Genomic DNA, 72,089 nt, shown 5'->3' on the forward strand with positions numbered 1-72,089 from the left:
TATAGTGGACTTGAACATCAGGTAAGTTTTAAAACAATATGTCTCATTCCATAATCCAAATTGTGATTAATATAATTTGTTGCATTTATGGGTTACAGGTTGTGAGGGGTGTAGTAGAAAGTCTCAAAATCATTACACGTCAAGCCAGTTTAAGGGTGGCTGAGTATGCTTTTCACTATGCCAAAGCACATGGAAGAGAGAGGGTGTCTGCCATACATAAAGCCAACATTATGCAAAAGACTGACGGTCTTTTCCTCAAGGTCCTCTAATACATGGAAATGCCTATAAATAATTGCTCTCAAATTTTTTTCTTCCGTGAATACTAATATTGACTGTTTATTTTGAATTTTGTTTAGTGTTGCCGTGAGGTTGCAGAGAAATATCCTGAGATACAGTATGAGGAAGTTGTCATTGACAATTGCTGCATGATGGTAATATTGGTGAACTGGATGTTGGATACAACTGCATTTTAAAATTCTCTTTGTCTATCTGAAAATGACACTGGTTAATTTTTGGACCATCCATAGCTTGTGAAGAATCCTGCACTTTTTGATGTATTGGTGATGCCTAACCTTTATGGTGATATAATCAGCGACCTCTGTGCTGGCTTGATTGGGGGATTGGGCTTGACACCAAGGTTTTTTCTTTTTCTTCTGAATTTTGTGCAAAGAAATCTAGAAGTCAAAGTTATATCATCTGACACCGTTTTATATATTTTGCAGCTGCAATATTGGTGAGGGAGGTATTGCACTTGCTGAAGCTGTACATGGTTCAGCACCTGATATTGCTGGAAAGGTGAGTCATGAAAATACTTTTCAACCTTATATTGTTTGTTCTAAACCCTTTTGCCTGTTTCACAGAATATATCGTTTTTTAGTGCCTGTTTTGTACTTGTGCACCATATGCCCTTTGTAAGGCATTGGGTAAAACTATTAGGGCAAGCTTTTGGTGGCTGGTGCAATCCTAATTTAGGCTGTAAGTCAGCTAAGCTAGATTAGACTGTGCTGGAATCAATGTTGCCCTGTACTGCAAAACTGCAGCTTGAGCTAGCTGTTATCTGTCATATGCTTTTTCAATTTTCTGGGACTGGCCTCGTTTAAGAGTCTATTCAGAGACTTGCATTACAGCTTCAAATAGACCAAGAAACTGGCTCTTAGTTTTTAAATTATTGAATTTGGCTCCTCTAAGGTTAGAAGTTGGTAAAGTGAATAAATCGATAGTTGATATTATAACCACCTATGATTGGTCGTGCATCTGCATATAATATCAACCATTCATTTGATCATCAATAGTTGATATTGCTCACTTTATTCTCTAAAGTTAGTTGCTCATTTTAGAGGAGTCAAATCCTAAATTATTATACCAACATTTTAGGCTTGTTTGAATTGACTTATTTGAACTTATCTATTAACATAAACACTTGTGAGACTATTCAGGAGAGTTTATGAAACAGCTAAACAACTAATGAAATGACCATAAGCTATTTTCAGTTTATTTTCATAAGTTATGAAAACAGTTTTATAGCTTATATGAAAACAATTTAACTTTATTTCATCTTTTGATTTAGAATTAGCTTATGCAGAAACACTTTAATGATAAGTCTTTAATGTTTATGCTATAAGCGTTAAATTAAGTTGTTTATCCAAGCATGAAAATCTTATAGATCATAATTTCTAGTCTTCAACATAGATATTCGAGGGGATCATCAATCATTAGGTGGTCTTCGGATATGTTTAAGGATAAGTTGTCTATGTTATAATCCTTTAGCAGTATTTCTTTCTCAAAAGAAATGAAAAGTTCCATGCAGTTGTTATAAACAAAAACATTTTGGGTTCAATTAAACGTTTTCTTAAATATTTGAGTTCCTAAAATTAGTATTTTCCAGATACTAAGCCAATATATGCTTCTAAACATGCATAGAAACCAATGCGACAGCACAAGTATCCAACTAGTTTCCTTATGAAATGTATCCATTACATTAGAGCAATATTTAAAGGGGGTCAGACATAACAGTAAGGTTAGCTGTTTGACCTGGTGCTCACGGGTTACAATCTCATGATAGGTTGCATACATCCAACACTCCACAGTTGGTGGCAACCTGTGTCACCCCTTTTTTTTCCACTCTAGAGCTATATTTCTGTTGCTTAGCCAATTTTTCCGTGGATTTATGCAGAATTTGGCAAATCCAACAGCTTTGCTGCTGAGTTCTGTCACAATGTTGCGCCATTTGGATCTCCATGACACAGCAGATCGTATTCAAAATGCCATCCTCGACACAATTGCAGAAGGGAAGTACCGAACTGCTGATCTTGGTGGCAGTTCAAAGACCACTGAATTTACAAAAGCAATTATTGACCATCTCTGATTCTTTGCTCTGCAGTCAGCAAGAAATTGTTAATTTTTTTTCAGTCAATCTCCTTTCATTTCCCCAAAATTTCCGGAGGAGTAACCTCAGCATAATGGGTATAACATCTACATGTGCGACATTACAACCAAAGACAAGGAATGGACAAGCATTCAGATATTTGTTGTCCTCTGCTGACTGATGGCATTGGGAGGGGCCCCTTCAAAATGCACATTGATTGATAACGCTTCCTAGTCCATTTTGGTATTCTTTGTCAATAATATAGCTAAATAAAGTACCAGATGATTTTGATTCCTTTGTGATTATTATCTTTTATTTTATAGTGTGATTATCTCATTTTTTATTTGTGCAAGTTGTTTGCTTGTTTTTAATTTTGCAAAATTCTTATTGGTAATAACGTTTTTATTCCTTAGAGACGAAGTTGTTGAGCATTTCCCATTAATTAAATCATGCCATGGTTAGGTTTGTACTGCAATTATATTCGAGTTCCAAATGCTCCGGTCATTGGTTATTGGGTTGACACACAAATAGCAACATTTTTGCTGGAAAAAGAATCAGACTTGAATCTCTACAGTCAACATGTTTGTAGCTTTTATAAAATCAGTTGTTCGACGTGATTTTGTCATCTCACCACAAAACTAATATACACGTAGCATTGTGTAGCAGTCCCTTGGTGCTATGCAAAACCGCATTTAGTTGCAGGTTTAAGTAGAGGCTGTCGTGCCACCAATAGCAGTCAAATTGCAGCTAAATAGTAGCGGCTAACATTCTAATTTTGAGAACTTTTAATCATCTCACACTGAAGTTGTTATTGCTATTAACTTATGTAGTTGTTTCTTCAGGAAAAAAATAGCTTTATGTTGGTGTTTCCCTCTATTTTTTGGACTATTTGGTCATTTCACCCTAAAACTATAAATGGCGACAAAATAAGGTCTGTTGTTATTTATTCTCCAATCATCTTCCCTTTTTGTGACTTATGGAGGCCACTCTCACCTTGGAGACAGCAATTCCATTGAAAATTACTTGTATTTATATCGAGAGATCTAATACACTCGTGGGACTGTATAGGTCCAGTTCTAGATTCAACTGGTTGGTTGGATTCAGTGTTTAAGACACCAGTTTCAATCCATGAGTTATTGGTTAAGATATTTCATTTAATATATTTGATATTGTAGTTTTTTTAAATTCTTATGTGTTTAGGATATTTTTAGAGTATGGTTGGATAACGGTTTTTGGAAGAAAGGAGAGAGAAAGGCTTATTTAAAAAATAATTAAAGAAACTATAAAATGTAAAAATAAATTAAATTTAATTGAAATATTGTATGTTCATTTATTATATTATTCTTTTATTTTTTTAAATTTAAATATTTGTGGCAAATAATTTGAGTATTCTATATAGTTTTTTCTACCGATCTTAAGTTTATATCTTAGTAACACTATGGGCATAAAGGTTTATTTGAAACTAGAGATTTCTTTACCTGTCTAGCAAGACTAGAATCACAATACTCAATAACATATCACAGGCTATTTAGCAACATCAATTCTTCTTTCTCTTTGCATTTTGTGCTGTGAATTTTTGGAGGATCATTAATCTGAATAACCTTTCTTTGTGGAAAAAGAAGGCAGCTTAAGTATGAACCAATTGGTGGAATTTTTTTCTAAACTTTCTCTTGTTCGAAGATACTATTGAAGATATGAGAAATTTTCTGTTATATATCAGTTCTATATCCGGGGACAGCAAAGCCCTACGTCATCCTTTGCCGTGTTTATATTTTGATTTATCTGTCGAATTAGTAATTCATTCATGCATCTGCACGGGTTCAAATTTTTATTTTAAAACATATTTCGCGAATAAAATGATTAATTAAATATTATATGAACAATTATGATATATTATTTTAAATAGTTAATTGAATTTGATAATTATATAAGCATATTCTTTTTCATTTAAGTGTTTTGTACAAATATTAAAATGTATTGTAATGTTATACTATTTTGACCCAAAAAAAAAATCATATTATAAGCAACTTATAATTGATATAATCAAATAAGGGTACTATAACATTAAAAAATATACACAATCAAATTATTATGCAGGAAAGATAAATGTCAAGTTAAACTTATAAAAGTTTATCAACAATACATAAATAGTTGAATTCATCATTATTAATAAAATTATAAACTCAGTACCAGAAAAGATTTTATGAAAGTCGTATGTCATATACACAAGTAATTTCATATTTATTTTAAAAACACGAAACAAATTATTCTTATTAAGTGTCACAAATTTAAAATGGATTTGATTTCCGAATAAGAATTAATTGTGTAGAATATGAAAATGAATAATAAAATTAATTATTTCCTTCTCTTTGTTATGAGATGTAAAGGAAAAAAGAGTAAAATACATTAATAATACTTAACTAATCGTGATCCAGTTGTTGTGTATTCAGATAGAGTAATGTCAAAAAACATTATAAACTCAATTTAGTATCGGTCTCTTAATTAATTATGACAAACAATTGTCTTGTGTATAATTTTTTTTTATATAGCTAATGTATATTATAATTGTTCTCATCTTTATGTATAAGATATTAAAAAAAAAGTTAATTTTAACTAGTTCTTTAACTACAAATATTTATTCTTGTATGATTTTAATAATAAATATTTTTCATTAATTTCCTACTTTTTTAGAATTATTAGTCACAAATATTTTTCTTGTCTTATTTTATGTATTAATGACATATATTTGTCACGAGTTTTTTAATAAATTGTTCAATGACAAATATATGTCATGTGTTTTTTTTATGTATCGATGATAAATATTGGTCCCATAAATATTTTAATATTTGTCTCATATTTTTTTTTATATTTCATCGGTGACAAATTTTTGTCCTGTGTTTTTTTATATTTATCATTGATATTCCGTGTTGTTTTTATGTATCAATGACAAATATTTATTATGTATTATCAATAACAAATATCTATCATGTATCTTTTATTTGTATCCAAAATATATATTTTTCTCATATTTTTTATATTTATCAGTGATAAATATTTATCTCGCATTTTTTATATTTTTCGGTGATAACTATTCATTCCGTGTTTTTTAAATATTTATTCGTGACAAATATTTGTCTTGTGTTATTTTTATATATCAATAATAAATATTAATGATATGTTTTTTAAACTTATCTATTATAAAAATTTATGTCGTTTTTATATTTATCAGTGATAAGTGTTTATACCATATTTTTTTAATTTATCAATGACAATTATGCGTTACATACTTTTTTATGTATCATCGATAAATATTTTATCTCATATTTTTTTTTTATATTTATCGTTATTAAATATGTGTCTCGTATTTGGTGTATGTATGAATAATATATATTTGTCTAGGGTTTTTATATTTATCAATGTTAAATGTTTATTTTGTATTTTTTGTATATTTATTAGTGATAAATATTTATCTTGTGTTATTTTTATATATCAATGATAAAAATTTGACTCATATTTTTTATATTTATTCTATAAATATTTTTCCATGTTTTTATTATATTTATCAATAATAATTATTTATATCGTGATATTTTTAAAATTTATTGGTGAAAACTTTGTGTCATGTATTTTTTTATATATCAATGACAAGTATTTGTTTGGTGTTTTTTTTATGTTTATTACTGATAAATATTTTTCTTGTATTTTTTTATTTTATATAAATAAATATGTGTTTTTTATTTTGTATGTATTAATAATCTACATGTGATCCATATTTTTTTATGTATCAATAATATATATTTGTCCCATATATTTATATTTATCAATAATAAATATTTATCTCGTAGTTTTTTTTTTATATTTATCAATGATAAATATCTATCTCATGTTTTTATATATACATTTATGACAAAAATTTGTTTCATATAATTGTTATGAATCAATAACAAATATTTGTCTCTTATTTTTATATTTATCGATTATAAATATTTTCTCATGTTTTTTTATATTTATAATTAATAAATATTTATCCTATATTTTTTTTTCTAGTGACAAATATTTATCCCATGTTTTTCTATATTCATGAAAAATATTTGTCTTGTATTATTTTAATGTATCAATGATAAATATCTATCATTTATTTTTTATATTCATCTGTTATAAATGTTTATCTCATGTTTTATTGATTATAAATATTTACCAATGATATTTTTTTTAAATTATAAGTGACAAATATGGGCCACATATTTTTTTAGTAATAGATATTTGTCTCGTGTTGTTTTATATTTATTAATAATAAATATTTGTCCTATGTTTCTTTTATATATTTACCATTGTTAAATATGCATCCTATATTTTTTTATGTATCAATAACATATATTTATTCAATATTTTTAGATTTATCAGTGATAAATATTTATCCCGAGTTTTATATATACATCTGTGCAAATATTTGTTTCATGCATTTTTTATGTATCAATGATAAGTATTTAAGTATCAATAACTTATATTTGTCTCGTGTTTATTTATATTTATCGATGACAAATATGTGTCATGTATTTTTTTAAGTATCAATGAAAACTATTTGTTCCATTTTTTATATTTGCCATTTTTTTATTTATTATGTATCAGTAAAATGTATTTTTTTTTCTCTTTATGTTTATGTTTTGTTCCATGCATTTCTTATGTATCAATGATAAGTAATTAAGTATCAATAATTATTTATTTATTTATTTATTTATTTATTTATTTATTTATATTTATCGATGATAGATATGTGTCATGTATTTTTTTTAAGTATCAATGAAAACTATTTGTTCTATTTTTTATATTTGTCATTTTATTTATTTATTATTTATCAGTAACAAGTATTTTTCTTTCTTTATGTTTTGTTATTACTACTAAAAATATGTTTTCGATAGTGTATTTCACTCATTTTTTAATTATTGAAACAAAACTTTATGAAAATCTCTTTTTTTTTTGGAGGGATGAGCATCTCTATATTTTTTTTTAGTACAAAGTGAACTAGTTTTTTTGTTTGTTTATAGAAGAAATGATAAATACCACAAAAAATTCACAAAAAATTACAAAATCCTAGGTATGAGTTCGAAAGATAACATTCAACCAAATAATATCGATATTTTTTTATTTAAACTAAGACTTAAAAACAAAATAAATTATAAATATCGTTTGTTCACTCTTTTGATACACTTTGCTTTAATTTGTATATATTTTATAGTATAATATTTATTTTAATTTATTTTTCTTGTTTTAGTTTCATAATGTGTATTTTACTTGTTACGAGTTATCTAAATTTTAATTTCAATGCTGTATGTTTTTAAATTTAAACTTAATAATAATTGTGTTGTTAATAGCAATTTTGTATAAAAGATGTACAATCAAAATTAGTAGTTACTTTTAGAAATTTTTATATTATTGAATCAAATTTAAGTTTAAAAATTATGTTGTTGAAAGTTATACTAAAAATATCGGATAAAACTTAATAGCTATATTTAAGAATGTAATTGTTATGCATTGACAATATAAAAGTATTTTATATTATCAGTTAATTACAACTATTAAATTATAAAAATACTTTATTTGAATTTGTTTTACTCTAAAAACAATATAAGTGGTTAATAGTATATTATATTACGATGATATAGATTTTTAAAGTTTTTCTCCCTTTGACATGGCCTTCAATTTTCAAATATATTTTAAGATTGCCGCAGATAAAAACAATCGTAAGTATTAGTTGAGGTTTGTGGTAGGTGTTCTTATTTTAGTGAGGGGTTGTGGTAGGTGTTGCCGCAAGAGCTACTGTAATCCTTAATTTTACTTGGACGTCGGTATTGTAATATAAAAAAAAGTATTAAAATAAAATAAACAAAATAAAAAATAGCACAAAAGAGTGACCGTTGAAATGAGTAAAAGAAGTGTCTTTGTGGAGTTGTGGTGTGCACACATTTTCCGCATTCTAACCGAGGGGCCCTACGGGGTTGGTGGATGGAAACCGGTGATTGGTGGGGGTGGTGGACCCTAAATCACACTCATAATAATTTAACAAGTAGGAGTCAGGAGAGCTTACTATATTGTTGTGAGTAAAAAATGAGAATAATTTTCTATTAAAAAATAATAAGAGCTTAAAATGTTCATCACTAGATTTGTATGGTAAGGAATATGCCTGCTGTCCAAGATTTAAATCTTATTGTCTATTGCACTCTATAAAATTCATTCTATATAACCATCACAAACTAACTCAATTAACTTTCACTTTTTAAATTTTTTGATTAATAAATAATGTGTTTTTGATATCATATTAAATATTTAATTATATATTTAATTAATTATAAGTGATTATAATATTAATCATTGATTCAAATCTTTAATTAATAGTAAGAATGACAATAGGGCAAAAACCAATTTTATTTCACCCCACAACCTACTAGTTAGGAGAAATCAGCATCAACCTTTATTTTTTATTAGAGGTGAAATCTAAGTTTTTATATCGGACGTTATAGAGTTTAGATTTCTCTGCCGCACTTGTACCATTATATACATAAAATACTAAATTTTAAAATCATATTTATTATAATTAATATATAAAATTATTATTATTATATAATAATAAAATAAAATAAAATCATATTTTCTAAGAAAAAATATTATAATTTTTAATATATAAAAAATATTAAATATATTAATTATGTATTTGTATATAAAATTTAAATGACAATAATATTACTAATGGAACATGTGAAATACTATTACTAATGGGTTTAGATTATGTACAAATAAATCCATCTCCGTTTTTTAGTTTTAATATTTTAGATAAAATCAATATCCGCATCCAATCAAAACTCGTTTAAATTGAAACTAATTCAGGTGGTCAATAAGGTAGGGATCATCAAAACACCAAACCATCCAATGTAAAGACGGTTTTCAGTGCTGGTTATCCAGTTACAGAAGCGACCCCATAGGTTTTCGCTATCGCGTCTCTCTAAAATTGCAGTCATGGTAAAATCTCGGTTTATTTAAATTTAATTATCAGGGACTCCCAAGCACAGATGACTTGACGTCATCCTCACCTTCCTCCGGCTTATCACCGGCAGTCTGTTCAGGGTTCCAAACTCAATGTTGGCAACTAAACACGAGGGTTTGACAGATGCGATAGTTCTCTTGTTATCTCTAATTAATATATCTATTTATTCTTTCTTTTTTAATTTATTACTTTTATGAAAAATAATTGTTTTTATTTAGTCGTTATTTTCAAAATTTAATATAACAATAATCAATATTATTTTTCAAAAACATCATCAATTATTTATCATATGAAGAAAAATAAATGAAATGAGATACTAATATAATTAACAATATTATAAAAAAGAGATTTTAGCACCCAAAAAAAAAAGAACAGATAAAGTAATTTTATAAAAAGTATCAAATTTATTGGTGTTTTAATAACTTTAAATTAAAACAATGATTAAAAAGGAATAAAAAATATCATTAACTATATTAATATTTAAAATATCTCTACAACTATTTATATAATAGAAAACATTTTTATATTCACAGTACATATTAATTAATGTACCCTTAAAGTTTGAATTTTAACATATTTTAAGTGACTTTATTAAGCAGGAAATTCAATACATATTTTTGGTGAAACTCCAATTCAATATATATTGAGATATAAAAAATGAGTCCACCGTGACATCACCGTCAAATCCAAAATGCAAAAAATGAAAATAAAATAAAAATAAAAATGAGAAAAAAGTGGTTTATAAAAAGAATTGCATTTGTAAGAAGTTGGGTAGATCTGCATCGCGTTCACTGGTGACTTATTTAAACCTACTCCCCACTCTCACATTAACATTCTTTCGCCTCTTCTTTCTCAACTCACTCTTTTCGCATCCATCAACAATGGTTTCGGAAGGCGTTCTCCTCGGCATGGGTAATCCTCTTCTCGACATTTCCGCTGTCGTCGACGAAGCTTTCTTGCAAAAGTATGTCACATCTCTTTTTCATTTTTTTTTTGCGTATTAATTTTTGTATATAGTTTTAAGCTTAGAGGTTTATTAGAACGAAGACGAAGAAGAATGTTCACGATTTTTATTTTTATTATGTGATTGATTTGAAAAAATAGTAAAAAGGAGATGAAATGGATCAGATCTAATGCTTCTGGTTTTGAATATTGCGTTACAGGTTTGATATCAAGTTGAACGATGCCATTCTCGCTGAAGATAAGCACAAATCTATGTAAGATTTTCTGATTTGTGCATTTCTCTAATATCAGATTTGGATCGGTATCAACTATCGTCGTTTTTTTTGTGTGGTTATTGTTTCTAAATAATAGACAGGAATTTGTTTTGGTTGTTTGAAAGTTTGGCAAACATGTTGATTTGATTTTATGCTAGAATGTATCTAATCTCGAGTTTAGCTTATTTATTTTGGTTGTTTGAGAGTTTGCTAGACATGTTAATTTGATTTTTGTGCTAGATTAAGGATAATCTAATCTTGAGTTTAGCTTATTTTGTCGGTTGTTTTAGTTTGGTAAACATGATAATTTGATTTGATTTTGTGTTTGAATGTTATTTAGGATAATCTCGAGTTTAGCTTATTTATTTTGGTTGTTTAACAGTTTTGTAAACATACTAATTTGATTTTATTGTGCTAGAATGTTATTTTTTTTTAAAATAATTTTGAGTTTAGCTTATTTATTTTGGTTGTTTAAGAGTTTGGTAAACATACTAACTCGGGACTTGATGTAATAATTGGTTGTATATTTTTCCATCTCTCAGTTCTGGTTAAAATTTTAGGTGTTTCTTCCTGGTAAATTCTTTTTGCGATAGTATCTAGAAAATTTATGAAAATATATTGTGAGTTCATACGATCCTACAATTATCTCAGGTACGACGAAATGACTGCCAAATATACAGTGGAGTACATTGCTGGAGGTAACACACTGGATCTGAATTATTGTGTTTCAATTTGTAGATCATTGCATTACTGTGGAACATCATTAATTTGTTAACTAAAAAAAGGGGGAAAGGAAACATTTTATAATGATGTTTATGTTTTTTCTTATTGGCAGGTGCTACTCAGAATTCCATCAGGGTTGCTCAGGTATGTGTACTTCTTTTTATATTAGATGAGCTGAATCTGTAGTTGCGGTGAAAGTAGCTTATCAGTTTCCCTTTGCCTCTAATAGTGGATTCTTCAAGCTCCTGGGGCAACTAGTTTCATGGGTTGCATAGGAAAGGACAAGTATGGTGAGGAGATGACCAAGAACTCTAAACTTGCTGGTGTAAATGTAAGATTAATTTTATGAATTTGTCTTCTAGTTTCTTTTTACATTGCTACACTGAACTGCATTGTAGAATCCAGTTTCTGAAATTAATTGATTCATTTAACAATTAGGTTCACTATTATGAAGATGAAAATACACCTACAGGAACTTGTGCTGTTTGTGTGGTTGGTGGTGAAAGGTAAGAGGGTCAAGCTTTCCTTGTTCTTTTTCTTATGTAAGGTATTTTAGGGCCGAAAAATAATTAAATTTTATGCTATTTTAAAATAGTATACATTTTCAGCTTAGTGTAAGTTGTTGATTGCCAAACAGTTGTTTGAAGTCTTCTTTTGATTGCATCTAAATATAGGTCTCTTATTGCCAACTTATCAGCTGCAAATTGCTACAAGGTTGATCATTTGAAGAAACCTGAAAATTGGGCATTAGGTACCTTGTTGACCTGTTCAGGATCTCTTTCTATATCCATTTAATCTGAATGATCAAAGATAACTGACATTTGATATGCATTTTTTTTATAAATAGTTGAAAAGGCCAAATATTTTTATATTGCTGGCTTTTTCCTCACTGTATCCCCCGAATCCATACAATTAGTTGCCGAACATGCAGCTGCAAATAACAAGGTCAGATATGATTAGGGTTTGGCCTTCCCTTTCTTCTAGCAGCATTTTGATATTTGAGTATTCACGTATCACACTTCTATGTGTAGGTCTTCTCGATGAACCTTTCTGCACCCTTTATTTGTGAGTTCTTCAAGGATGCACAGGAGAAAGTTCTTCCGTAAGAATCCTTCGACTATCAAATTCAAATGGATTTTTTTTTTACTTATTGATCTTTAAGGATTTTTCTTCTGGGATTCAGATATATGGACTATGTTTTTGGAAATGAGACAGAAGCAAGAACATTTTCTAAAGTTCATGGCTGGGAGGTAAATCATTACGACTATGTAGATCTGTACACTTGCAGTTTTCTGTTTTTTACATTTTAGTTTCTCACTAATCTTGGTTCTTTTCCTGTTGACCAGACTGATAATGTCGAGGAGATAGCTATCAAGATATCTCAGTGGCCAAAGGCATCAGGAACACACAAAAGGATTACTGTTATCACACAGGGTGCTGATCCCGTGTGTGTTGCTCAAGATGGGAAAGTGAAATTGTACCCTGTAATACTATTACCTAAAGAGAAATTAGTTGATACCAATGGAGCAGGTATTGCCCTACTGCTTTTTGTAGTTGAATGTGGAACAAAGTTATACATTTCGCTGTGTTCTTAAGTAGGAAAGTTTTCATTCAAGGTTAATTTATCATTCATGTTACATGCTTACTTAAACCTGCGCAAGATATATTTTCCTGACTACGTGACACCCATTCCATTTGACCCCATTCTAAAATGCATGAAAAAGTAGTTCATAGTCATGCAATCAACATGGAAAAAACATGATGTAGTTTATTCATGTTGTTGAGGCCTTGTTAGTGGCTAAGTGGCAGCCAAGATTCCAATTTTCTTCACCCAAATTTTATGTGAACTTTTACACTCATAGTATTCTTTTGTTTTGTTTTTTGTAGGAGATGCCTTTGTTGGAGGATTTCTTTCACAATTGGTTCAGGAGAAGCCTATTGAAGAATGTGTGAGAGCTGGGTGTTATGCAGCAAATGTTATCATCCAAAGGTCTGGCTGCACTTACCCAGAGAAGCCTGATTTTCATTAAGTGATTCTTCTCCAGATTTCATTACTATTATGAAGTTTTGATTGAGAACGATTTTAGTTGCATTTTAGTAGTTGCACTCTAACTGGTTTGGGATTTTTAAATCTCCGACCAGGGAGAAGGGGTGAGAAAGCTGCCGAGGGAGACCAATTGAAATAAGTTTATGTATTTGAAGTCCTATATATCTGGGCATCATGTTATTTTTGCTGTTTGTTATCACAAGCCTTTTTTCATTTTTGGTTACAATGTTAGCTAATATTGCTATATGATGGCTATGAAAATAGCTATTATTGTTGTTTTATATGTTCTATCGTATTTGAAAGTCTTGGTAGTTTTCTTTCTTCTCCTTCGATTACATGTTATCCCAGATTTGATTATGGATATTTTGATTTGAAAATGTAACGCTTAAATATGTGATTAATTATATTTAATAAATAGTTAAAAAATATAAGATTTCACAAATCATTAATCATCTATATTTACAATAAAATCAAGAGTTTATTTTTTTTAAAACCTTTGTAATATATATTTGAACGCTTGAAAATTAGGTATCTGTATATAATTTAGATGATCAATTTATGAATATATATATATGTATTTGAACGCTTGAAAGTCATAGTTAATTGTAATTAGTGGATGATTTTTGAATTGTTTTGACACTTTGGTATATTTACATACGGTCAAGTCAATTCAAATGTAATTAACTATTTATTTGACCTGTCTTAATCATCACTTGAAACCTGATATTAAATGTGTCAAAATCAAAATATCATTTCAATATTAAATACTCCTTTCGGAAGAAAAAAAAGTATAAGCAATAATCATAAATCGGCATAGCTACTATCCCAAACAGCACGTTCCATGGAGAACCTCGAACTATTTTCTTAGCGAATAAGTTAGATAACAACCAATCAGAAATATCATTGGAGAAGAAATCAATTGGCATGTTACATGCAAATAGCAAACTTCACAAATGATTGGCCATCGTACATAACAAGTGGTCCAAGGATCCATCAACAATACAACAAATTGGGGAAGTAGTATCTCTATAACAGCTGATCCAAAGTGTGCATCGACGTCCTTCAATGACATTTTGATTATATTTAATAAATTAATTTTCATAAATTATTACTGATATTAATGTATTAGTGTCGTATCTGATATTTTTTAGCATCAGAATTTTGTAGATTAACGCTAACAAAAATTTATTTTTACATCTATTAAGAAAATAAATTAAATTTACTAAATTGTTCATTTTCAATGTCATATATTAAATGTTTTGAATTAAATGATAATGTATTAAAAATAATAAATAGTTAATTTTTATTTATAATAGTGATTAAAATTTAATTTAATTTTTTAATTTTTTTTAAGTGATGGGTGGGAGTGTTTATTTAGATTTTATAACAGTGACTGAAGGAAGTATGTATTTAGATTTGATTACTTTTAACCCAAATGCAATCTCTGTCATTTATAAGTCTTCATTCTACCTTCACGAGGGAAGCTTGATTAATAAACATTGCATATGTCAAGACCATCCCAAACTTAAGGCTTGCAAAGATGTTGTCGTTAGTCCGAGTGTCTATACCTATCACTATCCATATAGCTTAGACATCGACGATATAACTTGCACCGATGCGTATTCATTCGAACTCGTTTTAATTTGGATAAAAAAATTCATTTGGATTGAGTGTAGATTTTTTCTGAAATTAAAATCTGAGAGCAAAGAAAAGCTTGAGAGTGTTGATATCGATCCAACACTTGCACTGTTAGTAATATTATTATAATTTTTAAATTTTATATATATGTACATGCTGAATATACTCAATATGTTTTTTAAATATTTAAAATTATAATCTTCTCTCTATAGATTTTTTTAACTTTATTATTGTCTAATAATAATTATCTTATTATATTAATTATAATAAATATGATTATTAAATTTATAATTTTATATTATGAATGGATACGAGTGGGAATGGGGAAACCCAAATCTGATGCAGTTAGAGATAACATGGATGAGTTTTGTCTTCCCCACCCCTGCATCTGGCTAGTCGAGAAAATCATGCATCCATCCCAGTTCTTATCGGATGTAAAATTTTGGTCGCCATCCCCTTCCGCGACGGGGTTCAAATTTCCCCGTCCGCAACCATTCATATATATAAAATAATAAATTTAAACGTTACATTAATTATAATTAGTATAATAAAAGAATTATTACTATCCAATAATAAAATAAAATAAAATTAAAATCATATTTTTCCATAAAGAGAAGATTATAATTTTTAATATTTAAAAAATATTAAATATATTGAATATGTACATTTATATAAAATTTAAAAATGACAATAATATTAGTAGCGGGACAGATTCAGGCGCGGGGTAGATATCAACACCCCAAACTCGTCCCCACCCCAAGTTTTAATTTTGGAGAAATCCACACCCAATGAAAGCGGATTTCACCGTCCAAATTGAAAGAATTTGAATGAATATTCACATATGCAGATTTTATTATCATCCGTACATTTAATAAAAATGAACACAGATGCAAATTTTTTCTAATTAGTCGGACGCTGAGGCACTATTGTCATGGCTAACATTGTCCCAAACATCTTTTATCTATTTCATTAGAAGCATATATATTTCATCACAAATGTTTTCTAAACATGTTATTAATCGATGTTTTTTTGGTTTTTTATACACATCAAACAACTAATAAATTTTATTATTTGTATACTATAAATTATCTTTTAACTCGTTGCATCATTTTCTTTCTATACAATAAATAATTAAGAATATTATTAATAATATAATAATTAACAATGCATTAAACTTTAAAAACAACAAATAAATAAAAATAATATTTTTCAATAAATGGAACCGTTAAAAAGAAATAGAGAAAGTACTATATTGGTCTTAAATAAAAATTTCATCTAAATAAAAAGCTTTGTATAAAAATATATCTTATTATACAAATTACCAGATGTGTTAACTATTATTTTACAAAAACATTTCTATTGAATTGCTATCTTTGAGTAATTTTATTGAAATATAATTTGACATAAAACGAGACACAAATACAATAATGTGTATTGAAATACAAATACAAAACATGATCCTCTTTGTTTTACACAATATTGTATGTGTCATATTTTGTGTTAAATTTTGTGTTTCAATAACATTACTATTTCTTTTATAAGATACATCTGACTTATAATTTGATTAACAAAAATCGATCTATTTGATCCGTAACATGAATCAAATACATCAATTTTTATTGACCAAATTATAACTTAATTATAAAAATAAAAAAAGAGGGAATTATTTATAAAAAAATTATAAAAATAACTACTATAATTATTAAATAAGCTAAAGTTTTCAACCTAATTTCCACTATCTGAATTGTGAATTTTATCGAGAGATGTAATTATTAATTTTATCTAGAGATATATAAAAATCAACCCAAACAATTTCATGATACAAAAAATTTAACCAAAATTAATTAAATTAGATTGATATTTTTTTTATGAGTTTGAGTCTAAGTTGAACTAAACCAACAAATTCGACCTTTATTAATTTGAGATATAATTCTACGTAATTTTAAAATAGATCGCATAATACTGAAACTAAACTCTTATCTTTTATTAACACCATGTCAATATTGATATCTTAAATAATGTGTTATATATATATATATATATATATCCTTGTAGTTAAGAAAGTTGTATTAATAGTGTAAAAATTTAAATTTAATTTGTATACATCGATATTTTATATAAAAATATTTTATATTGTCAATTAATCATAACCGTCATATTATACATTTTTATTTATCCATTAAAATTTTAAAAATTTAACCTCCCCAACATTTCCCTTCAAGCTCCGCCTCTTGTCATTGTTTAACTAAATATTGACTAAAAGACAATTTTGTGGTACTAATATACAAAATAGATAAATATAGTAGACTTTTTGTCATTGTTTAACTAAAACAATAGTTAAAAGACAATTTTAGAGTATTAATATACACAATTAAGTGTGTGCGTGCGACAAATTTAATAAACTACTATGTACTAGTGGGTGTGTATGCATCTGTGCATGCGTGGAGTCAAGATGTGTTGTCTTAAATTACCATACACCTATTTGTTTGTTGTTCTTTTAATAAAAGACTCAAATTGGTCCCTAATAATTTGAAAGTGGATCCATTTAGTTCTTTAAAAAACTAATACTCAAATTAACTTATGATAGTTTCATAAAGGAGACATTTTAATCATCATTAAATTTGTCTCAAATTTAACTAGTTAGTTGTCTAGGTGTCAAGTTATGATAACGTGTCATTACCTATACTATAGCCTATAATGTTTGCTTTTATATATATTTTTTCAAATTAGTCCCTCTCCCAATTTTTTTTAGAATTTTGAATTTCAATTTAAAGATTCAAATTAGTCCCTCACCAATTTGGTCCAAATCAATATGTACTAAGTTATTTATATCATTTCATTCAACTTTATTTTCTCATCTATAAAATGATAAAAAAAAAATTAGCCCAAACACTTAAGAATTTTAGTCTCTCATTATATTTATTTATTTATTTTTATAAGTTTTCTCTATTTGAAATAATCAAATAATGATCTTATTTGAGACATTACAAACTCTAAATGTATATATGTCTTTTAAGTGATGTTGAAACACGAATTCACTATATTGTAGGAGTCTAGTTCATTTTACTAATTAATCCAACCTATGTAGATATATTTATTTCTTGCTCATCTTAAAAGATCTAAATTAATTCATCTTTTGACAAAAGAGTGTCATTAACATTGGAAACTTTGAAAGGATACATCAACATTGAAAACTTTAAAAGAGTACCACCAATATTGGCTAATTAAAAAAAAAAATCATCAATGTACCAAAAAAAAAAAACAAATGTAAATAAAAATAAAAACATATTTCAACACCAAGGATTGCCATTCCTAATTTCACAATTGTTGGTTATGTTATCCAACTTAAAAAAATGGTAAGTGGCTGAAATATGCTTTGACTCAAGCACTTGGGTCAATAATGTTTTGCCAACTCCATGCTTAATTTTGATTTTTTTTTTGCATACTTAATTTTACAACTTAATTTGCCGTTATTTTTAATTGCCTTTGTAGTTTCTTTTTGATACATTGATGAGTAAGGAATATAATGAGAGACTATAGTACACGAGGGACTTATTTGGGCCTAAAAAGAAGAGACTTATTTAGATTGTTTATGGATAAGAAACAAAATATGGATGAGAGAATAAAAATAACTCAGGGTTAATTACTAGGGAAAAATACTTGTTGATGAAGATGATGTAACATGATTTATTTGTTAATCATCTTACTTGCTATTGTAACATTCTTAGTTACATGATGGACTAAGTAAATATTAAATAATGACGGTGTGTTGAATATTCTATTACACGTGCATTTATAAGTAAAATATATTTGGAGTTATGTGTGATAGAATTAAAGTAAAGGATAGTATAATGTTGGAGGCAATATTGGCATGAATGTCTTATATAAAAGCACGTTTTCATTAAATACTAAATTACTTTAACGAGACTTTTCAATTTTTTATTGACACAACCTTACTAAAAGTATATAAATTTTATATTTATTTAAATAAGTTTTTTAAGAAGATTTAAAAAATTGTTCAGTCTACTATAAATAATTTAAAGGATTAACAAACCATCTACTATAATATTTTTCGTCGACTCTTAAATTCGAACCCGATATGTTGTATTCTCTATCCCTATTTCCCCATATTTGACTATCAGGCCAGCTCATTGAATAATAAATTATTTGCATGTATAGTAACTTATAAAATTCAAGCCACTACTACTACTTGACATTGACACATTAATTCCATGAAAATTAGGATAAGATTTTCAAGTGTGTATTACTTCTTATTCTTCTTTTTTTGATATAATATTTTTTATTCTTATTAAGTGAATGTGTGTGATCCCAATGAATGATATAACCATTACAAAAGGAAGTTCTATATAGTAACTGCCTTAAGTTTTAAGTTAGGAGACATTTTTGTTCAAAATAATTGAGGAATTTAGTTTTTAATATAGAAAACAATTTGTTCATTTAAGACCAATAGAAACAAATTAGAATCCTCTCTCTTCTTAAATTGATGAAATTACATCACTTACATCTCAATCTATACTTACAACATACTACATTGCATATCAATAATATCATCAGCTTAGTTAGCTAAATAAAGCTTAAAGAATTTTGACATTATAAAAACTAATAATTAATGTCTCATCAACAAAGTGATTAATTTCTCATAGACACAAATACACCCTTTGGTTTTGTGGAGAGGCAGCACAACGAACAACATTTAGGAAAAGATGTTCATCACAAGGAATGCATAGTTTTGAATGAGCAATGAAATCATACTCTTCTTGAGCTTGATCCAACAATGCCTTGAAAAGTGGATGATGTAGCAATACAATTTTGATTACATATCTTTTGTGATTCTCACCTACATATACAACCATGTGACCTTTTGGAACATCACTTGGTATTGAGCAACTCTCATGCAAAGAAGACCATAAACCCCTTTCACAAAAGTCTTCACAAACACCACAAGTTTTTACTATGCTTCCCATTTTCTTGCATTTGTTAATACACCCTCTCAAAAATCTTGATTTCATAGTGTTCTAATATGAAGTAGTGAGATAGATATAGAGAAAGAGAAAAGTGTAGTGAGTAATTGGATGGAAAGTGATAAGGTATATATAATGGTGGCATGGGAAGAACCAATTGTGTGGATGAAGCATTAAATGGTTGACATGATTGGTAGCCTGTACTATTACTAATTATATAATTATGAGGATGAAATTATATATTATTAAGTGTACAAAGTAACGGAAATCCTTTAAAAAAATGTCTCAAATTCGAATTATGTAGATGAAAAAATATAACTGAAACGAAGAGTTCATTTAAAGTGATCAATTTTTTAATCAAGATTTGTCATCAATTAACTCGATAAATACTTCACACCGATATTTCTAAATTATTCATAATCTAAATTATAATTTATAAAGAAATATATTACCTCTAATTCTATATATAAGATAAAGTTGAGTCAATAAAAGTGAATGTATTTAATTTAAATTTTAAACTATATACATAATTTTTTTTAGAGCATTCCATGATCTTGATACGAAGGTGTACGAACATGCAAGGCAATGATTCTATAAGATACATAATATTAAAATATCATGTATAATTTTTTATATTATATATTGAAGATAACATAACTCTTAGATGGAAGAATTAGAAATATTACTATTATTAATTTAAATTATTGATTAAAAAAATTAAAAAAATAATTAAATCATATTAAAAATTGAGAGAGTTTTACATTAAAAGTTAAAAAGATTTATATATTAATTAAATAAACAATTAATTAATTAATGTAAAATAATTTACTAACTTATATAATTAACTGACCAACTCAAATATGGAATATGGCCTTCTCTGCAATTGATGAAAGGTTCACTTTCGAAGTTCTCAAATTTGAAGACCCCACAACTTTAGGGAAACAAAGATAAGATATGAAAGAGGGATGGGATAAGTTTCTTGGGCATAGTGCGAATCCACTTATTCATACATAACATGGGGTATGGATAAAAGATATATAGTGTAGTCCCTTTCTTCATGTTTAGTGACAAGAAAAATGCAATATTTTTTAGTCTTAATAGTTGACAAATTTTTATTTTTAAGTGTTTTAATCGATGGCTAGACAATTGGTATAGTGCTAGAAAGTGGTTGAGATGATGATGCATAATGCCATCATGTACATTTTGTGTCATAATCTTAAATTCCAGAAAATGCAATTGTAATGTAGTTGTACAAAATTTTAAAATTGAAATCACAATTAAAATTGTAGAGTGCAATTTAAAATTATGTTATATTTTTCGTTTATTAATGGATTTGATTTGTCTTCTACCAAGGAAGTGGATGGAGCTACATTACATGGTTATTAATAATTTGATATCTTTTTGCATATTTGTTAGGGGTGAAATAATTAATTTATCATCTACTTTCTATGTACAATGCATTAATGTTGTTGTCCCTCTCAATTTCAGTATTTTTTTTATTACAGACTTAGTAGCTTTTTCTAAGCACTTATATATTGAAATTTGAATTTAATTAATTTTTTTTTACTCGATAGAATTTAATTAACAGTCCCTTTTAGATTGCTATTAGCACATTACTTATGTTAAAATTATACTCCTTCTTTCTTTTTTAATCTTCCATTTTTTGACTGATTATAAATATCAAGACAACTAATAATTTTATTTTTTATTTTTGATGTTATTATTAATTTTTTTTATTTAATCATTTATTATTTCATCTCATATATTTGTTTATCTACGATAAATAACCAAGAACAATATTTACAAATCAATAATTAATATTTAATTGAATTTTAAAATCTGAAAGTTAAATAAATAAAAAAATTCGTGACTATTAAAAATAAAAAGGAAGAGTATATATTATGTTGAATTTGTGCATGTTGACCTAAACATGTATTTTATAATTAAGGATTAAATAGAGTACTATCCGTACAAAATGTTACATTACATGTAAACTCTCTTTTGTTCCCTGCTTTAGTTTGCAGGAAATGGGCTATGCATTGCCAGAGGAATGGAAGGAAATGCCATAATTGGTTGCAGAGTGGAGAATGGAACTCACAGTGTTCTTTACCACTTACAACTTTGACTCTATCTTTGATTTGATTCCTTTCCTCTGTTTTTCTTAAAGGATCAATAGAAATCTTAACCAGAATACACTGTATTCAATAGCCTTTTCATTCAATTTGGTCCTATGGATATTTTGTCAATTTAACATAAATAATACAACTTTAAATGCATCTCTAAATAACTATATACACAACTTTCTAATCAAGAAAAAACCACAACCAAACAATTTTAGTTCAATTGCACTATGTAACCACAATTGTGTAGTAACATTAAATATCACAATATTAGATATAGAAGTTAGTTAGTTGAACGTAGGAGTTAGTTAAAGTTAATTTTTAAGTAGTTAGTTTGTTAAATTTCTACTAAATCTATATATCATGTATTCATTTTGTAATTTTTTGTATCATTTTTCTTATTCTATCAATATATAATTTATCTTCACTTCAATATTATCTCTTTTTCAAGTTTTCTATCAAGATTCTTAAAACACAGGACAACTATAATTTAAAATAATAATTTGTACGAGTGGTCTATTTTGAGATAAAGTAGAGTATTTTTTGGTATAATTAAAAAATTAAAATGTCCTAGAAAGTTTAGTTTAGTAGCATGGGTTAAGACACGGAAAGAGTTTCATAAAAGATGTGCATACTAATCACTAATATTTATCTATAAAAAAAATAAAAAATGAAAATGAGAAGAAATGAATTTGATTATGTCAGAAGGATTGAGCATTGAAAGAGAAGACAATATTTGAGGTTGAGTTTATCCTGGTCCAGAGACACTTGTACAGTTTAATTATGAGAGACAGCACATTGATTCATCCCCTTTAAGACAAATGTAGGCTGTGCTTAGTTGGTGCAATTCAAAGTGTGGAATAGCGCGTTCAGTTTTTCACATGATTCTAGAAAATGCCATTCTATATATCATAAAGTACAATACAATACAATCAGTGTACTTCTGCATCCTTTGCTACTGTTCGCCTGTTGCCACTTTTTCAAATCATTCTCATAACTGTTTTCAAATTCATGCCATTGCACATTCATACTAAAATTTTATAATTGTCGACTCAAAGTTCCAAAAACAAACGTTCAATTATATTTTAATTTCGTTTTAAAACCATTTATTTATTTTTTTAAATATCAACATAAATATTGTTAAATTATCTTTAATCTCACTCTAGAAACTAGCTCAAAAGAGGAAGATGTTCAAACACAATATACATTACACAACCAACAATCTTTGCAATTTAGGACTAAAATACAATTTCAAAATCAATTCTCACGCAAAACTTGGGTCTGATACCATTTCTGCAAGATGCACTCTCACAAAATTCTGACAATGTGACAATCAAATACACGACTCTGAAGTGAAGTCTTTACCAAGAGATATAAACATCATATTTTCATCTAAAATTTTAAGACATTATATATATATATATATATATATATATATATATATATATATATGCACGTTTTGTTTAATTTATTGATATTCGATATGATTAATTTATCTAATTTGAATTTCAAGAATATCCTCTAATATATATTTGTCGCATCACAGTTCACTCATAATGACATCCCTTATAATATCTTCAGGGTGCATAGTAATTTTTTATAAAAGTTTTCAAAGTGGCCAATTTCATTACTTTGCCCAAAATAAAACTCTTATTTTCACGTGCGAATTTCGAAAAAAAATTGTTTTAAATCGTTTTCTTTAAGAAGTTTTATGACATTGTCTAAAATTGTGCAGGAGAGATTTTCAATCACAACGTATCCAAGATAAAATACTCTAGTTACATTGTATTAGTTTAACTACTGCACTGTAGAAAATTGTTCTAAAATTACATCGTCTAAATATGGCACTGATCGCCACTCAAAAATATGGTACGACGACCACTCGAAAATATGAATGAATAATTTTTCTGTAAAGAGACATAAAGGGAAAAATGAGATGAAGGGAAAAATTAGATGAAGCTGAAAAGGGAGAAGAAAAAAAACTCGTGTATTTTTAGAGTTTTTGGTGCAAAAAATTGAACTGCATGAAGTGGAATTTTACGAAAAACTGGGAGGAGTGGAAAACGAATCTATTGACTCAGTAGAAGGAATAAAACAAGCGTGCAAAAATCATTGCAGACAACAAGAAAACACACGCCCAAGCCCAGCCTAGCCAGACAGATGATGATGACGCGTATGTGGTGATCGATTTGAGTGCATTCTTCTTCTTCGTAAAATTGGGCACTCCTTGGAACATACACCAAAGATCATATCTTCACCTTATAAATACTACTAGTGTGTGATATCTATCCCTCATATGTGGAACTTATTCATTTTTTTAATTCACACAACACTAGTTCTAAGTTTCAACACTTATGAATAAGTTCCAACATAATTCCCAACAATCCCTCATTTGAACTTAAAAAAGTGTTTTTGAATTAGCATCAAACGCTTCTATAAGAATGTGCAAAACAAATGTGTTTTCCGACTTGAACTTTTGCATAGTAAACAAGGTTCATATTCAACAACAGTGACTCATAGTCTTGAACTCTATCTAACATTCAACTCACACACAACCTTTTTATAGGGTGTATTCTCAAAAGTTAATCCATTAATGATCCTGCACGTCTATCCCAGCGTAGTTAACGTTTATTGAACTTTGCCTCAAAATTTTATAGGAAGCGGCCCCACTTCACATTCACATAGAGAAGTTTATCAAAAGTACTTGTGTAGCTAAGTACTCCACTCCACATAGAATAAATATTTCATTAAGAGTTTGTATTACCTTATCATTTCATTGCTTTATGAATCATACTTCTCTTATTTATAATAGCATTTTCATCTCATATCACTTTACGACTTGTTATTACTCATTAAACCTAATTCTCAGGATCTTTAGTCTTTTAGGTTGAGTTACCATCATGAATGACTCATGGATCTATAGATAATAGTCTCATCATTTTGGATGTGCATAGGAATTTCTCTCTAGCTAATCATTTCGTCAAATGATTTGCTAAGTTTTCATTAGTGTGAAAATGATCAACTCTAACACATCATTTTCAAAATAACACTCTGAATGTGATGTGTTTACGACGTATCTATCATCTCTTAACATTGTAGTAACAATTCTCATTTTTTGCAATAGTCGCAGTATTATCTCAATGGATGAACATATATGGCATCCATTTTTTCACAAAACTATCTCAGATAGCAAACACTTCAACCACCTCAATTCTTCACTAGAGGTTGCTAGTGTTATCATTTCAGACTCCATAGTGGACTGAGCCAATATTGTATGTTTTTTCGATTTCCAATATACAACTCCTCCAATTATGCTAAATATATAACCATTGGTTGCTTTAGAATCATTTGATAAAATGTTCCAATCAACATCATTGTATCCTTCAAGGACAATAAGAAATCTTTGATAATGTATTCTGAGATTCATCGTCCTTTTAAGGTATCTCATGACTCTTTCAATAGTGTGTCAATGCTCCACATTAGGTCTATTGGTTAACCTCCACAATAGTCTCATAACGTAAGCAATATCGAGTTTAGTACAAGTAGTGCATACCTAAGATTGTCAATGATGCTCACATATTCAATTTGTTTAACACTTTTACCAGTGTTTTTGAAAAAATTTACACTTGGATCATATGGTGTGCAAGCAGATTTACAGTCAAAGTAATTGTATTTCTTTAAGATCTTTTCAACATAGTGAGATTGATCCTTTTTTTTTTTTTTTTTTTTTTTTTTTTGTTCTGACCTAGTAATCTTGATTTCAAATATTTCAATTGTTTTTATAAGGTCTTACATATCAAAGTTGTTACACAACAATGATTCACAATATTTATAGCATGAATGTTTAAACCAAATATGAGTAAATTGTCTATATAGAAACATATGATAGTGCAAATGTTATTTTCATATTTATAATAAATACATTTCACTTTCATTCACTTTAAACTCATTTCATATATTCAAGTTATCAAAAAATTTGATGTCATTACTTAAAAGCTTGTTTAAAACCATGCAGACAATTATCTAACTTACAGACCTTGTTTTCTTGTTTATGAATTACAAAACTTTCAGGTTGTTCCATATAGATTTCTTCTTCCAAGTCACCATTTAAAAAAAAATAGTTTTGACATCTATTTGGTGTACCACCAAGTAATGAATAACAACGAGTGAAATTACTACCCCTAATGGATGTAATTCTAGCGACTGGTGAAAAAATGTCAAAGAAATCTATATTTTTGCTTTGTTTAAAACATTTGCTACAATACGAGTCTTGTATTTATCAACAGTTCCATTGAGTTTAAGTTTCTTTTTCAAAATCTATTTACAACCTATCGATTTGCAACCAAAAGGCAAGTCTACTAAATGTCAGGTCATGTTAGACTCTAGAGAATCCATCTCATCATTTATAGCTTTTTGCCACAAATTTACATCCAAAGATGATAAAGCCTCATGAAGATTTGTTGGATCCTCCTCTAATGTATAGGTCGTATAATCAGTTCCATAATATTTAGCAAGTTTTGCTCTCTTATTTCTTCGAGGTTATGTTTCACCTTGCTCGTTGATTTCAGTGCTCACGATCACGAGAATGTGACTTGTTCCAGTGTCCCCACTATTTCTCGATTTGAAAAGAAATATATTTTCATAAAAGTCAACACCATTTGAATCTGATCATTTTAGAGTTTAGGTATCAACACATATACACTTTGTTGTTTACTGCAACCTAATGAATACACATTTATATGCTCTACTGGCGAGTTTAACTTGCTTGAGATCAAAGATTCTGATATAAACCAAATATCCTCAAGTTCGAAGATAAGACAAGTTGGGTTGTCTTTTCTTCAAAATCTCATAAAGAATTATTTTACTTTAAAATTGGGAACTTTATTCAAAATATAGAAAACAATCAATAAAAAATTTCCCACTAATGAGATGCAACATGAGAGTTCAACATAATATTAACAACTAATACAATAAAAGTTATATTCTTTATTCCAACTTTACCATTTATTTCATATTAATATGGTGCATTTGTTTCATGTATAATTTCATGTAGTTTATAAAAATCATTAAACAAACTAGAATTATACTATGTTCTTTTATCACCACGAAACCTTTTAATCATTTTCAGTTACAAAAATCTTAAACATGTCTAGCTCTACACTTTGATTTTTCATTAGATATACAAATATATAGTCAAAACAATCTCGTCAACAAAAATGATAAAATAATATTTTTCATTTCTAGTTAAAGTCTCATCAAATTCACGTATATCAAAGTGTATTAAATCTAAATGTTTAAATTCTCAAACTACTGATTTATGTGAACTCTTTATTATTTTATCTTGACTACAAATACCACATTTTTCTCTTTCTTTTATATTTCGAGAGTCATTGTTCTTTCTTAATATAAAAACTATAAATTTTACTTAACTTAACTCCATGTCATTATACTCAATTGTATAATTTCAAAGATCAAGGGAGAGTGAGTTTAGTTCAACTTTATAGTTCCTTTTCAAAATTCAATTGTTTCAAATTGCTTAAGGTACATTTTTTATTTATTTTGAAATCCACTATTATGCACCTTTCTTTCATGCATATATAAGTAAATAGTTGTGAAAGATTTCGATCCGAATGGTAGAAAACTCTCAAATGTGTAAATTTTCATTAAAGTTAGAGAAATGGTAATTTAATAAACTGTCGTATCAACTTATCAAAAAATGCCAAACACAAGAATCAATATAGATTGAGGTAATTGACAAACATTTGAATAATAATTTATATTTTTGTTTGATATTTAGATTGAGTACTTTTGCATTTTGAGAATCTTACTTCGTGTGATGTTGAAATAATATATACACACACATGTATTTGAAGCTTTCGAATATTTCGTCTTTGGCAAAATCATTGGCTAAAAGAAATAGAAAACTCCTTAATTCTTTTACAAATTTGAATACTTTTACCCTTCAATTTTAACTCTTCTAATTCTCACCTCTCAAATTTTCTAGTAGTTTTTACTACTCTCAATTAGTATTACTATTATATTTTGCAATTTCGATTATCATTTAATATTGTTAAAAGTGATGTATTAAAGTCACGATATCTTTTTGGTACTTATTAAAAATTTGGTGTTTACTTATACTACTAAAATAATTTTGATTTGATTTATCATTTAGAACAAATACTTGATAAGATACAATTACATCTTTTAGTCCATACAAATTTATTTAGAAAATAATTTTAATCTCTGTTGAAACGAAATATGTTTATTATCTTTTAATTTTAAATTTTTTAATTGGTTTTTGCAAGCATATTTAAAAATTATAAAAAGTTCATCTACAAATCTTTTTAATATTTTAACTAGATATGAGTTAAATGTGAATTTTTTAAATGTAAAAAATTCAAAATAAAAGTAAAAAAAATATGAATTTAGAAATCAAATTTTTGAGCTCGTCTTTTCTAAATAAATTTTTTACATTGTTATAAACATGATTAAAAAAAAATCAAAAATATATATTGCCCTAGTAGCAGAGACTAAAATTATACGTATAAAAATTTTGTACAGACTAAAAGTTATATTTATATTTATAGAAATTTAAATTGAATGGTTAAAATTTTATAGGGATTACAATATATTTAACCCAAATAAAAAAAAAATTATTTGATGAAGAATGCATTAATTTTTATTTTTGCGAAAAAGGTTGAATATAAAGAAACAGATACATGATATGAGTATTTTAATAATTTTAAACAAAAAATGTTATCAACTAAGGATAAATTGTCAAATATAATCAAAATAAAATAATATTATTATTAAAATTACAAAAAAAATCATATGAAGTGAAAATTAAACAATTAACGAATAAATTTAATCAAAAACCCATTGTACTTTTTATCGAGCGAAATCCATAATAATGTTTATAAAATTTGTGTGGAAAATTTATGTTATGTACATTCTTTACACAATTGTACTATGTACATAAACATAATGTAAGAATGTATGTAAATATTAAAATAAAAATAATATTACGATTATAGAAATATAAATGAGACTATATATATACGATAAACATTTTTAAAGAAGCAACATAATATAAATCTAATGTAAATGAGAAGTATGTTGCATATATGCATACATTGTCTAAATATAAACATGTGAATTGATTATGATATTAATAATAATAAGAAGAATTATTTCAAAGTAAAAATAATTCACTAATTTTGTTAAAATTAGTTTTTACAGGTATCAACAAATATTGTAAGTTTTTTTTCAAACAATTTTCCATATTATTAAAAAAAATATTAACTCAAATTATTAATATATAATATAAATAAACATGTGTTAACATAAAAAAGAATTAAACCCGTGCAAGACACTTATATTATCTCCAATAATTTATATATAAAAATAAAATAAAAACTGGAAAATCTAATAATGATGCAATTGTACACAATGGGACATGTGATAGATAAGGTACACATGAGGTTTGGGCCACGGTACTCACGGGTGGGTGAAGATATTATGTGTCGTCATTTACTCTTAAAAGAAACAACCAAAGGAAAATGGTTGGTGGCACCTCAAATATCTATTCATATACTCTTTTCATCTTATTATAGGCGCACATTTAAAAAAAAAAATTGTTATATTAACTTTTTAGTAAATTAAAGTGTGAAGATTAAAATGTACAAATTAATTAATTAAAGTCATTAAAAATAATAATAATAAATTAGTCAAATAAACTAATAAGAATTTAATCTAACGGAAGAAATTAAATTCACAAAATATGATGAATTTAAATTCAAATTCTCGTTAGTATCGATTATACTTCAAATTAAATTACTTTTAAAAAAATAAAAGTCAATTAAAATATCTAATTAAATAGCTATATAAATAGAAAAAGTTAATAAATATTTTAAAATAATAAATAATTTAAAATGAATAAAATTAAATCAATAAAAATTAATATATTTTATTTAAATTATAGATTAAATATATTAATTTTGTCTTACATGTAAGACTAAAGCTAGGAATAAACGCGCATAGGGTAATTTGCATGCATTTAAATTATATGAATTTTGTAAGTTTGAATGATTTGATTAGACATGGTATGTATGCATGCTCCTCCTCCTATTCCACGTGCAATCCTGTATTTGATTGAGCTGTCACAGTGTATTATTACATTATCATTTTGTTCCCACTTCTCCCAAATTGTCCCATCTCTTTAATATCACTCCATGCTTCCTTCTGGGAAGCAAATTCTCTCCACTCATTCGTTCATTCTTCTTTTTCAAACTCAAATACCGTCTCAACTTTTAATTACAGTTTTGCGTCGGTTAGATGTGAAAACTGAAAACCTACTGTTTCCAAATCTGCCACGACAGTTTTGTTTTTTTGGTTTTTTACAAAATTTAAATGCATTGTGTGTAGACACAGAAGTTGATGCGTGTAACTTTCACTTATTTATGAAACCAAAATTTTTGGTGGAAATATGTGTAACTTTCACTTATTTATGAAGCAAAATGTTTGGTGGAAATCTTATAACACGTATATACTTTCAGAGATAAAGAGTGACAAACTGATATTGTGATAAGAAGAAAAATAAAACTAAAATGGTGTATTGGTACGTTGATAATGTAATAAGAAAAGAGATAGAAATAAAATGATGTGTTGTATCGATTAATAAAATTTTGAGTTGAATATACATCATTGTTGTTTATGAAATACTAGTACTACATTTTAAAAGTATCCTCATACTTCTACTATCACTATTACTACATACATTTGTTCTTATATTAGACTCTCTTGAGATTTTTTATTGTCTATTTTTATAAAACTTTGACCTTTTAAATTTTTTAACTATATTAATTATTCTTTTTATTAATTTATTCTTAATTATTTTACTTTCTTTTGTACAATTTGTAATAAATACTAGAGTAAAACATAAATTGATTATCTCTCTTCAAAGATAAAATAATAAAACAATTCAAATTGTAAAAAAAAAAATTAATACTACAATCAACTTTTTAATTCTCGTAATTTAGTAAACAAAATTTTATATATAAAGACATAAACAGTATATATAAAAAAAAGTAATTTTCACAAAGATTAAGAACTTAATTAAATACGATTAATTTTTTAGATTTAATGTAAGACGTTAACTAAATTTACTAGTAAAAATGAAGAATATACTAGGAATAGTTATATTTTTTTTTATTAAACAATATAATTCATCATATAAGATAAAGAAAGTACCAACATAGGGATACATAATGTGTTATGACATTCCTCGTCCATATTTTAAAAGTAACATATGTATCTAAGACAATCAAGCTTTTAGCATTAAATACACTTTGAAAAAATTAGAAACTTACAAAACATTATCAAATGGGTTGAGAAATCACAATCTTTAAATTTATCCATTTACATATCATATCTTTAGCTTTTGGACACATAAATCAATTATACGAGTTCTTGAAACTTGTCAAACTCAGCCCGCATAAATCATTTGTTGAGCAAATAGGAATGAGCGATTTCCAACAGTCACTAATAGAACAACACTCGAAATACTATATATTTCATACAACCAAACATCTCTTGGTCTTAACATCAAACACAATGAGTGCAAACTTGAAACACACTAAACTCAAGAACAAAACACAACAAAAACCAAAAAAACACGATAACAGATCCACAAACAAAATATTTCACACTAGAAAACATTTGGGAAATCAAACCAAGAAACTATCGTGGAGGATGTGGTTGAGATCAATTCATATACATTCATGTTTGCCTGTGGAGGACTGAATGGGGTTATTGAAGTCAGTAACTTATGGGGAGGTCGATCCACACTAGAAGAGATCTTGACATATAAGAATGAACCTTCGTGAGAGGTGTTGAAGTTGGCAGAGCAAAAACCCGGGACGAAAATGAGGGGTATCGATGGACAAAACCAAAAAGATTAGGGAGAGGAGACATCCAACAAAGGAGGGAAATAGCCCCATAACTCTAGAAGAAGAAAACCCTAGAGCACATGACTCATGGGATAGAACAAATACTTTATCACATTTACATTTATGAATAATAATATTAGATATTTAAAAATAGTTAATTTTTACCTATAATAACAGTTAAGATGTAAGACTTTTTTTTCTTCAATGTAAGAATGATAAATATTATCATAAACTCACAACTACAAGATTTCAGGTTCAAATTCAGAACATCAAATTCAGAACACGTTCAATTTAACAATTTCTTTTTAACAAAAAAAAAATAACATATATGCAAAAGCACTTATTTTAGTTTCTATTTTTATTGTTATAGGAACTATTTTATGGAACTAAAATCACTTATTTTATTTATAAAGTTTTCAAAATAAGTAAAAATTCCTTAAAAAAAGAATTAAAAGAGTATTAGAAGAATATAAAAATACTCTACCACGCATAAGTTCCATTCATTTGGAGTCATGGAAATAGCTACTTACTAACACAATGGTAAGGCATCATCATAACTACGTTCGGTTTACCAAGAAAATCATAATATTGAAGGGGTTAGGCATTAAGGATTGCAAACTTATGAAGGCTAACCAATGATTCCTCACGTTTACAGATTGAAATTTCTATGCCTCTGTAGATGTACAAGCAGAAATTACTTGAAAGTACAAAATTGTGCAAATGTCATACCTAAATTTCAACAACATTCTTTTGACTATGAATTCACTGGACTGTTTTACAAGATTCTAAGTACACTTCTTCCTACGTACATTTCTTCTGCCAAAACTAACAGCAGAAGAATCTTTGCTTTCAATAACAGAAGAACCAACTTGCCTATCGCGTGATTTCTTTGAGCGCCTTGGGTATGGGTGAACTTTAGCCAACTCCAGAACTCGGCTTGCCACACTAAAAGGTAAGAGACGGGGGCCGTTCTTGTCATTTTGCTCACCCTACAATTACCAAATGGTTGTTGACATAAACTTATCCTCAATAATTTCATATAGCAGCATATTTTCAAAAATAGCTTTGAAGTTCCTAACTTCCTATAATTTGTCCTTAACTAAAGTTCCTAATGTCCTATGATTTGTGAAGATTTGGTTATGAATTACACTGTCAACAAATCATAATCAATCATATGTATGATTTCAAAAGTAGTTATGATTAAAGTCAAACGATTTTAATAATATGACAGCTATGAACTTATAGTTCATTGACATTGTAAAAAATCTTTACAGTTTATGACAGAATATGAAGTAAATCCTTTGATTGATAAAATAAAGTTTCAGAAAAGGAAATAGAAAGTTAACCTCTTTCTTGTTGAATTTCTGTGCTGAACTAGCTCTTAAAAGGTTACGCCACTTGTCCTGCACAAATCATACTTAGAAAACACGCATTTGGAAGAAAGATAACAACTGAATGTGTGAAGTTTTAGTAAAGTACCCTGATATCTGTGGGAGTTCGGTAACTTGAAGAAAACAGAAACCTCTGTATATCAGTCCATCGACCAACTCCGTATTCAGATATGCCATCAACCAACTTCGTCACTTCAGCGATTGTCCACATCCTTTGCTGCTTTCTACGATCTTTTGTTCTACATCTTTTTGGTGCCAAATTTTCGTCCTCAAACTCCTCTAAGGAAGATGGCTCATTGCCATACTCAAGTTTCTACAAAACAAAATTGTTTTATCAAACAATGGAGAATAACTTAGATTCGTGGACCACTAGACATGAATATTAGGCAATTATATTGATATGAAGTTATCATCTCAAACCATTGAACCATTATGTTTCAAGTTGTCCAATTACAAAATCAGCAGTAGAACTTCAGAATTTATACTTGAAAATCACGCTTTAATGATTAAAAAAAGAACTATCATAACAAAGATGATATCTTCAACTGCAAAATATGTACAAGAAAACCAAACCTGACTTCGATCCAAGAGAGGAGGGAAACATAACGAAGCAAATTCGTGTCAAATATAGCATAAAAGTTAAAAACAAATTTCACTATTCATTAGGAGTCATCAGACTAAATTTACTAGGAATACAAGTTGACAAATAAAATTTATACATAGATCACATAATCATCAAATATTGTTGTTCAAGATCAAACAGAAGTATCCAAAACCAGAAGATAGAAAATGTAAAACTAAATCATCCGCAATTATACAGATACAAAAAAAAACCTTTATCTCTCTCTCTATCTCCAAAGGAAAGAATATTCAGAAAAAAATAACATTTGCTCAAGAAAGTACAAAGATAGGGGGGCTAAAACTTTTCCCAAAAGAAAACAGTACCTCTTTCTTTGGATTCTTCTTGCGACGTTGCAACTCAGAAAGCGTCACATCACTATTACCATTACTCGACTTCTCGCATGGAATCTTTTTTAATCCTTTAACTCTTACATGAAGTTCATTACATGATGACAAACTACGTCGTTTACATTTTGCACCAGTAGTTGGTACTTTTTCTTTTGATCTCGCATTTGAAGATTCTTCAATATACCTCTGAGTAGGTTTTCGGAATCTCTTCTCTCTAGATGGAGCAGGTCGGAATAGTTCACCAGTAATATTTTCCTTCTTACAAGACAATATACCACCAGCTAAAGAATGATCATTGTTCAACTCATGCAGATGCTGTATATCAAGTGAAATGTTGTACATGCAATCTATGTTTGATGGCTGACTTGGATTGCTCCTTACTCCATGTGTATCGTAGGTAACTGTCTCATCTAAAGAATCATTTTTGCATTTAGATTGTGAATTATTGGGTACATTTGTTGAATCTGATATCCCACCAGCGGTGCTACTTCCACTAAAACCTGGGGAATGACTTTCTGAATTTGAGTTTTCCAAAAGCGAGTCTTCATAAGCACCAGAGCCTAGTACCTCAACGTCGGTGGCAAAATCAAAATCTGGAGATTGGAAAAATAATTTACAATATGAAAAAAACAGAAAGGAGAAATTAAAAAGAAGCAGCAGATACTAATCATTTTTCCCCTGCGATAGTATTGTGAATCTGTAATAGTTGATAGCATCATAGTAAAAGATAAAATTGTGATAGTTGAAAATTTACCCAAGAAAAACCCTCCACATGCATCGGAAAAACCAACAGTTCCTTCAAGATCACCGATTTCAACATCATCCAGGAATCCATCAAGGACCTAGCAGTATATTTTATCAAATATATTCACACCCAACAAAAAATGACACACCAATTTTAACAGTAAAAGGGAAATATCATGCCATTGACATTAGATTAGGCGCAAGAATAGACTAAAGCAACAAATAATTAAAAATAATGTTAAGCAGCTTAAATTGAAGAATTTATGAACTACTAGCGTCAACATCACCCCAATAGTAGCTGAGTTTGGACAAGTACCTCCAGTTCCAAATCATCCTTGTCATTCAGAGCTATATGAGAAGCCAAATTGCCTGATGAATAATGTAAGCACACTAGTGTGAGATGTAACATCAATAGCAATAGGAAAATTCAATCGAATTTTGAAAGCAAATATCATATAAGAAAATGTCAACACAGTCTTATCAACCATAAGAAGTTATCTAAGCAAACATGATATTTCAAATATAAAGTAAAAAAGTTTGATTTCTTTGAAGATGCAACATAGTTCTGAACTCCTAAGCCATCTCCATCAACAATGAGGCACTCATAAAGCTTGCTTCTTCTTCCATTTTTCTTTACTTATTCCAGTTTTTCAGTAACAAGATACAAACCAAATAGAAAAAAATAACACATAGTCAAACTAAAACTCAATTTCCTAATAAATGAACTTCAAGTGATAGAATAAAAAAGAACAACTTAGTCATTCGAGAGTTAAGAATCATATTCATGAAAACTAATTTGCAAGCCAAATTCAAATCCTATGGAAAGATTTTCAGCATAATAGCATCTCCCTATATTCTCATTAAAATACAATATACCATCCATTGAACCATGCTCATTTCTAGGTTCTGCATGCAAATGCTCAACTTCCATTTCATCATCTTGAAGTGAAGGCGCATATGATTCATCCACCTGAACCTAGAAAAATTTAAAAGAGGTATCATAAATAATATGTTTTAAGCAATAACATATAGATACTCACAGCTTGTTTAAATAGTAAAAGAAGCCCGTAAGAAACAATGACATAAATTTACACAAGTTTTCACACATAAAACACTTCTATATGAAGCTTGTGAAAAGATCCAGTATACTGAAGATTGAGACAAAACATTATAATATGTCACTGCATTGATTCATCCATTTAGACAATCCCACCTAGTGGAAAAGGCTTCGTAGTAGTTGTTGCAGTGATATGTTTCCAAGTTCATTATCTATTTTTCCAATCATGTATATGGATCCTACAATATGGTGGAATCATTTAATTGAATAAAATTCCCTACATGACCAATATACATGTCTCAACAATCTCCCATTAGAGATGTTTTTCAACAATCAACTCTAACAAATTGAATGATATTTTCTTACAATATAGCAATAATCATAACTAACATTGCCGATAACGGTAAGGGTCGGGATGTTACAAAAATCTTTTTCCTAAGCTAGCATATTAATGTTCTGCAAAAATGAAACTTCTATTCCAAACCCAAAACATGTGAAAATTGGAAGTCATCAAAACACGGGGATTACAGTGATGAATTACTTCCATCCATGAAATGAATTACAATAGTTGCAATCATCATCCTACTTAATTCTGAAATAGTTGATATTATGCATAATTAGATGCCAATACGAGATAGATAATCATGTATGTAACACAGATACTTCCTTTAATGTGGCAAAATGCGGAAGAATGTGAAACATAGTAAGTTATGAGATAAGAGTGCTTGAAGGCGTGACATAATAACCAAATCCTTACTCTTTGGCATTTCATATTGGAACACTTCCGCAAATATTCTTCCCGATCCATCTCATATTCTCTTGAATATCATCCTACAATTTCAATGTGCATTAGTTTATTCTTTTGTCTCTTGTTTATATCTACACATAACATAAATGTTTATGAAGACAAGAAGTAGAACAGAAGCATGCTATAGCATTCACATTATTGTGCATTACTAAAAATGCAAAATCTTCTATACATGTAAAAGATACACATTAGACATCCAAATTATAAGGCAGAAAATGGAAATAATAAGCAGTAACAGTTAAACTGCGCCAATGTTTTAAAAATTGAGTATACGCAAGATCAAGAGGGGGTTGAAAGATCATAACTAAGGCATCGTAGCACAGATCATTAGATCCTACTAATAGGGAAAAACAATTAATGTTTATATATATAATATATATATTTATGAACATATATGCATAGAAATTATCATAGATGGAGAAAATAACCTATAAATCACAATATTAAACTAACTTTATAACCATTTATTAGTAAGTTCATAAACCATAACCATAATTCATAAGTTCATAAATAACTCAAAAAGTGAAAAAACTAAGCAACAACACACAAAAACCCAAACAGAGCAACAGACCAAGAAACAAAATACCAAAACAAAAACAGAGTACCAATACAAAACAGAGCAACAACACAAAAACAGAGTGCCAATACAAAACAGAGCAACAACACAAAAAATTAAATCAGTGGAGGAAGAAGAAAACGAAGGGGGAAGGGAAGGGAAGTGTGCGCGAGAACAAAGGAAACTTCTCGAGAAGTGTCTCTCAGTCCTTCTATTTTTGTTTTAAAAAACTAGGTTTTATTACTAAACCCGACCCGCACCAGATTCAATTAAAAAATTAGGGTTTTTAGCAACAAAAAGAAAACTGGCACAGATTGGGATCGTTTGCGGCAATCCAACTCGTGATTTTCGCAATCCCAGCGACGATCCCACCACTTGCGATCTCATCGCATCGCAGCATGCTACCCTCTCTTTGACACATATGATCGTGCGATTACAGGATTCAACTCGCGATCCCACTAACATCAAACTGCACATGTAAACTTAAATGAAATGCAATAAATGAAGAATTATTTAAGGCAGTAGTATAAGAGTGTTTGAAAGCATATAGCTTTAAATTACCTAATTTGTATATCTGAGACAATAATGCATGCATACTACTTTCAAATTATTGTATTTCCTACAGCTTATCATGGCTAAGACCTAATTACATGGGATTAATCACCCTTCTGTACTAATCCAAGATAAACCTTCTCTTTATGGAGGACCCTCCTTTGTAACTTCATTTCAGCCGTATTAGATCAGGAGGTGGGCTCCTACTCATGCACCACCATTCCATCCATACAAAAAAAATCTAAGGATCCTAGATGTGGCATCTAAGCACTCGTCCACTTCATCTTAATCTCCTAGCCTATTTGAGCATCAGTACATCTTGCAGGAACACCACCACTCCTCAACCACTTCCAGCCTTCATTGCCAGCTCAGGACATATCCAACATTAATCATCGAAAGTGAGATCATAAATCTATTTTGGAATCTCAACTCAGATCAGTATTCATGCAGCAAATCTAGTCCATAAGAAATATCGTATTGATCTCTTCAAATCAAGAGTGCATACCACCAAATATCCATATATTAGAAGTTAGAACCAAAACAAAAGCTGATTATTTCACTCTTATAATAATTCCCATAAAGCTCTCTTACTTGATTACCCAAATTCACATTTTTGATATCTCAGATTAGCTACGAGTTTTTTGTCAATGTTTTTCTATTCACACATATTCTCAAAGCTAAGGCCACAAAAAAAGTAGTACTGATTACCGAGACAAGCTTATTGAAAATCCAATCAATGCTCAATAAATATTCCCTTATTCCACCCATAATTGTTTTCAGTACCATTTTGGTCTTCAATTTTAGGGACTACATTTGAAGGACCAAATTGCCCTACCTTGACAATTTCGAAGAACAAAATAAAAATAAACTCTTTTTTTGGCTTCAAACAACACACTCAGTCACACACTAGAGTGACTGCAATAACCACAATCATCCCTAATCTTATTAAATCACATCAACAATTACAAACATAATCCATATTAAAACTAAAACACCACAATAAAAACACGTTATTACATATTTTTTTTAAAAAGCTAAAAGAAGCTTTCAATAAGCAGCATTATGAGAAGAACAGATTAATAAACATATACGCTAGCTAAAAAAAAAGATTAAAGCATCGATTGAAATAATTAAAAAAACAGTGAAAAAAAAGCATTTCACAAAACAATCCAATATTTTTTCTACTTTAATCAATAAACTTGAGTTAACTGAGAAACTGCATGCAAAGTTAGTAAGATAATAAATAAGAAGAACGAATTAAATAAATAAAAAAAACCTCGAACATTATTCACGAAGCAAGTAAACTAACCTCGAAGAAATCGATCCCTAAACTCAGAAGAAAATAAAAAGATAGAGAAGAACGAGATCTAACCTATGGAAGAAAGGAGAGAAAATGAAGAAATAGGTTTGAAGATCGAATCGAATCTCTCACTCTGTCTCAGTGTTAAATTGAAGAGAGAGAGAAGAGTGAGAGAGTGAAACTGAAAAAAAGGTTAAAACTTGAAACCGCCAAAAGGTGACACGAAACGGAGGGATGGAAAATGCGCTGTTTTTATTCCACGGAAACAAAATCTTTATTTTTTATTTTTATTTATTTATGATTTTGGGAAATAATAATATAATACGGTTGTCATCGAGATTGTGCGGTTCGAGTAAGCTGAGATGGGACACGCGTACGACAATGAGTGGTTCTGTTTGTGGTCGCTTTCTTACACGCGACGCTGTAGTAAGACTGTAGTGGTAGTGATTTCTGTTTTAACGCTGTTAAATATACTACTCAACTCACGCTTACCCTACTTGCCTATGCTAAGCCACGGAATAAACGACGTCGTTTCCATGCATTTTTCTCGTTTCATAATGGACACACTACCAAGTTAATAGCTTCTCGTTCACGACTCACGGTTTTTCTCTTGAGTGAGAGGCTCTCGGTTTTTTTACTTTTGTTAAAAAAAAATGCATATTGCTTCTCTTTCCACCTTCTATATTTTAAATTTTCTAAAATGTTTTTTTTAATTAATCAAGTTAGAAGTATATTTTTATCCAAATATATCTTTAGCCAATTTTAAAAGCATTGGAGGTTTATTTTATGGAAGTTTTTTTCCAAAAATTTAATCAAGTTGTTACAGTTTGAAAAACATATACGAAATTATCCTATTTTATTGTCATTTCAATAGGTCGCATTTATGGGATGTGATATTAAGGGAGTACATGGCTGCGAGTCGATCCGTCAATCCGATCACTCAATCCAACTTAACTCAATTTTTATTTGTATCCAGTCATTTTTGGGTCTGATCAAACTCAATCCGTTGAAATCTGCTTATATTTGATTCAGGTAATAGGTTCAACGATTTAAACTCGTCGACCCGTAAATCTGACCCGGTAACTCGTTATAATTTTTTTTTTGAATTTTTTTTTGCAACCCAATAGAATTTCATTACTCTTCTTCTTCTTCAAGTTTTCATCAGTCATCCACCTTCTTCTTTTGTTCTATATATGCGTCTACTTTCTTTTGTTATTGCTTTATTTCGTGCATATTTTACTTATTTATTATTTCTTCTTCTTTATTTCCTCGCTTTTAGTATTGACTAGTGTAACTTGTACGTCGCACGGATGCAAATTACTATTTTGATAAATATATTGTTATATTAATTTATATAATATAACAATTTAAATTAACATTGACATTAAAGACATAGTTTTTTTGACATTGATGTTAAAGACACAATTTGAATTTTATCATCAATTCAATTTCATACACACACAAAATAGGTTCAGGTAATAGGTTCAATGATTTGAACTCGTCGACCCGTAAATCCGACCCGGTAACTCGTTATAATTTTTTTTTGAATTTTTTTTGCAGCCCAATAGAATTTCATTACTCTTCTTCTTCTTCAAATTTTCATCAGTCATCCACCTTCTTCTTTTGTTCTATATATGCCTCTGCTTTCTTTTGTTATTGCTTTATTTCGTGCATATTTTACTTATTTATTATTTCTTCTTCTTTATCTCCTCGCTTTTAGTATTGACTAGTGTAACTTGTACGTCGCACGGATACAAATTATTATTTTGATAAATATATTGTTATATTAATTTATATAATATAACAATTTAAATTAACATTGACATTAAAGACATAGTTTTTTTGACATTGACGTTAAAGACATAATTTGAAATTTATCATCAATTCAATTTCATACACACACAAAAAAAGAACCTACAATAAACAAATCTAACCATAAAAATAATGTCATCTACATGTTTACAAACTATTGAAAATTTATTTGTACACAACAACATTTTGTGTGTCGATGTTTTCCTTCTTCATCTAACATAACAATCTTCAATCATTCCCTGGACTTTACTCGTGAAATAGTCACATAGAACTGACCATGAGTAAATACAGGTCGCTTTATATACAAGCCAACTTGAGAAGGAGATTGACTTGACTCTTATTTATGGTCATTGCAAAACACAACGACGATGAAAATTGTCTTATCTAAAATTTAAATGGGAAAGCTGGATCAGATGGAACCAAATTCATCATTGGTATATAAATCTTATCACTGATTTTTTTTATGTGATCACAGTTGCTCTAATAATATTGGTACAGAGTTCAAGCAATCTTGTTCCATTACATAAACTCTCTCTTGTCCAACTCCAATTAAAACTTCCATAACATCTATTTAAAAAAAAAATAATGATTAAAATGTGAATAACTAAAATAAAATAACAATGACAAATTGAAATAAATTTACCAAAGTAATTCATGTCAATATTTTGAATTTCTGGGAATAAAATGAATGAGTACAGAGAGGTTGTGACCAAACTGGGTTCTAATTCTCGGTATCATTTTGAAAATTCAATTTGAATTGGTGTCCGGTTGTTCTATATGTTCCAGAATTAGACGCAATACCAAGATAATGAAAGTTGCCAACAGAACGAATGTTGTACACAACTCTCTCACGAATATTAGTCTCAACTCAAGAAATAAGAGATTTTAGTCTCAACTCAAGAAATAAGAGCTTTTTGCATTGTTACTTGAATTTTATCACCCTAAAAATATGAAACACAAATTTGTTAAATTAATAACGGCTAAATTACATCAGCGGTCCCTTAACTTAATTTCAAGTAACGCTTTAGTCTTTTATTTTTATTTTCCCGAGTTGGTCATTTATTTTAATTTTAAGTGATAATTTGATATTTTATGTTTTAAAATGTCAACAATGTTGTCCTTTTTTTTACAAAAATTCAAAAAAATCATCAAATTTTTCAAACAAAACCTATAAAATTTATTATCATTTTCAATAAAACACAAATTTAATCAAATTCATAACTTAAATCTTGAAATAAACTCATATTTTCATTATTTATTTGATGTTGTTGAATATGAAAATATGAGTGTATTTGAATATTTGAGTTATGGATTTGATAAAATTTGCATTATATTGAAGATGATTATTAATTTTATGGGCTTTGGTTGAAAATTTCGATGATTTTTTTGAATTTTTGTATAAAAAATGATAACATTGTTGAAATTTTAAAACATAAAATATCAAATTGTCACTTAAAATTAAAATAAATGACCAACTCGGAAAAAAAAAAAAAGATAAAAGACTAAAACGTTAACTGAAATCAAGTTAAGGGACCACAAATATAATTTAACCAATTAGTCATCCATCAACACCATTTCCATAGCATAAAATAAAGTTTATGTTTAGACAAATGTTGTTGAATATGAAAATATGAGTGTATTTGAATATTTGAGTTATGGATTTGATAAAATTTGCATTATATTGAAGATGATTATTAATTTTATGGGCTTTGGTTGAAAATTTCGATGATTTTTTTGAATTTTTGTATAAAAAATGATAACATTGTTGAAATTTTAAAACATAAAATATCAAATTGTCACTTAAAATTAAAATAAATGACCAACTCGGAAAAAAAAAAAAAGATAAAAGACTAAAACGTTAACTGAAATCAAGTTAAGGGACCACAAATATAATTTAACCAATTAGTCATCCATCAACACCATTTCCATAGCATAAAATAAAGTTTATGTTTAGACAAAAATCAGAAACCACAATCGCACAACTCTAACAACAAAATTCCATCACTCCTTTTTTGGAGAAATTGAATCAAATAGATGAGATAATGAATGATATTCATAAGGGAGGCGTTGAAGATGTGAGATTATTGAGGAGAGACGGTTACGTCGAATTAAGAAGAAGAGTCTAAAGGCATTAGAAGAATTCGTAAAATAAAATAATTTTTTTAATTAAATTAATTTGAAGCTGTTGTTAAAGTAGTATTTACTTTTAAAAACAATTGTGGTGGTGTAATGGATTGTATTTTATTTTTAATTTATTATTCTTATTTTTTAATTGACTACTAAATTTTCAAAACGGACGCATCATCTCGTCGTGGATGTAATAGAAGTTTTATTTTTTTTCTTTAAAAAAAAATATGCACAATGAGATGTTATTTCTATTAATAGAAACTTTATATTTGTCTAACACTCTATTTATCTGACACATGTTAAATTTGCCAAAGTATCATGCTTTATTATATTGTATAGATATGTGTTTTTGTATATTCTCAATTGTTCCCTTCTATAACTTGAGGAACTTGTTAAGTGATTGGACTTAAAGTTGACATTTATTATAATTCATGATTTTTTATATTTGATTGATTTATTGTTGTTGAATTTATTTATGTAGTGTGAGAGGTTGCTGGCCTTTTTAAAAAACTGAATGATGTAATTGAAATTTTATAGTTGTTGAGAGATTCAAGTATTAAATATAATTTCATCATTAAATTTTTATGTAAACTAAAAAATAAGTTGTTATTTATATAAAATCCGTCAACCCAATCCATTTTTGATCGGGTCGGTTCAGTTCAGTTCGAGTTAAATGAAAAAATACGGATTTAGAACTTAACCCAATCCAAAGATAATCGATTGGGTATTTTGTCAAAACCGTCCCAATCCAACCCACGTATATATGACCATATACTAAGTTTAATTTTTTTTTTCATTTTAATATTTGAATAATTTTTAATTTAATTAATAAAAAATTAAAATATTTAAAAAAACAAAATTACGTTGATAAAATTAAATAAAATATATTAAATTGAAGAAAAAAATACATTAGCACAGTTGACTAGTGGCAAAACAAATAACGTGTCCCTAATATTTTGTAGAATTTTATTTTATTAACAATTTTCTCTTATTTTTACTTCGTCCTAATAGATAATAATAATAATAATAATAATAATAATAATAATAATAATAATAATAATAATAATAAATATTGTTAATGTAATAAAAAAATTAAAAAAAATCAAAATTATAATAATAAAATCAAACAAAATATCAAAGTTAACGCGGTTGTGTAGATGTGTAAAAATAAATAACGTGTTATATTATTTTAACAACTCACTCATATTTTCTTCCAAATATAATAAATAATAATAATAATAATAATAAAGTAAATTATATTAATAATTTCAAAGAAAATAAATTAAAATGGAAGAGAAAATACATTAACGTATATAGTTTTGATCGGAGCAACCGTACTTTTTTATGGTATTTTTTCTTCCATTTTAAATTTGATGGCACATCTACTCAAATTTGATGTATTGGTATAATTTACCTTATTATTATTATTATTATTATTATTATTATTATTATTATTATTATTATTATATTCCGATGAAAAATAGGACTGAGTTGTTAAAATAATATAACGCATTATTTATTTTGTCAACCACGTTAACTTTGATATTTTGTTTGATTTTATTATTATAATTTTGAATTTTTTAAATTTATTATTATTTTATTACATTACCAATATTTTGTTTTTATTATTTTTTATTTATTAGATCGGAGTAGAAATAGGATAGAGTTGTTAACAAATAAAATTGTATTATTATTTTATCTACAAAATATTAGGGACACATTATTTGTTTTGGCACATATAGTCAACCACAATAATTTTGATGTATCTTTTTTTTCAATTTAATTTAATTTATTTTATTAATATAAATTTATTTTTCAAATATTTAAATTATTTTTTATTAACTAAATTAACAATTATTCAAATGTTAAAATGAAGAAAAAAAAATTAAACTTACTACATCATGAGATGTTTTTGAGAAATGGGACATTTTATAAATAAATAAAAAACTGCATTGGAGGGTGGAAAGAAAATTATGAAAAATAAATTTTTTGTTTTTTAAGTTTTTCAATTCCACGATTTTGGTTCTTCTATTTTAAAAATAGTTATTTTGTCCTTTAATTTTATTCTATTTTTGCAGGTTATTTGATTTTAATCGAGTCAACAACAATGTTGATTCATTTTTAAAAACTTATACGTAGAGACATGAAGTTTAATTAAAATAAATATAAAAAATATATTGTCACATGACCGTTGTCCAAAGAAAATATTTAATCAACAAAAATAAAATAAAATATAGTTTAACTTTTGTTGATTAAATATTATTGTTGAACAACGGTCACATAATAATATATTTTTTATTTTTTAATTAAATTTAATGATTTTGGGAACATATTTTAAAAAATGAATTTACTACAATGTTGATTAGGTAAAATGAAGGAGGCGCCTGACTTTTATAAAAGGGATAAAATGAAGAGGTTAAATTGTTATTTTTAAAATAGAGAGTCAAAATTGTTGGATTTGAAACTTGGGGAACAAAAGGATATTTTAGTCTTTTTCATGACAAAAATTTAGAATGAAGGGATTGTGTCTTCAAGATATGGAAGATATTATTAAGGTTCATTAAATACCTACAAAGTGATTTAAATATTAAATTTTTAAACATCGTAAACTCAAAATAAAATTAATAAAAATGTAAACTTAAAAATTTAATTTTAAGTTTATTTTGTGTGGATAAATTTTTATTATATTATCAATATAACTATAAAAAGTAATATATTGATATTTTAATTGAATTGGTTGCTAACATGATAATTTTGCATAGAGTAAAAAATTTAATTGTTTTCCGAGACAAAAAAACAAAGTTTTAATAAAATTTTATAAGAATTAAGATTTTATTTAATCTTAAATTTTATCATAATTCTGGTTGTAATCAACATTTTAATTATCAAGACAATTTTCCATATTATATTTTTCTATATTTTCTAACTTTCTAATCAGTGGTTTATATCTAAAATAATACTAAACATAACATCGGAGCACGTTTATTAATTCATTGGTGTGAAACTTCCAAAAGATACTTGCAACCTCATAACAAAGGACAAGAAGTTTAAGTTTGAAAATTTTCTTTCTTCAAATATTAACTTCAAAGAGAAAAAATCTTCAAAAAATCTCCGCTTTTAGAAATTTTTTGCTATTTGAATTTTTGTTTCTATTGAAAAAGAATTAAAAAAAAATCATTAAGATAAAAATATCTCTAAATACACACAATCAAATGTTAAGCATTGGAGTCTTTTAGAATCCATTAGTTTTTATAAATTATAAATCAAGTAATTAATTCACTTAATAAAAGATTTAAGCAATATAGTGTTTATGGGGATGATTTTATATTTTTGTTGAGTAATGAAATATATAGGTCAATTTTTGATAATAAGTTGAAATTACATTGTATATATCTTAAAATTTATTTAAAATATAATAATTCTTATGTATGATCTTGATGTAAAATTTTATTTGGAAAATGAAACGTTAAGAAATATTGCAACAATCAAATTAAAATCACTTTTATGATATATTTGTATATGTTTCTTTGTTTTTATAATATATACATAGCATATAAAATAATTTTAACTATTCATACTATTATTGCATCTGCTAAGAATTTTTTTACTAAATTGAAAATGTGAAAATCTTATTTATGATTTATTATTACTCATAAGTTAGATTAAATAGTCTTACTTTAATTTCATAGAATTTTTTTAAAAATATTATTTAATATGAATGAATTATTAATAATTTTACAACAAAAAATATATTAAAAAAATGAGTAAATACTTAAATTAGTTCTTAACTTTTTTAAAGGTGATGAAAAACAAAAGAAAAATGAGTTTGAATTGTGTTTTGCCATTTCTTAAAATTATTTGAGTTGATTAAACAAAGACGTATGTTCTTTATCAAATTATTCGACTTATCATTATAAATCAGTTTAAGTAAGATAAAAGCTAAATCATAAATGTCCTTAAACCTCAACTCAACTAACAAATGCCGATATTGTTAGGTTGAACGTCTTGTCTTGGATTTGAATCCGGGACCTCACAGTTGTGTGAGTTAATTATGAATCATAAATAACTTAGATTAAAATAGAAATGACTAAGAATTTTTATACTCTCAGTATAGTCAATGACTGAATCCACTATTATGAATCATAAATAACTTATATTAAAATAACAGAAAGAGAAAGAAATGACTAAGAATTTTTATACTCTCAATACAATCAAGAATTTAATCCAATATTAAAACAATATCGTACAAGACAGACAATTACGGTATCAGTTCCACAAAGTCTGTGATTTTAACTCTCGTTGAGATGATACTACGTTTCAAATCCTATATCAAAATTGGGGTACTCCTTGGGGCACACCCCAAATACCATACCTCGACCTTATATACCCTATTTGTGTGATATCCCTCCTATGTGGGACTTCCTTATTTTTTCAATTCAGAACAACACTAGTTCTTATAAATGTCATCATTATTTCCAACAAACTTCCATTAAAATTATCATCATTTTCAACAATATCAGAGACGAATTTTAGTATTCACTTTAAAAAATATAATAATCAAATTACTAATGAGGCATCATTCTCTTATTGGCCCCGTTTTTTTTTTCTAATTGCAGCTGAAGGACTAACCAGTTTGGTGAAAAATGCTATTAATTTTTGTTATTTTTTCATGTTACAAGGTAACAGTGGATCAAAAGTATCACGTATTACAATATGTCGATGACATATTTCTTTTGGGAGAAGGAACATGGGGGAATCTATGAAGCTTGAAAAACTATATTGAGGAGTTTTGAATTGGTCTCAGATCTTAAGGTAAACTTTTACAAAAGCAAGATATATGGGATTAATCTGGAAGATCATTTCTTGAATGCAACATCTACCTTTTTGTCTTGTAACATTGATCAACTACCGTTTCCTCAGTTTGTCAGTGGGGTCAAATCCTTGTAGATGTTCAACATGGATGCTTCTGGTGGAAGCAATGAAGAAGAGATTATCAAGTTGGAATGGTAGAAACTTGTCAATTGGAGGTAGAGTCACGTTAATAAATTCTGTTTTAAACAGTCTAACTCTTCTACTATTTTGCATTTTTCGAAGCCCCTAAAAAGATAATGGCCAACCTGGCCTCCATTCAAAGAAAGTTCTTATGGTGGATTATCGGAACAGCAACGTAGAATTTGTTGAGTTAGTTGGAATAGAGTTTGTTTGCCAAAAGATAAAGGTGGTCTAGGTGTTTGGTTGACAGAAAGGCCTTATGGTATGAGCTATTGTATTTCAAATATGAACCATTGGCTCCAAAAATACTTAACAGAGGAGTGACGGTGGGGAAAAATGACTCGATATGGTGGAGCCGTGGAGGGATGTCTTATTAGAAGGTACATGTGGAGAGGCAAGCATATGGCGGTTCGCTGATAATATTAGTTGGAAGTTGGAAAATGGAATGGAAATTGTTTTTTGGAGGGACAAATGGTTAGGTGATGAACCATTTTGTGAATTATTCTCACATCTCTATGAGACAAAATCTGATCAAAGAATGAATATTGCAGACTCTGGTTTTTGGTTTTCAGATAAGTGGATTTATGACTGGTCTTTGGGCTGGAAATGGTTAGAGAACCCTTTATACTCGCTTATAAAAAAAAAATCATTCTCTTAATTTTTTATAGGCAATTATTCTTAGTTCACACATAGCACTCAAAATGTATTTTGTTTTTTTTATATGAATTCAATAAATTTAAAAGAATTTAACTAACACACTTAGTTAATTTTGAGTAAATTGCGGGTATATTGAGCAGCAGATTCCATGGAGTGATTTAAACGAAGAGTATATGATGTATCCTTTGCTGCTAATTTCTTTTTTACAAACTTACTCTCGTTTGTTCAGATGAACAGGGGTAGGAACAGAGTAAATTTTACATATACAGAAATAGGCATCAGTAGGAAAAAAAAGTACTAACCTAAAAACATCCTACAATGACAAATTAATGCTAATCCCAAATGTTAGGGCACTTCTCCTATTGGTGGAAAATTTGAAACTAACCCTAGTTGCTATTACACAGGTAAAGGACATCTTGAACATTACTACTATCCTACCTAAATCATTTCTTTTGGGTGATTATTAGACAAATAAAAGCCACAACTCTGGCAACTATACCATAAAAAATTAGGACAGCTAGACAGATAGGCCAATCACTGACATTATAACCGCTATTCATCAGTGAACTACAGCGAGTTATCAGCCACACCCCAGTATACCTGAAAAAATAAAAAGCAGAATGAAATAGTATTAGATGGTGTCGTAGCCGGATAATTTGAAAAGAATGGACAAAATTATGTCTCAACGGATGGCAAGATTAGTAACATGCAATTATATCCTAGCATGAGAAATGTGTTTTCGTGTTTATGTCTACATTTTATATATTGTCTTTTCCTAAGTTGGGTATATCATTAGCCAAAAAGATATTAAGCAAGATCAAGAAATAGTAGTAAGGGCAATGCATGAAATATACATATCAACAGAAAAAAGCATTGATGCTATGATCCCATTGGCGACAGAAGGTGAACAAAAGGTACATAATTCATCTCCATAATAAAACGTTACTGAGAAATAGGAACTAGGAATATATTGAAATATAAACAGAATTAGAAGGCTCCTTATCACCAGAGAATAGTTCCTCTGTTATAGATTGAAATGTTAAAACTCTTTGAATAATATAACATAAATCAATTATTTGATATACCAATTTTTCATTTATGAACCAACCTTATTTCAATCATATTACGTTGCTAACCAAGCTTTGAAGTTTATACATTAGCATATACAAAAGTCTAAGTGTGTATGATATATACAAAAGTCTAAGTGAATGTGTAAGTGTGTATGATAGGAACCACCGTAATTTGCTACCGAAAACATTAACACAACATGAGAAAGAAGAAGAAATAGATAAAATTAAGGAAAATAGGGTGTTTTATTGACAATTGTTGAAAATATAATTATATTTATTACATACCATGTAAATATAGATAATATCTCTTATATTTATTTTTGTATTTATTACCTTGAGCCTATATAAAACCGACTCCGTTGTGTAGTTCAGATACACGGTTTCACCATATCTCTCTCATTTTCTCTTATTCAACATGGTAACTACAGCCTATTAAGAGAGACAATCCTATACCGTGATTATCCCGAGACCCACAGTCACTCGGTGAGATTTTCTTTTTTTTTTTTTTTTTTCCGGTAAACAGTGTCCCATTTCCGGTTTACCTCTTCTTTGTCGCTTTTCGTTTATTTTTCAGCAGACCAGTCGCAACAATGTTCATCGCGCGCAGGCTCACCCATTGATAGGCGATCCACTTCTGGATATTGTATACTTGTTGGAGGATACTTAATATCTTGGAAGAGTAAAAAATAAAGTGTAGTTGCAAGATCTAGCGCCGAAGTTGAATACAAGGCTATGGCATTAGTGACCTGTGAGCTCATTTGGTTGAAACAGTTACTCAAAGGGCTTTAATTTGACGAGGCAACACAAATGACATTAATCTGTGATAATCAAGCAGCATTGCACATTGCCTCTAATCCAGTTTTTCATGAGAGGACCAAACATATTGAAATAGATTGTCACTTTGTAAGGGAGAAAATCGAATCAAGCGACATCACCACTAACTTTGTTAATTCAAATGATCAATTGATAGATGTATTCACTAAGTCCCTGAAAGGTCCTCGAATCAGTTATATATGTAACAAACTTGGTGCATATGATTTATATGCTCCAGCTTGAGGGGGAGTGTTGAAAATATATTTATATTTATTACATACCATGTAAATAGGGATAATATCTCTTATATTTATTTTTGTATTTATTGCCTTGAGCCTATATAAAACCGACTCCGTTGTGTAGTTCAGACACACAGTTTCACTATATGTCTCTCATTTTCTCTTATTCAACAACAATAAATGATAATAGTAATAGAGGGTTTCTTTAATTACTCCTAGAGCACAGCTCCAACACAAAGAGGAATCCTACTCTAACTCTAACAATAACTTTTTCCGTCATGCTTCTAAAAACCTAGAACTTAATCTTAGATACTACTGAGGAGATCATTCCAGAGAATATCTTTATTATGTATTACTAATTACTAATAAAATATAGATAATTCTAGAGAATATCTTTACTAAGAAGATATATATTTCATAGAATATCTTACTATATACTACTAATAATATTCTTATCAGTTAGACACCTTATTAATTACTTAAACACTTCACTAGTAAACTTAGTGACTAGTCTTCTAAGCCTTCCTTTCATAAACCTTCCATAATTTGGGTTTGCCCATTATACCCTTATCAGTAGTTGCGTTCCCATCAGTGTACTTTTCATTTCCAAATGGAAATGCATGAATGCATCCATTCAGTAATCAATATTCCATCGGAAAGAAGGAGAATAAGAAGTCAGTAATGAAAACAGACCTTTCAGCATTTGCAATAATAAAGGCCTCCAAAGCCCATTTGGGATAGCACATTTGTACTAGGATCTTCATAAAGGTACTATCTCTTGTCTGGTTTGCAATGAGAGTCATAACAACAGGGAGAAGCACTGCCCACTACAAGCGATTGAAAAAATACACAAAAGAAATGAAAAATGTCAGAAGTGCAGTTATTATCAGCAATTCAATGTAGGAAATTTTGTATATATTGATATACTCTATACCAGCTGAGCAGGAGCAGGTTCAAAATAAATTGCTAATGCGTAAGCCATGCCAGTCACACAGTACACAAGGCATACCAAAACTGCATAATTACTTCCGAAGCTTGACCTTGGATTGCTAAAAAAATAGAACATGGACAGATAAATGAGAGGTTTCACAATTGTACTGAAAAGATCAATTGTATCTTTGGACAAAAAATGAGCTAGATTGCTGATCCCTGATGCACTCTCCCTCCAGTATTGTAATTTATCCATAGAAAATGATCTCAGAGCTGCAATCTTGCAAAGTAGAGCTGCATATACGTAACATAAATGAGGGAAGACACATACAGAAAGTTTGTTCTAATCAAACAATAAATGATTTTTTTTTTTTCTTCTAACAAGTATCTTAGAATTTGGGTTGTCTAACTTCACAAAATCGACATCTAAGGAGGGATGTCTCCCACTTCTAAACACTTATACAGGCCATATCCCGTCCAATATGGCTCTCAACACTTGCTTATATCCAAGAACGGACATCTAATGCCATCTTAGAATATGGGCTGACTTTAACTCAACCTTCACAAAATTAGACTGTAAGATGAGAAATGTCTTTCGTTTATAAACATTTTTTGAGGTCATATCACATCCAATATATAACTCTCAACAATAACAAGTTAAAAATATAAACACCACTCAAACTTTTTACAGGAATTTAATATCAGATGTTCAATTAACCGAAGGAAGAAAAGAGTGGTTCATTTTTAGTTACACAAAAAGGAGATTAATTCAATAGGAAGCTTTCAAACTTACAAACAGCGATGACAGTATATGTATATCCAAGAGACCCAAATGTTTCATCATTTACTTTAGTAAGAGTTCCCAAGATAGCACCAGCAACTAATAAAAGGAGATAATCAACCGCTTGTGATTTTGCTTCTCGCAGCTGCTGCTTACCTATCCTGGAAGGAATGGACCGAGTTAATAAATAATTAATGCAATTCACACAGTAAATCATTTGTAGCAAGTCAAAATGTAAACAACTCGTTTGTTCAAAATAAGCTATGAAATGTAACAGTCAAATTAATCAACAATCAAAAGCGTGAACTATTGAGTAAACATACATATGGTTTTATATATTTCTAAAATGTCCTCATGCAAAAATCTTATGGGCTTGAAGCATGGATAATGTAGATGTCTATATTAGAAGTTTAGAAACAGATCATTGATGATTCAAGAGAGGATCAATTTGATCATTCTTCAAATTGTATTCTATATTCCAAAAATTGATTTGTTTACAATGATAGATTGGCTTTTATACACAAACCTGGATGAGCCTCTAGCAGGTCATCAACAGGTCACTGACTGATACATGTCAGTCAGTTTGTTAGGGTGAGTGAACATTAAACATTACAGTTACAGGCGTTTAGCTAACCTAGAGAGGGACTACTAAGTATTGTAGACTTAAGCTGCTTCCTCCTTTAATATGCCCCCACAAACTCAGCAGGGGGTGAGTTAGCTCAATCGATAGGCTCCGATATCATACTAGAAGTTTAGAAACAGATCATTGATGATTCAAGAGAGGATCCATTTGATCACTCTTCAAACTGTATTCAACATTCCAAAATCTGATTTGTTTACAATGATAGATTGGCTTTTATACGAAAACCTGGATGAGCCTCTAATAGGTCATCAGCAGGTCACAGTTACAAAGTAAACATAGAGAGGTAAACATTACAATTACACAGTTAAAGGGGTTTTGCTAACATAGAGAGGGACTATTCTAAGTACTGTAGACTTACGCGGCTTCCTTTAATAGTCTACCTACCTTGAGTTGAAATTCAACTTGCTATTAACAATTGAACTTTAGATCACTTCGTCATAAATTCATAAAGGCTCTTATAACATATTTAAGACTGAAATATCTCAACAACCATCTCACGAACTAACCATCCTAAAAACTTAAGCTATCAAGTGAAGATACAAAAATGATTTATATCATATTTTAACATAGACAAAGACTATACTAATGTCAAATGACTCAAATATGATGTTTCATGTTGAAAACTCAACATTATATCTTTTAGTTATTTATCTATGATGAAATACATAGGCCTTTATTTTCACTTTCAATTTATTTCTCGTTAAAACTTTTTTTTAAATGACCAATGTTAGTAATTAGCTGTTAAAAATTATTTCTTATCAGAACCCAAGGCTAAGTCGGTAAGCCTGATTACTAGAAATTGAGCTTTGCTAATTAACAGACTCCAAGGGCAATTGAATCAATATTAAATCATAGGATTTCATACCGCCCAAGGTAGTATCTATATTGCCGAGCAACACCAGGAGTTCTTCGGTCAGATAAGTCTTTAGTCTTTAAGAAGGTTGCCTCTATATGATCTTTTCGCATCTGAACATTGTTTTTCATATCCTCCCAAAACTCTCCGGCAAATGATTTATCAGAAGCTTCATCGGCACCCTTTATCGCAAGATTTGGATTTGAGGAAGATGATGAAGCAGAAATTTCATCAGCATAATGAAGCATATCAGGTGGTACTGGGTAACCATTATGAAGCATCCATCTGACAGGTAGTTGTTGATAAGTCACACCTGTACTTGGTTTCACTAAACCTTCTAGAATGTCAATAAAATGGTCTGGAGGATTCACACGATCAGGTACAGTGATTCCAATGCCAGCAAAGTATTCTTCTACTTTTTTAACAGGGCCGTGATATGCCGTAAGGCCACCTTTTGCTAGAAATATTATATCATCAAACATTCTGAACAAAGTATAGCTGTATCACAATAAATCAAAAGTAAGATTTTAAATTATGTTGGAATGTTTGAAGAACATTTCTATTCTATGTTTAATTACTCTAGAGGTCTTTGAACTATTTAGAAATTGTTAAAAAGATTCATCAATTTAAAAGTTTGTAACTGAATTGTTGAACTTGTCAATAAACTATAGTTAGGTCCCTAAACTTAAAGTTTTTAATCAGATCCTTGAACTATTAACTAATTTGTAAATGAGCCCCTAAATTTAGAGACCTAATTGCAAGTTATTTAAAAGTTTAGGGGCCTGATTAAAAACTTTAGTTATGGGGCTTAATTATAAATGACAAATTCAGAGATCCAAAACAAACTTTTTAAGTTCAGAGACCTTTTTAGTTATGGGACTTAATTACCTTGGCTGGTGAAGTACCATGCAGATGTTTACCCCTTCAAGAGCTTCACGACGAAGTGCTTTCAGAAGTAAAGTGGAAGATGCACTGTCCAGACCAGTTGTGGGCTCATCTAAGATTAACAATGAAGGCTCCATAACCATCTCCAACCCTACATTTACACGTTTTTTTTGCCCACCAGATATGCCTCGCATCTCCACTGTTCCAACAAGGGAATCCCTTACTGCCTGGAGCCCCAAGGTTTCAATTACTCTTTCAACAATCAGAACCTTATCATGTTTTGGCAGATCAGCAGATAGTCTCCAGTAATAAGAAACGGACATTTAAATGAAATAACAATTAGAAAGGGGTACAAACTCAAAATAATATACAGAATCAACAGAATAATACAAACACTTTGTTAGAATAGATGAAAAATATCTTATAAAATTGACTTGTATCTCAGAATAATTTAGAATATCTGACATTATGTCTAAGGATTGGTTTTGATTTTGGTTTTTGCTTCACAATTTGCTCCATATTGAATTAGAATTAGGAGAATTGAATTGGATAAACATTCAATAGTCACGTCTCTCCAAGAATATCCATAACATATTTCCTTTGTGTAATTACTAGACCATCCTTAGATTGAGCTACCTTGATATCCAAAAAATAATGGATTTTATCTAGGTCTTTACTATGAAACTAATGAGAGGAATGTTGTTTCAAAATTCTGTATGTCAAGATGATCATTATCAATTAAAATCATATCACCCAAATAAACAATAAGATGAATACACCCTTTTGATGATTCTAAAAGAAAGTCGTCCTAACCGACAATGGAGTAGCAACATCTTTCCTTTATGAGAGAGTACAAACCCTAATACAATGAGTGAGACTAGTAGTTTTTTTTGTTGTGGACAAATTTTGTTCCTCAAGTACTCCCAATAGTCCTCCTCGACTACTTGTCCTAAAATTCACAACTGTTGTAAAATATCAAGATACAAGATAAATCCTTAAAGTTTCTGAATAAACAAGGATGGTGGACAACTTTAGACATGAGTGACATTTTTTAAGGTTATATAAGGATTAATTTTAACATCTACAATGCCAGCCACATTTACAAGTGTACCACAAGCAATAGCTATTTTTATATAGTTGTGACTAAGGAAATAGGTGGATATCTAGAACAAGGTGTCATATGGCGTGTGGCACTGGAATCTCAAATCTAGAAGGTAGAAAGGAATTTTGAGACATTGAATCCAAATAGAAGTGGAAATATACAAGACTGCCAAAATACTGGTACCTAATGGGCTGTTGAGAAAAACTCTATCTTTTCTATCTCCTCACCATTTAACATTGGGAAAAAAATAGAAGAAATGGATGGTGCGGTAAACAACTCAGGAGTCTATAGATGCCCAAAAAGGATCAAACAGAAAAACTAACCATCCAACAAAGCTCAATAAAGGTTGGTAATCTAAACAGATCCTAGACTCTGGTGGTTAAAGTCGATCAACACTGGTCAAATTTGTCAACAAGGGTCAACGACAGTCAACTGAAATTCCTCGCAGAACAAGGTGCCTAAGCAAGTTTAAACAAGGTTATGACAACACAAGGTGCTCAGTCAATGAGAGAAAGAATAGATTAAAATATGATATGGTAGATTATTATTATTATTATTATTTGATGATACAAAAGATTAAGCACCAAACCTATTTTATACCAATACAAGACTCCAAATCCTGAATGCATAGAAAATATACCATGATAATAACCAAGTAGGGATCTATAGATGCCCTCATGCTCATAAAGGGTCAAACAAAACAACCAACCTTCAACAAACTACAACGCTCAATAAAGGTCGGCAATCCAAACGAGACCTGGACTTTGCCAGTCAAAGTCAGTCAACAGTAGTCAACTGAAATGTCTATTGACTTCAATATGCTTGGTTCTTTCATTTCACTGTCGAGTTTTTCTTTGATGAAATGTCTATTGACTTCAATATGCTTGGTTCTATCATGCTACACTGTATTATGTGCTATGCTAATAGCAGATTTATTATAACAATATAGTCATTGGTTCATCCCACTTTATCTTCATTAAGCCGGACCAATTCACTTTTGCTTTCTTTAACTGTCATATCCGTAAAATCAGTAGACAAACAATATTAGAGACGAAAGATTGATTGTGTGAGCAAAAACCGTGTGAGCTTCAAATGGCCCACAAAAGTGCTCTGATCAGAAAGTGAACCCCCAAAACTAAACGACAAACGGTTGATCTACAATCTGGTTGAAAACAGTTCTGAAAAAAGGTCTAGAAGGTGGTCAAACGAACGTGAGTATTGAACACACTATGGCAGCGAGTAGGCCAAAAAGAAATCTCAAGCTGATGCAATGAAGGCAACAAAAAGGGACACAATGAAGGTGGCGACTAGGGTTTATGCGGAAGCAAGCTCTCAAAGATCGAGAGCTCTGATACCATCTCAAGTATTAGAGTAAAATATATTTATTGAATTAAAAATATGTTGGCAATACATCATATATATATATACTAGATTACTAAACAACCAAATCCTATTAGTACTCATATATAACTAAATCCCTACTATTACTTCTATTCAACTGAATCCCTGTACTTGAGGGATATTAAACAGAAACATATTTTGACAATAATAATTGTTGAAGTTGTGGGATTTTAGAGAAAAGAGGGACAAAAAATAATAAGAGCTTGAATATTATTTAATAATAGTTTTATGCTAACTTGAATACAAAAGACTCAATACTAATCTCTATTTATAGAGAAACATAGACCCAATCCTAAATCAGGAACAAATCATAATAATAATTAGAGATATTATAAGATATTTCTATGATTATAAATTAATCATAGGAAATAACTCAAAATACTCTAATATAATATAATAGATATTATAAGATATCTTTTAATATTCTAACAACAACATTAATAATAATAATAATAATAATAATTATTATTATTATTATTATTATAATAATAATAATTATTATTATTATAATAATAATAATTATTATTATTATTATTGTAACAACAACAACAACTAAGCAATATGGAAATTAATCTTAAGAGATACTCTAAAATAAAAAAAATAATCATATGAGATAACTTGAGATAATATCAAGAATATATAGAGGATATTTTACTTATATTTAACAATTACCAAACACAGTATACAAGACATTAGTTGATATAAATGATAAAAGAGAATCAATAGAAACAGATGGAAAGAATGAACAATTTTATTGAGAGAGATCTCCTCCAAAGATTTCTCCTTCTACAAAGGATTATCTTTACTTAATTACTTACGTTAATAATCGTCAAATGTTTCCCCGTGAGTCTATTACTAGTTACATACATTTCAAGCATTCAAAATAAAAATGTACAAAGTAAGTTCTGCATGGAAAGTGAGGTACCTGCATCTCGCACTGAAACGAAGATTTTCCTCCACAGTCAAATTCCCATGCACAATATCATCTTGTGGCACATATCCAATAATTTTCTGATAACAGTGAATGGATTCAGGTTTTCCATTGATTAGAATTGAGCCTGTCATAGTGCATCCTCTTGTTTTCCCTGCCAGAGCAGAAAGAAATGTAGTTTTGCCAGCTCCTGAGGGACCCATCACAGCTGAAACTCGACTAGGCATGATTTTACCTGTCACACACCTTAGTAGATGTTTCCTTTTCCCTTTCAAAGTAAGGGTTAAATCTTTGAAAGCTACTTCGATCACAGGCCTCGTTACAACCTCCTCACCTTCCTGGGCCATTGAAATTATTCCTGAGAAGGTTAAGTTATTGTTTTTCTCTTGTTGAGCCTTCTCCTTCTCAATCTGACCATATGCATACCTTAAAATTTGGCTTTGTGTATGTAACTGCCGTCCCTTTGGCATCTGCTTTTTAATATTTTTGTCCCCAATCTGTAGATTGAATCCTTCATTACTATGAGGGTCATTCTCAAGTGAATTCATCATTTTAGTAAGGTTGCTAGGTTCCTTTTGCCCTTTTGTGGCTGCAGATGACTGCGCTGGAGGTACTGGTGGCGGTTGCAAAAGCGAATTTCCCGTATCAGGGTTAGCTTGACTGAAAACCTTTGTTTGCTCCCCTTGCTTAACTGATTTTCTGCGAGAAAAAGTGCGGGATAGCTGATCTTGCATTCCCATCTTATTCCTTATAGCAGCATCTTTTGCTATTTTCCACCTTTCTCGAGCTTGTACAGTTTCTCTTACCTGCCTTGCTGCAGCTTCCCTGGATTTAGCTTTCCTTCTTTCTCGTGTAGCTAGAACTTGATCAGAACAGTTATAAATGAAGATCAGGACAGTACTCAATGCAACCTACAAGGGGAAATTAATGATGCCAGATATGATAAACTAGAAATAGAGAAAAGGAATGCTAATTGGCAAATATTTCAAAGTATTTCATGCCCTTTCAGAGCATGTGCATAAATAAGAACAGCAAGTAAATTTTGGAACATTTTTCTGCTGATTTCCTGGCCCTACTGTGTTTCTTAATACTATGGGATAAGACACCAGAGTTTGGTCAAAGAAGAGAAAGGAACAAAAGTAATAATAATCTGTTTGTAAGACAAACCACAAAAACTATGCATTCAAACCATCAGGCATAATCTGTTAGGACCTCAAATTGTCATCCTACTAGAGATAGAATTACTAGAGTTTATTATAGGAGGAGAGGTAATCTTGTAAACTCTTAATGAGTTATGGTAGTTAGGAATTTGTTTTTATTTCTTGGGTTGGTTAGTTTTCTGTTGTGAAGCTGGCCCTGTGTATTATAAATAGGGAAACCATCACTAGGAAGACTTAGGCTTTTATTTTGCTAAACTTGTAAACTAGAGAGTGCTCTAGTGTGAGGGGTTAGAGTCCTCTGTGTATCGTTTTCCTTTAACCAATAAAACTATACGGGTGAATAAACCCCATTTCCTCAATCATCAAGACTCGTGTTGGAATATCTAGTAATTATTATTGATATAGAATTATTATATTTTTATTTTCTTCTATTTTAGTTCCATATCACTCCTTGATTTAAGGAGTTGACTTTATGAACTCTCTCCTATAAAAGTAGCAATCTTTCTTAGAATAAAGATCCTTTGAGTTACTACAATATTTTCTAAACTTAGGAATTGCATGTTCCTTACATAATCATTCAAAAGCCAAACTGTAATGAAAGCTCTGATAGAGAATGAAATGAAATGCAAAATTGAACCGAAGTTTTCCAAATTGCTTAACCAATGAAGACAAATAAAATAGAAAAAGAATCAAAGCAAGCATGATTTCATCCAATACCACATCGTATTCTACTTACAATAAGAAGTGCCCCATAAGCATGCATATTTTGAGTTGCTGTGTTTGGATTACATGTACTGAACTTGGAGCATGCTGCAAAAATGAACAAAGAAAACTAAACTTCTGAATGATATCCTCTACTTTCAAACAAAGTAGAATGTGTAAATGAGACATTAAAATTAAATTCAATTGCTGATAGATACTTTTTTTTTTGCATCTAACTCACTTTATCATGTCAACTATTCTGTAATGTGTTCACCCCCTATGGACAAACTTAAAATTTCAGGTCTTACTTTTCAGTCTATAAAATTTACAGCAAGTATAAGACAAAAAAAAAAACAAAAAAAAAAATTACAGTAAGTTGAGCAACTAGATATCTGATTATCTGAGTTTTTTTTTTCTTTCTCATTAAGATTTACAACCTGAAAAATATATAATTCTTTCAAACTGACAAAAAAATGTGAGGATTGTATCTAAGTACCAGTCAACTATACAAAGTCCAGGTAAAAAGTAAGTCTAAGTTGACAACTATTGAAGTGGTCTTAAAGAGGTTCTCATTTTTTTATTTTCTCAAAACATTTCCATTTAAACTTTTCATGACCATTGGGTGAGGAGAGGAGGGAATTTAGAAAAAGGAAAAGGATAGCATCTAAAATGGTTGGTAAGGAAATAGAAAGACAAAGCATAAATATATAAAGTATAGTAATTTGAAAATGTTATAAATTGATCAAGCACAAATAAAGGATACAATGATGGCATAAATTAACCAAATAAACAAGAATTACAATATATGCAACAATAAAAGAAGACTTACCCATCTGATGAGTAGAACCCATCCTGCAGTAATATCTGAAATTGGAAAGGCATAATGAGCATGAATTTTGAGCAATCAGTATGAGTTTGGTTGTGATGGACAGGAAAAGTAGTAATGTGTAATAATGGAGTTTGGGAGGACATTATCTTGTGACAAGAATTTTAGACAATTTAAGTAGCAAAAAGGAGGAATGGGATAAATCAATACCCACTATCGCAAGAAACTCTACGTGTTGTAGTTGGGCAGTATGATCCGGGAGAACAGAATATATCACTATTGTTCACCACACCAGACCAAATATCGGCACTACCACAAGTATGATCCATTTCTCCCTGAGGTATCTGGTAACTATATCTGCAAATTTGTTATTTTAGGGACGAAGCTTAGACAACAATGAATACAAATTAACATCAAGGCGGAACTTACGGATCACACACGCCAGTCTTGTTGTTCAGTTTTGCAAGTGGACAGTAAGAACCTAGTGGGCAAGCTTCATTGAGAGGAAAATGAGAAAGGTTAAAAATGTGATACTTGAGCAGCTAATTTTCATCCTCAAAAGATAATTTGAGATATTAAACGATATAAAAGCTGCTTTTATGTAGCATATGGAATTTAGCATGATGACTAACAAAAGAAAACCAGAAGGGAAAAAAATGCACGTCTGTTTATGTAATATAGACTAAATATCTTAGCCTCCGGTGAAAAGAGAAAGGGTGTACACAAAATATTATGCAGGGCTAAATTTCAAACTTTAAAATAATAAAAAGTAATTCAACGTGCCACTAAATATAACTCACATTTAAAACTCTAATCATGATGACATATAATAGCTCTGCTATAGGGGCTCAGTCATGACCCTTGTACTTGCGATAAAATATGCTTCACAGTTTTGGAATTGGAAGAAGACTAACATTTAGTTAGCATGCATTACTACACGGACGTAGTCATTTCTTGTATGCTTGGCTAAGGTATTCTACTAATTAAGTTAACCTCAAGCCCAAGTTCATGAAATTGCTTATGATTTGTGTCTTTTATTCATCTTAACCCTTTTTTGCATAGAATATCGTGTCATTTCCTCCAACCCAGCAATTTGAACAAGCTTGCAATAACCCTCATAATTTATGCTAGCTCAAACTTCAAAATCCAAAAAAAATGCAATAAATATTGTTTGTAATCCATTTTCCTTTGATCTCAAATGTTTCTTTTTTTCAGGCTAATTTTTCTTAACAAATATCATACTCTTTACCGCATGGATTATTCTACACATCATTGTCGTAATCATACATTTCTAGGAATCATTGTTACAAACAACCAGTTAGATTAGCAGATATATATGTATCTTGATACATGCAATTATCTAGGTCATATATATCTCATATTTGAGATATGATAAGGATATGTGAATAAGGAAATAATATTAATTTGTAATTATATTTATCAGCTTTTCTAAAATAAATTAGACAAATCAGAAATTGATTTGATCCCCTTAATTTGTAATTATTAGAGGAAAATGTTGTAACTATTATTTATACGGAAAAATATCAAAGCAAAAGGGCATCAAACTCTAAATTGTAACATGGTATCAGCAGGTTCAATCAAACCTATGAGCTCTTAGTTAATCTTGACTTTATTTAGCGACATCCCACTGGGTCGCTCTTGAAAATCGTTCCTTCCGTTCTTGGTACTTGCTGGTTTCGTGATTACATTGCGAACTCTCAACCATAGCTGCGGTTGCTTGTTCAACTCTTTGTTTCATCTTCACGATTCTTGATTGTCTATCACAATTTTTCAGTGTTGCGATCGTGCTTTTGGATTGTTTCTCGCTGCTGCTTGTTACTGCGTTTCTGGATTTGTTGATCGCGTTACTGGGTCATTCTCGTTGCTTGTTGATCGCGTTTGGTTGTCTCGTGTTGATCGTGGTAATTTTTTGTTACAGACCTCTTGTTTAAGGACGCTGCTTGACCGCTTTGCTTGCTTTAGTCATTTTATTCTTAATTTTTTTTTTCTGCACATTATTTAAAAAAAAAACTTTGTGCACGTGATGTGATGTCTTCTGAAAAAGACAACTTTTGTGTCCGTTTTACCGGTAAGAATTACACTGCTAGGGAATTTCAATTCAAAATGTACGTTAAAGGAAAGGGATTATGGAGTCACCTTGATGGGATTTCTAAGGCACCGACAGAGGAGGCCGCCTTAGATGTGTGGGAAATAAAAAATGCTCAGATTATTTCTTGGATTCTTAATACTATTGATCCTCATATGATCAATAACTTGCGCTCTTTTTCAACTGCTCAAGAAATGTGGAACTATTTGAAGCGTATCTATAACCAAGACAATACGACCAAACGTTTTCAGTTGGAGCTAGAGATAGCCAACTACAAACAAGGTAATTTGTCCATTCAAGAATATTATTCTGAATTTTTGAATCTGTGGACCGAACACTCTGCTATTTTGTTTGCTGCGGTTCCGAAGACTTCTCTTGCGGATGTTCAAGCTGTCTACAACACTAGTAAGCGGGATCAATTTCTCATGAAACTTCGTCCAGAATTTGAGGTTGTTAGAGGTGCTTTGCTGAACAGAAATCCCGTTCCTTCTTTGGATACATGTGTTGATGAACTTCTCAGAGAGGAACAACGTCTCCTTACTCAAGGAACCATGTCTAATGATGTTGTCCCTTCTGAACCTGTTGCATATGCTGCTCAAAGTCGAGGTAAAAGTCGTGATATTCTTTTCCGTCTGGTGCTCATCGTGCTTCCACTTGTTTTGAGATGATTCATAGTGATGTATGGGGAATGTCTCCTGTAACTTCTCATGCTCACTATAAATTTTGTCACATTTATTGATGATTACAATTGTTTTACTTGGATATATTTTCTTCGGTCTAAATCTGAAGTGTTTTTTATGTTTAAGAAATTTCTAACATATGTTGAAACTCAATTTCAAGTAAGTGTTAAAATTTTTCGCTCTAACTCTGGTGGTGAGTATATGTCTCATGAGTTTCAGGAGTGTATCTTCAGCAAAAATGTATCTTGTCTCAACGTTCCTGTCCAAATACCCCCCAACAAAATGGAATGGCAAAACGTAAGAATCGTCATTTGCTTGATGTAATGCGCACTTTACTTCTTCAAGCTTCTGTACCATCTCAGTATTGGGTGGAGGCTCTTTCCACAACTGTCTTCCTGATCAATCGTCTTCCTTCTACGGTTATTGATCTTGACTCCCTTTTTTTTTGTCTTTTTAAAATTTAGCCTGATTATAGTGATTTACATACTTTTGGATGTGTGTGTTTTGTTCATCTACCTCCATTTGAAAGACATAAGCTTGGAGCGCACTCTGCTCAATGTGCATTTATGGGATATAGTCACTATCATAAGGGTTTTGTGTGTTATGATGTTTCTAACTAGCGCTTTTGCATTTCTAGGAATGTGACATTTTTTGATAATCAATTTATGTTTCACTGTCTTTCTCTTGCCATAAATGATATTGCTGTTCTTCCCACCTTTTCTATTATGCCTCAATCTATAGAACGTTTTAAACCAGGAAATGTGTATGTTAGAAAACACAAACAGGTTATAACCCCCTTTCTCGACATTGATCCGCCACCTGATCATGTAAAGGTTGCACCACGACGTTCTGGTAGAGCGTCTAGCGCACCAGATAGATATTCACCAGACAGGTATAATTCCTCACATACTTCTCTGTCTGCATCTCTCTCTAGCATATCTATTCCTACTTGTTACTCACAGGCTGTTAAAGACGTACGCTGGGTAAAAGCAATGAATGAGAAACTTCAAGCTCTTCAAGAGAATTTCACATGGGATATTGTCTCTTGTCCTCCTCATATCAAACCCATAGGCTGCAAATGGGTTTATTCTATTAAATTGAATTCTGATGGGTCCCTTAGTCGGTACAAGGCTCGATTGGTTGCCTTAGGAAACAAACAGTAATATGGAATTGATTATGATGAGACATTTGCACCGGTAGCCAAAATGACAATTGTTCGCACTGTACTCTCTATAGCTGCTTCTCATGGGTGGGCTCTTCATCAAATGGATGTGAAAAATGCATTTCTTCACGTTGGTCTCACTTAAGATATTTTTATATGACTCCTCCTCAAGGTCTATTTTCTTCATCAACATAAGTATGCAACATACCTTGTTTCTATGGCGGGCCTCCAATCAGCTAATCTGGTAGATACTCCTCTTGAAGTTAATGTGAAATATCACCGAGATGAGGGTGATCTATTGCTAGATCCTTTATTGTATCGGCAACTTGTGGGTAGTCTAAATTATTTGACAATTACCCGACCTGACATATCATTTGCTGTTCAACAAGTAAGCCAGTTCATGCACTCTCCTCACCACCTTCACTTGGCAACAGTTCGATGCATAATTCGCTATTTGCTAGGTACCTCTCAACGAGGTCTCTTCTTTCCCATTGGCACAATGCCAAAATTGAGTGCCTATAGTGATGCCGATTGGGTTGGGTGTCCCGACACTCGGAGATCGGTCACCGGTTGGTGCATGTTTCTCGGTTCTTCATTGATATCATGGAAAAGTAAGAAACAAACCAGAGTGTCTAAATCATCAACTGAATCAGAGTATCGTGCCATGTCTACTGCTTGTTCTGAGATCATTTGGCTTCGTGGTCTTTTGGTTGAACTTGGATTCCCTCAAACAGAGTCGACGCCTCTCTATGCTGACAATACGAGTGCTATTCAAATTGTTGCAAATCCTGTTTTTCATGAGCGCACCAAACATATTGAAGTAGATTTTCACTCTATCCGTGGGGCCTATGATAATCAGATTATATTCATTCCTCACATCAATACTCAGTTTCAAGTTGCAGACATTCTTACCAAAGCTGTTCCTCGCTCGCGACATCAGTTTCTAGTTAGCAAATTGATGTTCCTTGACCAATCGCATCAATTTGAAGGGGGATGTGAATCAGGAAATAATATTAATTTGTAATTATATTTATCAGCTTTCCTAAAATAAATTAGACAAATCAAGAATTGATTTGATCCCCTTAATTTGTAATTATTAGAGGAAAATGTTGTAACTATTATTTATATGGAGAAATATCAAAGCAAAAGGGCATCAAACCCTAAATTGTGACAGGATCTATGTCAATTTTCTCAAACCTTCACCTATATATTATACGTTAAAGCTTGAAAAGGTAATTAATTGATCAGAAGACCGAAATAATGGAAGAGATCACTTAAGGAAGGAGTATATGATAGATGCATCAACAACAACAAAATAATCCCAATAATTAGCATAATCTCATCCTTTTTCTTTTTCTCATAAGCGCATAATTTCATCCTTAATTCCTAATTAAAAGTAACATTTCAAGAGGTATCTGTATCACATACTTACGTATCATACAAGTCAACCCTTGAGGACAGAAAAAACCCTCGCAACAAGGTTGACAGTTTTTGGTTCTCTGAGGAATTTCCTTGATGTCCTTTTTAAGGTCAATATCCTTGCCCGTACTACAACCCCATCCAGGTTCACAACCAGAAACCCATGAGGTCAAATTGCAATTCTTGTTCGGTTTTACATAATTGTCAGCTGATGCTCCCTGAGCCAAGAAACCATGGAAGTAGTACCTTATTTCAGCTGCAGTACATATACGATCCCTGAAATCTCCTGTCAATCAGATCACATTATATTTCTAAATAAACTAGAACACAATGAATGACAGAAATTTGCTACAAGCAGAAAAAATATGCAAGATAAGAACAATGCAAGATTCAACATATTCCATAGAGGTCCTTAGAAAACAAATTTCCAATGCCTCAATTACACTATAGTGCAACTTTAGCACCAAACAACACGGTGGATAAAAAAAATACAATCAAGAAAGTCTGCAGAAGGCGGGCAGGTCAGTGACAAAATTTCATGCAACGCACATCTATGAGAATTGTGGCTTCCTTGTATCATAACGAGAACAACAGTAAATGCCAAAAGCAACCAATATATTATCCTCTTAAACACAATGGATGTCTTTCTGTTTAAGTGAGTTGCAAATGAAAAATCAAAATTCTTCACACTATTGAGCTATAATCCCAATGGAAGAAGTTCTAATATTGTTGTCTACCTTTCCTTTTCCACAGTCCAAAGACAACCTACTAGCTAGTAAATCTTTTAAACTTCAATAGTCAAAATCTTTGTGCAAAGGATATTATTTGATATAAAAATTGTTTATGAGCCTTCAGCTAACAAATCAAATGTTTAGGACAAATTATATTTGGCAAGTTATTAGATCTGATTAATTTTGTTCCTGTGGCTCTTGTTCTTCTAAATAAAAGTTGAACATTTACACGAGGGAGTGCTAAAAATACAATTATTTATGAGCTTTCGCCTAACAAACACTTAGAATTTTGGGTGAGTTTGAGTTGAACTTTGTCAAATAGTAAAATGTTAATATGAGAGCTCGTACCTTTTTTCTTAACACAAGAATCAACAAAATCCAACTTTCCTGTAAAATCAAAAGCTTCCTCCCAATCATTTTTCCTGAAATGAAAGGTAATAACAAGTATGAAACAAAGAAAATGGATACTACAAAATGGTTGTTGTAATGTGGTTCTCAGATTAGTGCCATGTTGAAATATAGCATCGACTGTCGACAATAAGTGATACTAACTAATGTAGTATTGACACTCTTCATATTGTGTTTGCTTCATAAATACTAACATACATTACAAAGGTACATGCGTTATGAATATGCTTAGCCTTAAGTGTATAACCTAAGGTTTATGTAGTTTTGTGTTAATCTTATATATGGTTGAATTATGGTATCAATGATTTGTAGATGGTAAATAACAAGAAGAAATGTGATGATTTATATAGGTCGGACAGTTCATATTGAAATTCAATCAAAGTATAAAGAAGTAAAGGAGAAAAGTAATGATAAAATAGGACTCACGGATCCTTAATGCAGAAACCTAAACTTGATTTAATGTCCTTATTTAAAAGGAGAGCGATATTCTGAAGTTCTTTGTAGATTTCTTCGGTATAAAAGGAAGGGGCAAAAGTGCCATCGGCACATTGAATATTTGGTAATAAGAGAGTGAAAGAGAAGAAAAAGAGGAGAATGTAGGGAACATAGTTCCTCATTATTTAGAATTTGAAGGCGAAAGGAAAATCAAAATGAAAAGAAAAGCATGTCATGATGAGTTGTTGAAGATTGGGCGCGAAAGGAAGGAGAAAGAAAGAGTGTAATGTGTTGTGGAAAATGTGGAAGGAGGAGGCGTGGCTTGGTTTTTGGATGAAGAAATGGGCGAGAGAAATGGATGCCTAGATTCAAGGATTTGCATTGTTTCATCTCCTTCTCTTTTCTCTCTCTCTCTCTCTCTCTGCTTCGAGTACGAGCTAATGCAATTGCAAGTGATGAATTTTAAGGACACTTGGCAATTCGCATGCTTTTTAAAGAGCGTGCCCGCTCCGGGGAAGGATTCGGATTAAAGGTAGGACCCATCTACTCTCAATCTAATAAACTCACGTGTCTTTTGAAAATATAAATTCTTATTTTTTCTTCTGAACCTTAGCTACCTCCTCTTCTCCAATGAGAATATCATCTAAAATGTTAGAAATATATTATTTAATACACACTTTATAATATAATTTATTTTATCAATTAAAATTCATATGAATTTTAACAAATTTTTAATGAAATCTACATATTTTAATTTGACTTATATAAATTTCAATCAATAAAATATAATATATTGAAATATATATATTAAAAAATATATTATTACACTTTTTTATTTTTTAATAAAAAATATTAAAAATTTATTTTTAAAAATATATTTTATTATTTTAATATTTTATTTTATTTTATTTTATTTAATCTTATCTTATCCGAATATTCACAATGACATGCTTCCGCTCTTTTACCAAAATAAATTTAATCCATATGGTAGAAAAATGAAAACCAGAAACCACACTTACCTCGATAAACAATAATTGAAGAAAATTGAGACACATCATCCTCTTTATTTACCTCCATCAATTTGTCAATATTTTCCGCTATCAAAATGGTCAATAGTGGTAAAGTCCACGAAAGTTCATACTACTACTTTTGTTCGTTCCCTTTGATAAAAAGCAAAGCAGTCATTTCCTCTCCCGTGTTTCGTCGTACTTTCTGTTCATATATTCAATTTTATTATGAAATTGCGGTAAAGAAACATTTATTTATAAAAATAGTAAATAAAATAAAATAAAAAACAAGGACATGGACAGTTACATTGCACCGAAAATGATAAAAAGACATAATGCTGTGTGCCACCTCGATGAATGATGGTACATAATAACACACCAACGACAATAGTATCATCAACTTGCTGTGTCTGTTTCTTTCTTTTCTTCGACTCGTTCTTTCGAACCCCAATAACATGTTCACACTAAAACACCCAGTTTCAATTTTTCTAAAATAATAATAATAATAATATCTTAGAAATATTAATGTCAAATTAATAATTGATTTATCTTCCGATTTGGTTGTTGAGCTGACCTGCACTTGCCGTGTCGTGCGTTCTTCGTAACATCGACTCTCTCTCTCTCTGCGAAAATGTCTTCAGATTTCAGTTGAGTTGAGTTGAGTGAGTCTTCTCTTTTCAGATTAAATTCTCACTTCATCAACCAAAATAGGGACTTTGTCATTTTCTTCAACTCACACAAGCTGAACCTTTTTCCGATCAAACGATCTATTTTAATTTAACTACTATAGGTGAGTTTCATTCTCAATTTACTTTCCTTTTATAAACAAACAAGATATGCACGCAATTTATTAATAATAATGTTTGTTTCTAGGTTTTGAATTTGGAGACACGTGCCATCTATGTCTTATTTCCAAAAACGTACCAATTTTGCTCTCAATGATGTTGCAGAATTTGTACTAGTATGATAAATTTGAGATTTGAGATTTCATTAGGTTAATGAATTTTCTGTTTTAGGTTATCTGAAATTACTAGTATTAGAGCTGTTGGAAAAGGGTCATGCTCTTTATGTATTGAAAACCCCTTCTGAATTTTGATTAAACAAATAGCAACAACAATCAATTTGCTGACACCATATGGTTACTTAATGCTAACTGGTTTTTACTTTTTGAATTAGTGAAGTGTTTGGAAAGTCTTCATCATATATCACCTTCAATTTAGATGCTGTGTTGATTTTCAATGACTTTATGCTTCTTAGTTTTATTTCAATTTTGTGAAAATGCAGTGTGATTCTGGTAAGGTTGCGATGAAGTGTTTTCCATTCTTAATTTACTATGGAGAAAAAAAGGGTGATGCTAAGAGCTTGCGATCACTATCGGGTCTGTCGAACAATTCTACTTACGGTGGGAGTGACGTGCGGAGAACTGGTTCTGAATTGAATTCTCTAGACGCCTCAGACAATAGCACAGACTCCCTTAGGAGGAATGCATTTCCCAATTTGTCCCAAAGACCAAGCAGCCTCAGAGTATTTACCGTATCCGAACTGAAATCAGCCACCAAGAATTTTGGTCGCTCTGTTATGCTTGGAGAAGGTGGATTCGGGTGTGTCTACAAGGGATTGATCAAGAGTGTAGATGATCCACCTAGAAAAATTGAAGTTGCAGTAAAACAACTCGGTAAAAGAGGAATTCAGGCAAGGTTTTGTTTTGCTCTCTATATTTTTCCTCCTCGCAGTTATACAAGTTTAGTTGCTTCTGCAATGTCAGTAGGTATCTTGTCAAAATGTGATAAGACACTGTCACGCAGTGTCTAGTTATTTGACTCAATTGTGTACGTTGTGTTAAATTTCATAAAGGAAGTAATAATAACTTATAAGCATAGTAATGTTATGAAGCTTAATTGAATTTGAATTGTCACATGAGTTACTTCAAGTAGAGACAATTAGTTATAAATCAGAAACTTAGAATAATGAATGTGTGTCCTCCCACACTTCAATTTTTATATTTTATTTTGCAAACCTTCCTCGATCCTCAAAATACCTTTGTAAAATATGATGGCTCAATTACTACACCAGATAGGAATTATGTCTATGCAACACTAACACTTTAGATTGAAGACACGCGCGGTGGTTCACACCGTCATGATACCGACACCTGTGGTTACATTCAATTACTTCTATTTTCTTAAATTATTATCAATGTCTACGTATTAGTGACATGTTTGGTGTCCGTGTCAGTACTTCATAAAATTATGTGTTAACAATCAACTTTTTAGTTTTTTTTCCACTGCATTACAATGTGTATGGCTTGTGTTGCTTACTTGCTTACCTTTTGGCTTATAGGGGCATAAGGAATGGGTAACTGAAGTGAATGTTCTGGGTATTGTTGAGCATCATAATCTTGTGAAACTAGTGGGCTATTGTGCTGACGATGATGAAAGAGGAATCCAGCGGCTTTTGATTTATGAATATATGCCGAATGGAAGTGTGGAACACCATTTATCCTCGCGATCAGAAACTCCTCTCCCGTGGAGTAGGAGACTGAAAATAGCTCAAGATGCTGCTCGTGGATTAACGTACCTGCACGAGGAAATGGATTTTCAGGTATACGCATCTAGTACAAGTGCATAACTTTCCTATTAAAGGATATAAAGGTTGTGTATAAACTTGTTTTGAGGATGCTAGGAGGAGCTAAGTTGAACTTTTTTTAAAGTAATTTTGGAATTTGTTTACTTTGTGAAAACATTTTCATTTTCTAAAATTT

The 72,089-nt window shown here is 29.9% G+C and overlaps 6 protein-coding genes across 11 annotated transcripts in view; 3 read left to right on the forward strand and 3 right to left on the reverse strand.

The window, feature by feature from the left end:
• Positions 1-2,701, forward strand: part of LOC101507911 (isocitrate dehydrogenase [NAD] catalytic subunit 5, mitochondrial) — a 4,812-nt gene extending 2,111 nt beyond the window's left edge. The window contains exons 2-7 of the mRNA XM_004497460.4: positions 1-21; positions 99-260; positions 357-431; positions 528-637; positions 723-795; positions 2,174-2,701. The exon at positions 1-21 is cut by the window's left edge and continues 300 nt beyond it. Coding sequence (XP_004497517.1) covers positions 1-21; positions 99-260; positions 357-431; positions 528-637; positions 723-795; positions 2,174-2,365 — 633 coding nt within the window. The 3' untranslated portion in view covers positions 2,366-2,701. The remainder of the gene's footprint in view (positions 22-98; positions 261-356; positions 432-527; positions 638-722; positions 796-2,173) is intronic.
• A 7,445-nt stretch (positions 2,702-10,146) lies between these two features.
• Positions 10,147-13,672, forward strand: LOC101508227 (adenosine kinase 2). The gene is made up of 12 exons (XM_004497461.4): positions 10,147-10,368; positions 10,568-10,621; positions 11,273-11,319; positions 11,457-11,488; positions 11,574-11,675; positions 11,783-11,850; positions 12,019-12,095; positions 12,192-12,289; positions 12,376-12,446; positions 12,528-12,594; positions 12,691-12,874; positions 13,232-13,672. Exons 1-12 carry the CDS (start codon positions 10,286-10,288, stop codon positions 13,372-13,374), a joined length of 1,026 nt encoding a protein of 341 aa, XP_004497518.1. The 5' UTR covers positions 10,147-10,285; the 3' UTR covers positions 13,375-13,672.
• Positions 13,673-19,499: 5,827 nt separating this feature from the next.
• On the reverse strand, positions 19,500-20,125 carry LOC101508549 (indole-3-acetic acid-induced protein ARG7-like). The gene has a single exon (XM_004497462.4). The coding sequence runs from the start codon at positions 20,057-20,059 to the stop codon at positions 19,688-19,690; it is 372 nt and encodes a 123-aa protein (XP_004497519.1). The 5' UTR covers positions 20,060-20,125; the 3' UTR covers positions 19,500-19,687.
• A 12,520-nt stretch (positions 20,126-32,645) lies between these two features.
• On the reverse strand, positions 32,646-39,667 carry LOC101508866 (uncharacterized). Of its 2 annotated transcripts, none has more exons than XM_004497463.4 (9): positions 39,528-39,667; positions 36,997-37,070; positions 36,059-36,158; positions 35,499-35,551; positions 35,193-35,280; positions 34,415-35,031; positions 33,558-33,782; positions 33,425-33,481; positions 32,646-33,067 (listed from the first exon to the last, which is right to left on the reverse strand). In XM_004497463.4, exons 2-9 carry the CDS (start codon positions 37,045-37,047, stop codon positions 32,864-32,866), a joined length of 1,395 nt encoding a protein of 464 aa, XP_004497520.1. In that variant the 5' UTR covers positions 37,048-37,070; positions 39,528-39,667; the 3' UTR covers positions 32,646-32,863. The 2 variants fall into 2 exon arrangements, with proteins under 2 accessions (XP_004497520.1, XP_004497521.1); XM_004497464.4 differs by having other exon boundaries at positions 39,465-39,605.
• Positions 39,668-49,194: 9,527 nt separating this feature from the next.
• LOC101509401 (putative white-brown complex homolog protein 30) lies at positions 49,195-68,791 on the reverse strand. Of its 2 annotated transcripts, XM_004497465.4 has the most exons (14): positions 68,313-68,791; positions 67,827-67,900; positions 66,761-67,033; positions 61,809-61,872; positions 61,590-61,736; positions 61,383-61,417; positions 60,588-60,661; positions 58,686-59,602; positions 55,261-55,557; positions 54,385-54,870; positions 52,889-53,037; positions 52,100-52,389; positions 51,859-51,992; positions 49,195-49,643 (listed from the first exon to the last, which is right to left on the reverse strand). In XM_004497465.4, exons 1-14 carry the CDS (start codon positions 68,501-68,503, stop codon positions 49,487-49,489), a joined length of 3,288 nt encoding a protein of 1,095 aa, XP_004497522.1. In that variant the 5' UTR covers positions 68,504-68,791; the 3' UTR covers positions 49,195-49,486. The 2 variants fall into 2 exon arrangements, with proteins under 2 accessions (XP_004497522.1, XP_012570328.1); XM_012714874.3 differs by lacking the exons at positions 67,827-67,900; positions 68,313-68,791 and having other exon boundaries at positions 66,757-66,898.
• A 923-nt stretch (positions 68,792-69,714) lies between these two features.
• LOC101509724 (serine/threonine-protein kinase PCRK1-like) overlaps positions 69,715-72,089 on the forward strand; it is a 4,458-nt gene continuing 2,083 nt past the window's right edge. The window contains exons 1-4 of one of the 4 annotated variants that reach the window (XM_073367675.1): positions 69,715-70,118; positions 70,202-70,289; positions 70,613-71,020; positions 71,669-71,929. In XM_073367675.1, coding sequence (XP_073223776.1) covers positions 70,230-70,289; positions 70,613-71,020; positions 71,669-71,929 — 729 coding nt within the window. In that variant the 5' untranslated portion in view covers positions 69,715-70,118; positions 70,202-70,229. Of the gene's footprint in view, positions 70,119-70,201; positions 70,290-70,612; positions 71,021-71,668; positions 71,930-72,089 lie in introns of those variants that run through there. The other 3 variants (XM_073367677.1, XM_004497467.4, XM_073367676.1) reach the window with 3 other exon arrangements.

Source organism: Cicer arietinum, chromosome 4 (genome assembly GCF_000331145.2).
Source record: "Cicer arietinum cultivar CDC Frontier isolate Library 1 chromosome 4, Cicar.CDCFrontier_v2.0, whole genome shotgun sequence".
In the NCBI taxonomy this organism is placed as follows: domain Eukaryota; kingdom Viridiplantae; phylum Streptophyta; class Magnoliopsida; order Fabales; family Fabaceae; genus Cicer; species Cicer arietinum.

Coding starts and splice junctions, on each gene's coding strand:
- LOC101508227 (XM_004497461.4), top strand. CDS start 10,286: ATGGTTTCGGAAGGCGTTCTCCTCGGCATGGGTAATCCTCTTCTCGAC. Junction 11,851..12,018: donor TGTGTGGTTGGTGGTGAAAG/GTAAGAGGGTCA, acceptor ATCTAAATATAG/GTCTCTTATTGCCAACTTAT. Junction 12,595..12,690: donor CTAAAGTTCATGGCTGGGAG/GTAAATCATTAC, acceptor CCTGTTGACCAG/ACTGATAATGTCGAGGAGAT.
- LOC101508549 (XM_004497462.4), bottom strand. CDS start 20,059: ATGAAATCAAGATTTTTGAGAGGGTGTATTAACAAATGCAAGAAAATG.
- LOC101508866 (XM_004497463.4), bottom strand. CDS start 37,047: ATGGATCGGGAAGAATATTTGCGGAAGTGTTCCAATATGAAATGCCAA. Junction 35,032..35,192: donor ATGTGGAGGGTTTTTCTTGG/GTAAATTTTCAA, acceptor TCCAATCTCCAG/ATTTTGATTTTGCCACCGAC. Junction 33,068..33,424: donor AGAAATTCAACAAGAAAGAG/GTTAACTTTCTA, acceptor TGGTAATTGTAG/GGTGAGCAAAATGACAAGAA.
- LOC101509401 (XM_004497465.4), bottom strand. CDS start 68,503: ATGAGGAACTATGTTCCCTACATTCTCCTCTTTTTCTTCTCTTTCACT. Junction 61,418..61,589: donor AGAGTTTCTTGCGATAGTGG/GTATTGATTTAT, acceptor TTCCAATTTCAG/ATATTACTGCAGGATGGGTT. Junction 55,558..58,685: donor CGTTTCAGTGCGAGATGCAG/GTACCTCACTTT, acceptor TTATTACTGGAG/ACTATCTGCTGATCTGCCAA.